This window comes from Macaca nemestrina, chromosome 3, assembly GCF_043159975.1.
Source record: "Macaca nemestrina isolate mMacNem1 chromosome 3, mMacNem.hap1, whole genome shotgun sequence".
NCBI classification, from domain to species: domain Eukaryota; kingdom Metazoa; phylum Chordata; class Mammalia; order Primates; family Cercopithecidae; genus Macaca; species Macaca nemestrina.
Window position 1 is genome coordinate 149,163,097 of NC_092127.1, and position 58,342 is coordinate 149,221,438.

The 58,342-nt window shown below is 39.1% G+C and overlaps 1 protein-coding gene across 2 annotated transcripts; it reads left to right on the forward strand.

The window, feature by feature from the left end:
- The first annotated feature begins 14,243 nt into the window (after nucleotides 1-14,243).
- LOC105487670 (cyclic nucleotide gated channel subunit alpha 1) lies at nucleotides 14,244-50,473 on the forward strand. Of its 2 annotated transcripts, XM_071093624.1 has the most exons (9): nucleotides 14,244-14,261; nucleotides 34,199-34,319; nucleotides 35,423-35,539; nucleotides 37,035-37,097; nucleotides 43,027-43,068; nucleotides 43,151-43,258; nucleotides 44,159-44,266; nucleotides 45,423-45,529; nucleotides 48,621-50,473. In XM_071093624.1, exons 2-9 carry the CDS (start codon nucleotides 34,201-34,203, stop codon nucleotides 50,027-50,029), a joined length of 2,073 nt encoding a protein of 690 aa, XP_070949725.1. In that variant the 5' UTR covers nucleotides 14,244-14,261; nucleotides 34,199-34,200; the 3' UTR covers nucleotides 50,030-50,473. The 2 variants fall into 2 exon arrangements, with proteins under 2 accessions (XP_070949725.1, XP_011749481.1); XM_011751179.2 differs by lacking the exon at nucleotides 14,244-14,261 and having other exon boundaries at nucleotides 33,226-34,319; nucleotides 48,621-50,450.
- The last annotated feature ends 7,869 nt before the right edge of the window (nucleotides 50,474-58,342 follow it).

The following is a 58,342-nucleotide window of genomic DNA, read 5'->3' on the forward strand; positions in this document are numbered from 1 at the left end:
TTTAAGGCCAGCGAGATATCGCAGAAAACTCCCCCAAAGTGGATAACAAAAGTTGGCATTAGAGAGGCTGAAGTAAAGTGAACACTGAATGTAAGAGCAAAAAGGTCTTCCACATTCAACAACAGGCAGTCATTTTCTGAAGACCTTAACTCCCCAAGAAGCAATATCAAGTTGAAAATATGAAGGAGATCCACAGAGGTCTGGTCTGAGTACTTTCATGAATGCTAGATCCAAATTGGGTGATTAAAAAACATTTCTTAGATGTGAGGGACAATTATATATATTTTATATATATATGTGTGTGTGTGTGTGTGTATGTATGTATTTTGTTTGTTTGTTTATTTGAGATGGAGTCTCAATGCCTTGCCCAGGCTGGAGTGCGGCAGTAGCACTATCTTGGCTCACTGCAACCTCTGCCTCCTGGGTTCAAGCTATTCTCCTGCCTCAGCCTCCCGAGTAGCTGGGATTACAGGCATGTGCCACCATGCCTGCCTAGTTTTTGTATTTTTAGTAGAGATGGGGTTTCACCATGTTGGCCAGGCTGGTCTCAAACTCCTGACTTGAGGTGATCCACCCGCCTCCACCTCCCAAAGTGCTGGGATTACAGGCATGAGTCACCACACTGGGCCTCACGGGACAAGAATATTATAAAAAATAATAGTGGGCATTATCAAATTTCTCATTTGTATGCAGGTAAAGTGCTAAGAGTTTACAGGTGCATTAAATGCAAAGATGAGGAAATTGAATAACAGTTGATGAAAAATGTTTTTCTATACAAGAATTATTTGCTATCGCTGTTAGAGGCAATTTGCTGAAATAGGCGACTTGACTAATTTTCCATGTTTTTACCTTCCAGATGCCAAAAGTACTGTGGTGCTCTGAAGTCAGACAGGCCTAGACATAGAGGTATCAGATAAAAAACAGAATACCCACTTAAATTTGAATTTCAGATTTAAAAAAAAATTTTTTTTTAAATGAGTTTGTCTCATGCAATATTTGATATATACTTATACTGTACTTTTAGTTGCCAAATCTAGTAACCCTGTCTGGGTGTGAATCACAGCTAACTCTGATACGGTAGTAGCCGTTGTGACACTGGGTAAATGACCTCATCTCCCAGCCTTCATTTTCTTCTTCAAAAGATGAAGTAGATACCTTTTCTACTTCACAGGATTGTTTTAGGATTTGAAAAAAGTTAAGTTCGTTCTCTTGATAATTTCTTTGTGTGTCTGTTGATTACTTCATGGGTTTCCAAATATTTACCATTAATTTCATAGAGATAGATTTAAGGCACTCCCATGGTATTCAAGGCAAGGGGCTTATTCTTTTTCTTTTTCTTTTTTTTTTTGTTGTTGTTTTTGAGAAAATGTCTCACTCTGTTGCCCAGGCTGGAATGCAGTGGTGTGATCTAGGCTCACTGCAACCTCCGCCTCCTGGGTTCAAGTGATTCTCCTGCCTCAGTCTCCTGAGTAGCTGGGATTACAGGCACCGCACCACCACACCCGGCTAGTTTTTGTATTTTTAGCAGAGACGGGGTTTCATCATGTTAGTCAGGCTGGTCTCAAACTCCTGACCTTGTGATTTGCCCGCCTCAGCCTCCCAAAGTCCTGGGATTACAGGCATGAGCCACCACACCCCGCCAAGGGGCTTATTTTCTTAAGCAGATTATGTAGTTTAGAGAGGAGCATAATATAAAAGGACGGACACAATAAAATTTTAGCATAAAGCTAAATTGTGGCACAAGAGGCCACGTGTGTTAATTTGGGAACTTTTATAACAGAGATGGATTTATCAAAAACATGTATACTAGCTGCCTAAAGGTATGTGTTTAAGTACAAGATTGCAAAAAATTAGATAGAAATGATATATTTGGTAAATTTTGATTTACCAAATTTACAACTAATTTCATAGAGGTAGGTTTAAGATACTGCCATGTGAGTTGAAAGAAAGCAGTAAAATACAAATGCTAGTGATTTATTTAACTTTATAAAGTCAAACAGAGGTAAACATAAATTTTCTGAAAGTTATATTAACAATATGAATTTAGAGTCATAAAAATGTTAATACACTTTAATCCAGTCATCTACTTTCTAAGTAAACACTAATTAGTCACAGAGGTACATAATGAAGAATAAGAATATGCATTTTGAGGCTGGGCTCAGTGGCTCACACCTGTAATCCTAGCACTTTGGGAGGCCCAGGTAGACGGATCACTTGAGGCCAGGAGTTTAAGACCAGTCTGGCCAACCTGGAGAAACCCCATCTCTACTAAAAATACAAAAATTTCTGGGCTTGGTAGCCCACATCTGTAACCTTAGCTACTTGGGAGGCTGAGGCAGGAGAATTGCTTGCACCTGGGAGGTGGAGGCTGCAGAGAGCCGAGATGGCATCACTGTACTCCAGCCTGGGTGAAAGAGTGAGACTCCATCTCAAAAAAAAAAAAAAAAAAGAATATTCATTTTGAAATGTTTTAGACCAGAGGAAAAAATATCCAATAATAGGAAAATGAATCAATAAATTATGGTATAATGAAATACAATAGAAGATTATGTAATCTTAAAAAGAATGCATTAGATACTTAGCAATATAAAAATTATCATAATATAATATTACATAAAATCAGAATAATTTTAATTTTAAAAATTAAAATTGGTAGGTATAAGAAAAATGTTAATATTGGTTATCCCAAAATAGTAAGACTATGTTTCCATTTTCTTTTCTTTCTTTCTTTCTGTAATATCTTTTTATGAAGCATGTTTTATATTAGAAACAAGAATTTATTTTTACAATTCTGGAACTCAGAAGTCAATTTTCCTAAGGTACACAGTACTCCTCTAATTTTCTCTGCTAGGCATCTTGAGGTGCCTCCTCTTTTGAGAGCCTCTTACCCCCACTGGAGCTGAAACCATTCAACTGAGGCAGTAAGTGTTACTCGGTTGTTCATTGTTCAGCAGGAAAACCATTGCAAATACTGGAGAATGCATGATGTATTTTTGGAGCTAATAGATGGAAATAAAGGCAGTTTTGCTAAATGGAGACAGTATTTATTTCATGTCATTCTGATTTTCAGCCATAAGCAAAAGTTTTGTGAGTATGTAGCCTGTCATATATTGCATAAAACAGTTCTTAGGGAAATTTACTTTTAGGTTATTAGCGTAACATTGAGACACCAACTGAAATATTGTGATGATTTTTGTGCATCAAAAGTATGAATTATACTTTCAGGCAAGCTCAGCTTTATCCTATTTTATTTCTTGACCAGATATGTGTCAAATATGCAATTACTCCATAAAATACACAATTAAAAGATCAATGAATAATGAAGCGCATCCTATTAATATTTTAAATAACTTTTAATATCGTGGCACTATATTTGAAAATGTAATTATACTTTATAGAAAACCTAGACACTATTTTCAAGATTATAACCCTGGGTGAAGTTGGAAGTATAATTTTAATAAAATTCATCAGGCAATATTACCTTTGGTTTACTTCCAAAGTTGTTGAGAGGTATAGACTTGAGAACCCCTCTTTTATTCCTAACTCTCATACATATTAATAGGCTCAGACTCAAGCAAAGGATAATGATGTTGCTGTTATTTTCATCCACATGTAAATCCGCAAATCCAATGCTGAGTCATGAAAATCCTACTTTGACAATGCGACAGAACTGTTTATTACCCTGGGAATGATTTTGAAAACTAGCCATTTGTGTATCTTTAAGGAAAGGGAAAAATCAGCATGTTTATTATTTTTTAAAAATTGGGGCCTGGATTTTGACGATGTCAAGATTTACAGTATATCCCTGTTTGTTTTGGATACACCAGTGACTTCCACTTCTAGAAGGCAAAGTTATATTACTTAAACAACCAAAGGTAAGAACCCAGTGATAATGATAGTTATATTTTTCACAAATGCTTATACTTCTGTTTTGACTCATTGAAGTATCAGCTTTTGCTTTGCTTCTCATGTTATGTGTTCTCTAGATACAGATGATGGTTGTATTTTTGTTAACTTCTCTGTCTTTTGAACAGGTAAGTGAATACTCCACCTGGCAATATGATTCTGCTAATCTGAATATCACAACATAGTAAACGCTACCTGCTTTTCACAAATTTTAGTTTAATTTTTAGAAGTCAAAAACAATACCTTTGGCAGGTATGTTTTTCCCCAAAGGAAGTGTCATATACTGATTTTTCTTTCTAAAATATTTGGAGATAGGATATCAAACTCATGTAAATCTTAAAGAATTCACTCCTAAAAAAGAGCTCCCACTCACTGGGAACTTAAGTATCAGATACTTTATCAACATTATTATAACAACCTGCAAATCCCCTTTCAGAGACGAATAAGTGGTCTAAAGAGATGAATAAGTGGTCTGAAAAGATTAAGTGCCTCATCCAAGGACACAGCACTATTCTATGAAGGAGCTGGAATTTAAATCACCTTGCCTTCTTTTAAATAACTCTCTATGATAAGCATGTATGTTTTAATCAGAAAAAAACATTATTGGCTGGGCCTTGTAGCTCACACCTGTAATGCCAGCACTCTGGGAGGCTGGAGTAGGTGGATCCTTGAGCCCGAGAGTTCGAGACCAGCCTGGGCAACATGGCAAAACCCTGTCTCTACAAAAAGTGCAAAAATTAGCCCAGGTGTGATGGCATGTATCTGTAGTCCCAGCTACTCAGGAGGCTGAGGTGGGAGGATCACTTGAGCCCAGGATGTCAAGTTTGCAGTGAGCCGAGATCACACCACTGCACACCAGTCTGGGTGAAAGAGAGAGACGCTATATAAAAAAAAAAAAAAAAAAAGGAAAAGAAAAAGAAAAAACTGTTATCAATTATCAATTACTGTCATGTTTTTCTTTAATTAAAAATGAGTACTGCATTCATCATGTAATAAGATTACATGTTTTAAAATATCAGTGATTTCATTCTATATTGGAAAGTCGAACACTCTTAAACCAAGATTTTAAAATGTTTCTATCAATAAAGATACATCTTATAATGGGCTTTTTACATTTTGACTTATTGTTTATATATAGTTTAATCAATTTGTTCAATTACACTCATTTTTTCACTTGGCTAACACCCATAAACACCAATCACTCATTTCATGGTCATTTTCCTGCTCAGCAAATAAAAGAGGGTGGAGAGTGAAGTATCAGGGTGTCAATGAAATTAAAAGGCCTATTATTTACCTGCTGCACCTTATGTCCCGTAGAGAATACACCCTCTTTTCTCCACTCTGGGAATATTTATAAACATTGTTAACAAAAATAATCTCAGTAAAGCAAAAAACTATACAGGCCACAGTCAAAGTTCGAAATTAATGAGAAAAGTATAAATTACAGAACCTAGGCCTTAGATAAATTTTTTTTTTAAAAAAGGAAAAGAAACCTCTTTAACTGAAGATATCAACAAAACAGCCATTGAAGATCGCTCTCTTTTACATGGAGGTAATTTTTTAAGTTATAAAGTTAATGTGTTGAAAACTAAAAAGTTTGGGTAACATAAATTATTTTCTAGAAAAACAAATGTCAAATTTAAGTTAAGAATCAAGAATTAAGTTGACTAAAAATCATGAGCAAAATTGAAAAAAGTGTCCAAGAACTACCTCCACAAAAGCTACTGCACCCTAAATATTTTTTACTTATTAATTTATTGAACAAATATTTATTTAGTTCCTACTCTAATGCTAGGCATTTTCCTAGGCAGAAACTTTCCTTTGTTTTCCACTATATCCCCATCAATAGATCAAAGGAGTAAATCCATAGGATGCTACAGCCGTTTACCTCAGGTGATAGTATGTGACATTTGGGCTGCCATATTTTATAAATTTTGGGTATAGCATTAAGCAGACTTTCCACAGCTGGTCCTTTCTCACATCTCCTTAAAGTAGAAATATAATGTACTTTCCCATGAGCAGACAACCATTGTGCCAAGGTTTTTTTTGTTTTGTTTTGTTTTGTTTTTTTGAGATGGAGTCTTTCTCTGTTGCCTAGGCTGAAGTGCAGTGGTGAAATCTTGGCTCACTGCAACCCCTGCCTCTTGGGCTCAAGTGATCCTCCTGCCTCAGCTTCCTGAGTATCTGGGATTACAAGCATGAGCCACTGCACTTAACGAATTTTTGTATTTTTTGTGGAGATGCGGTTTTGCCATGTTGCCCAGGCTGGTCTCGAACTCCTGAGCTCAAGCAATCCTCCATGTCTGCCTCCCAAAGTGCTGGGATTACAGGTGTGAGCCACCATGCCAGGCCTGTGCCAAGATTTTGAACAATGCTAATATAGCTACTTAATAGTCTGGGACAAGTGCTTACCGTTACAGGTAATGGTTCTCAAATGTTACCTTTCCAATGTACAAATCAACTTGAGCTTTAACAATTTTTATAGCCTTAGTTGATAAAAAGGTAATTGATTAAATTCAATGAAATATTCTTGATAAAATAGGAAATTTGTTATAAAGAAACTTCCTTGACAAAATAAGAAAAGATTACCTGAAATTAATGGGAAAAATAGGAGAAATTCTAGAGACTGAACCAAGAAGACAAGGAGTGCCTGAGAGAATATCTATTATTTAATATTGTTCTATAAATTCTACCCAACACAATAAAACAAGAAAAAGAAGAAGATATATACTTTGAAGAGAGAAAATTATCATTACCCGTGGATAATATGAGTGCTTATCCAGAAAACCCACATGGATCAATTTAAAAAGTATATTAAAACTGATAAGATAGGAAGATGATAGGCTACAAAATAAATATATAAGTAATTTTCCTCTAGACCAGTAATAATTATTAATAGTTAGACAGTATAATAAAACAGATTTTATTTAGAAATAAAAAATTTAAATACATAGAGTACATTTATTAAGAAATGTACCTAGCTTAATTAATAAAAATTACAAAGACATACAAGGTACATTTTAAGAAGTAAATTAGTAAATGAGAAGACATCCCTTGTCATGTGATAAAAAAAATTTAATACGTTAACAATTGATTCTCCCAAAATTAATCCAAAAATTAACAAAATCTCTTTAAAGTACATTGTGAAAGGTTGTTTTTAGGGGACTTGATAAAATTATTCTAAAGGAAACTGGCAATAATAAATGTATACACTATACTGTCATAGAAATCATTAAATAGGATAAAAATCACTTAGGGCTGGGCGCGGTGGCTCACACCCCTAATCCCAGTGCTTTGGGAGGCCGAGGTGGGTGGATCACCTGAGGTCGGGAGTTTGAGACCAGCCTGACCAACATGGAGAAACCCCATCTCTACTAAAAATACAAAATTAGCCTGGTGTGGTGACGTATGCCTGTAATCCCAGCTACTTGGAAGGCTGAGGCAGGAGAATTGCTTGAACCCAGGAGGCAGAGGTTGCAGTGAGCCAAGATCGTGCCACGGCACTCCAGCCTGGGCAACAAGAGTGAAACTCTGTCTCACGAAAAAAAAAAAAATCACTTAAATGCAGTCATTAAAGTGATAAGTGTAGATGTATACTTTTTTTTATTAGACTTGCAACTAGTGTTTTGTGCAATAACATACAATAATTTCAAAAATTTTGTTGCTTTTTATGAACCTGTATAAGGCACTGTATAATGTTCTGGAGACATTAAATGAACTGTAATAAAAATTAGAGCTCACTGTGACCTTCCTCAAGTCTGGGGGAGAGACACTGACATAAATGGATCATGATAAAATAATGAATCAGTGCACTGATGATAAGCTCTCTGTATTATGTGAGTGTTGAGGAGAAACCATGAGCACTCAGACATCCTAATTCCAGCAGTATTAGTCCGCTAGGGCTGCCATATCAGAATACTGCAGGCTGGTGGTCAACAAAAATTTCTTTCTCACGCTTCTGGAGGCTGAAGTCCAAGATCAAGGTGCCAGCAGTTTTGGTTTCTTCTGAGGCCTCTCTCATTAGCTTGCAGATAGTCATCTTTTCGCTCTGTCCTCCCATAGTCATTCCTTTGTGCATATCATCCCTCCTGTCTCTTTGCATGTCCACATTTCCTCCTCTTATAAGGACACCAATCAGATTGGATCGGGTCCACCCTAATGGTCTCACTTTGACTTAGTCATCTCTTTAAAGGCCCTGTCTCCAAAAACCGTCACGTTCTGGGGTTAGAGCTTCAATATATGGATTCTGGGGGGACACAATTCAGCCTGTAACACCAGCCATTAGAAATATTTACTCTTTTCTTCATTCTTTACCTTTTACACATACTGTTCCCTCTGTCCAGAAAGCTGATTTCCTCTAATGTCTGGCAAACTCCTGTTCATCCTTCAAGATCCAATTACATGTCCCCTACTTTGGGGAGCTCTGTGATTCTCCCACCTCTAACAGAGTTGGCCTATGCACACATGATATTGTCACATCGGATTTTTATCACTTGCAGGTTTCTTTTACTAATTTCTCTAGGGCTGGAAGCCTGTCTTAATCAACATTCTATTCTCTTTCCTTTCTCACTTCCATACCTCAGCAACCTACATGATGCTGCTGTCATAGGGGGCGCTCAACAAATGTTGAGAAGCAAAAATATTAATGAAATACAGATTGGATTACATGTTATCTGTAAATTGTTTGCAAGTGAAAATATCAAAACTTTAAATGTACCCTTTTCAGAGAGAAGGTATAAACTTGGGAGAGAAGTAGAAACAAAAGTTTGTACAAAATGCTGAATGCTCACAGTGACTGACAAAATCTCCGTGGAATTACAGTCAAGGGAACCTCCCTTGCTGGGTTCTAAGTATCTGCCTTTTTATATGATTACTTACCTTTATTGTTATTATTGAGAAATTTGCATTTACCTTCTCTCAGGGGATATAAAGAGAAACAAAGTAAGTTTCTTGACCTTAAGAAGCTTACAGAACACTGGGAAAGTGAGACATTCACCTGTACCCATAATAGATATATGTGTAAGAAAGTAAATTCTTAGGGAGAAAGGAGTGATTTAAGATATAGGAAATGCATGCAATGGATGGTGCCATCACAACTGATTTCACGGACTTTTTTAAAAGACTTTCCAAAACACCTGTCATCAGCATGAATTTCTAGAGAAATTTCATTGTGAAACAGATATTGGGTTGAGGAACCCTAACATAAAAGGCAGGGACTACTTCAGTTCATCAATATTTAATAATTTTTATAATCAAATATTCAGAATTCTGAATACTTTCTGATTAAATGAAGGTAGAGAAGTGGGAAGGATAACACACTAAGGTCTCCAACCATTGTGCAAAGTCTTTGTTCTTACTCTTGATTGTATAACATATCGGTTTTAAAGTAAACTTTCTTTGATAATGAAGGATCTTGTGATGCCCCAGGATCATAATTAATATATATGATTTTATAGTTCTAATAACTTTATTTAACAAATATTTGTTGACAAATATTCCCAGTTCTAGACACTGGGATTATAATAGGGCACAAAAACAGAATTCTCACTCTTATTATGCTTACATGTTCTGGTGTTTAAAACACTCTTACATCACTTTGTGTTCTTATAAAATATTTTGCTTAAAGAAAGGAGTATTGGAAAATTTTTTGGGTTACTTGTTGGTTTTAGTTAATTGACTTTTGATTAATTGAGCTTTTTTTTTTTTTTTTTTTTTTTTGAGACGGAGTCTCGCTCTGTCGCCCGGGCTGGAGTGCAGTGGCCGGATCTCAGCTCACTGCAAGCTCCGCCTCCCGGGTTCAAGCCATTCTCCTGCCTCAGCCTCCCGAGTAGCTGGGACTACAGGCGCCCGCCATCTCGCCCGGCTAGTTTTTTGTATTTTTTAGTAGAGACGGGGTTTCACTGTGTTAGCCAGGATGGTAATTGAGCTTTTTATTGTATAGTAGATACTACTTTAACATTTTCTGTGAATTGTGAAGATGATGATAATGATTATCATGACAATGATCTCTTTGGTAAAATTGTTTCTTCCTGAGCAAGTATTGGATTTTCTTTATACATTGATAACAGTTTGATCTACCAAGTGTGGCAGGTCCCTGTGTTTGCCGGGGAAACATAGCAACAGTGTTTTGTCAGCTCTGTTTTACTTTTTCATGAGAATTACAGCTGGCTTATGAGCCTATAAGGATAATTATTATTTTCTTCGATGGTTGCTTTGACAATATTAAAGTCTCAAAGTGGTATTTCAGGGGAAGAGATTAAAGAAAGATTAATCATTTTAAGTTTCTTTGTCTCTTTAAGCAAGTTGATGGTTCTCTCTTTGTGAACTTAGAGATCACATAAGAATATTATCAACTAGTATTTGTATAACTTTTCACAGCCTTCAATATTGCCTTATACATATTTTTCATTACCTCCTCATCGAGACTTATTACAATAGGCAGGGCAGGTATTATTATCTCCACTTTACAGAAGAGAGGACCCTGCAACTCAGAAAGATTTTTTTGTCAGGGTTTCACAGGTAATTGGCTACAGAGCTAGGGCTAGAAACTAAGTCCTTGTGGAAGAAGTGATTGCTATTTTCAGGCACTGGCTGTTTCTCTTTGGCAGAGCAGGCACAGCCCATTCTAGAAGTTACACAACTTCCTGAGCATTGTTAAATGTTAAAAAAACAAACTTAGCCCTGTCATGAAATACTGAGATGGACAGAGTGAGATGAAAAACATTATTATGGAAAATGTTTATTTTAAATTTATTTGTACCATGCTATATAACAGATCTCTAGACCTTATTCCTCCTAACTGAAACGTTGTATCCTTTGACCAACATGTACCCTGCCCGATAATGGAAAACATTATTTTAAAGCAAAGGTGCTGACACAAATGATTTTTGATATTAAACAGACTCTTATTTTAAAAATATGACTTTTTTCATTTAGAAGTATATTAGGAGGAAATATAGATAAACACAAAGAAGAAAACAAAAATACCAATGATCCCATCACTAAAAACTTGATGTTTAACATTAAAGTGCTTATTATTTCTATGTACATATATATACTTTTAAAATAAAATGGTATGATACTATAAATATTACTTCACAATTTGCTTTTTCTTCTTTAAATTTTATTTTTAAAGTTCTATCTATCTATCTATCTATCTATCTATCTATCTATCTATCTATCTTTCTACCTGTCTAGAGACCAGGTTATGAGACTGGCTAATTTTTGTATTTTTTGTAGAGATGAAGTTTCGCCATGCTGCCCAGGCTGATCTCAAATTCTTGGGCTCAATAGAGCTGCCCGCCTCAACCACCCAAAGTGTTGGGATTACAGGTGTGAGCCACCACGCCCGGCCACAATTTGCTTTTTCTACTTAGCAATATATCATGAACATTTCTTCAAGTTGTTCGGAAGAATATGAGAAAAAATATTGAAATATATAATTTTATTCTAAAATTAATGTGTTCATTCTGTAAAATTGATATAAAACAGAAGTATATAATCCTACTGTCCAGAGGTAGCTATATAGTTTAGTGCCTACTCTTCTGCACTTTTTTTTTTTTAAAAATCCTGAAGTTAACTGGTTGGTGGATTAGAATACCTTCTTTAGAAAAAGTTTGAGCTAATGAAGAAAAGAGCATCATTTATTTTACAAAGGTATATATTTTACTTTAAATTTCAATATAGCAAATAATATGTAAATAACAAATACATCATTTGTAAGAATCTTTAGGGGCATGTACACAGAATACTACTCTGGAAACCACCAGCATACGGGAGCCTTCTGTATGTTGAATAATCTTTGGCCATCTTCAAGTAATACCTCAGTGGTGTGTGAGTGCTCTAAGCTGCATACTATATAACTATCCTTGTTTAAAGACGGTGCTTTAGGCCAGGCGCAGTGGTTCACGCCTGTAATCCCAGCACTTTGGGAGGCTGAGGCGGGTGGATCACCTGAGGTCAAGAGTTCAAACCAGCCTGGCCAACATGGTGAACCACCCCACACCCCATCTCTATAAAAATATAAAAATTAGCCGGCCGTGATGGTAGATGCCTGTAATCTGTAATCCCAGCTACTCGGGAGGCTGAGGCAGGAGAATCACTTGAACCAGGGAGGTGGAGGTTGCAGTGAGCTGAGATCGTGCTACTGCACTCCAGCGTGGGTGACAGACGAAGACTCCCTCTCAAAAAAAAAAAAAGATGGTGCTTTAAAGTCTGTGTACTATATCAGCCTTCCAGACTGGATTTCTCAATTCAGTTTGTAATTTTATCCAGAAGTAGTTTACTGCTTGGGTGATGTAATACAACCTATATGTGAGCCATAAACTGGTAAACAAATATTTGTTGTGAAATGACTTACGGGATTTACAGGTTATTAAAGTACACAAATGACTTTAGTAGATGGCAGGATTTTATGTTTCAGAAAGGTAAAATTAAATTGTAGTTAATAGTCAGAGGACCATAGTCAGAGGTACATAGTTACTTGTGGGACAATAATAATGCTTGACACCTAGTAGGTATTTCTTAAATATGTGTTAAATATTGAATGAATTAAAGAACCCAACTCAAAAAAGCAGACCAAGAATATAAACATGTAATTCACAGAGAATAAATCCAAATGATTAATAAACACATGAGAGTTTGTCTAACTTCACTAGTAAATATGAATCAAAAACCATAGGGTAAAAAATGCTCACCCATCAGACTGAGGAAAACTTTAAAATCTGACAACATTAAATGTTGGTCAGGGTATGGGAAAAAATGATATACTGCCATAGGTCTAGCAGAATTCAAAATGATACAGTAACTTTGGGCAGCAATCTGGCTGGCTCTGGTGAACTGAAACTAGGACTAGCAGCTCCACTTCTGGAAACATACATGAGAACCACTCTTGCACATGTGACTAAGGAGACTTAGTCTCCTAAATCTAGGGATTTTTATTGCAGCATTGTTAGTAAGAGCAAAGAAATGGAAACAACCAATCCTTCATTAGTAGAAAAGAAATAAAAATAGAAAAGGGGAACAAAATATTATGTATTTATACACTAGAATATTAATGAACAATATTGTAAAATGAAATAGCTCTATGTATATTAGCATAGATAATTTCCAAAATGGTTTCAAGTGAAAAAAGCACAAGTTGCAGAATTATGCATAGAGGAAGATATTGCTTTGGAAACTTAAAATACACGTGCAAAACTTTACATTGGTTATGAAAGCTTGTATAGGTGCGTAAAAGGATGAAGAATTACCCTGAAGGATATACACCAAACTCACAGTAGTGACTGCACCTAGGGAAATAGGACAGGGACTGTCAGGTTACGGGGTTTTTTTTGTTGTTGTTTGTTTGTTTGTTTTTTCAGACAAAATATTGCTCTGTTGCCCAGGCTGGAGTGCAATGGCGTGATCTCAGCTCACTGCAACCTCCACCTCCCAGGTTCAAGTGATTCTCCTGCCTCAGCCTCCCCAGTAGCTGGGACTACAGGCGCGTGCCACCATGCCCGGCTAATTTTTGTATTTTTAGTAGAGATGGGGCTTCACCATGTTGGCCAGGCTTGTCTGAAACTCCTGACCTCAAATGATTTGCCCACCTTGTCTTTCCAAAGTTTGCTGGGATTGCAAGCGTGAGCCACTTTGACTGGCCGTGGTTTGTTGAAAGAACTTTAAATATAAAGTTTTATTTTTTTCACATGCCATAAAAGGACTGACAGTCAATTTGACAGAAGTCAACAGTTGTTAATTCCTGGTGGCAGAAATATGAATGATATAATTCATATTTTATAGTTGATATAAAATGAATATATTAATATTTCATAATTCATATATAATGATATGCTGTTTTGCATTTTGAAATGGGGGTCACTATATTTATTCACTAAGTAATTAATTTACATGATACAACATTCAAAATGTATAAAATATATACAGTGAAAGATATTTTCCCTTCCACTCCAATTGCCCAGTCCCATACTTCTCCTTCCTCAGAGGCAGACAATCACTGTTACCACTTTCTGGTTGCATTTTTCCAGAGAGATTCTCCCCACTCCTTTATGCACAGCACACACACACACGCAAATATAGATATTTACATATATATGTATATTTCCTACAAATGGTAGCATACCAATTTTTTTTTTTTCTTTTTTTTGAGACAGAGTCTCGCTCTTCGCCCAGGCTGGAGTGCAGCGGCACAATATCGGCTCACTGCAGCCTTTGCCTCCCGGGTTCAAGCGAGTTTGGGCTAATTTTTGTATTTTTAGTAGAGATGGGATTTCACCATGTTGGCCAAGCAGGACTTGAACTCCTGATCTCAAGTGATCCACCCACCTTGACCTCCCAAAAAGCTGGTATTACAGGCGTGAGTTTAAGGATTTCCAATACCTTTTTTTCCTTCCAAAAAGAGGTCCCATAGATGGAATACAATATAGTATATAAAATATAAAAATAACAAGGTACCAGAGGTAGGAAGACAGGAAAAGGGAGGGAAGAAGGGAGATTCAGACTGTGGCATAAGAAACAGCAATAATTCAGTAGACAATGGAGAAATCTTTTTTTTTTTTTTTTTTTAAATGGAGTTTCGCTCTTGTTGCCCAGGCTGGAATGCAATGGCACAATCTCCACCCACCACAACCTCCACTTCCCGGGTTCAAGCTGTTCTCCTGCCTCAGCCTCCCGAGTAGCTGGGATTACAGGCATGCACCGCCATACCGGACTAATTTTGTATTTTTTTAGTAGAGACGCGTTTTCACCATGTTGGTCAGGCTGGCCTCGAACTCGTGACCTCAGGTGATCCACCTGCCTTGGTCTCCCAAAGTGCTGGGATTACAGGCGTGAGCAGTAATCCTCGCAGGAGATAATTTTGTCAGTTGCGGGGTTGGGGGAGGTGGTGGTGAGATCAGGGTATTGAGTACCCCAGCTATGCTTTTCCTGTGGGCTTGCCTTGTGCTGGCTGTGTTCTTCAATGTTAAGTCACTGTCCTGATAGTTATTCTGCATAACTCCTCCTCCATCCAGGGCCACACCAAATTCCTCTTCTTGTCCTTGGATCCCAGTGGTAGTAACAGTTTGGCTACTTCTAACCCGAGGTTACTGCACCATCCTTTGTGGTTTCCCTATACTAATATCTTTGTAAATAGTCTCTTTGGAAATAACCTCTTCCAAAATTATCTTGAGTGTGCTTTTCTTTTTGGTTGGGACCCTGACTGGGAACCTCCTTCAAAAGTATTACTTATCTATTACATATCCTTTTTGTCTTATTCACTGTAGTATTAATTTCTTGAAGGCATATATCATATATTTTGTTAATATCTGTATTCATAGCATTGAGTACACTTCCTGTGGCTAGCAGGTATTGATACATATTTTTGTCTTGAGAAGCAAGAATGGAAGGAATGATGGAAGATGGTAGGATTATAGTCACCAAGCAGGTTTTTTAAAATCTTAGTTTGGGCAGGGCGTGGTGGCTTACGCCTGTAATCTCAGCACTTTGGGAGGCCGAGGCAGGTGGATCACCTGAGGTCAGGAGTTCAAGACCAGCCTGGCCAACAAGGTGAAACCCCATCCCTACTAAAATACAAAACTTAGCTGAGTCTGGTGGTGCACACCTGTAATCCCAGCTACTAGGGAGGCTGAGTCAGGAGAATTGCTTGAACCCACAAGGTGGAGGTTGCAGTGAGCTGAGATTGTGCCACTGCACTCCAGCCTGGGCAACAGAGCAAGACTCCATCTAAAAAAAAAAAACAACTTAGTTTGGTTTCCTAAAATTTTCTCATTTCTCCCAGTCTCCAAATCAGTTCAGTAACCATTTTCTCTGTGTTTCTGCTCTATGGAAATCACTTCACTAGGAGTGGGGTTCTGGCTAGTGATTCAGGCATGGCTCATGCTTCCAGAAATTTGTCTCAGTGAAGGGACCAGTGTGGCTAAAGTTTCTTAAAGCAGGAGATGTCTCTTGGGGGTGGAAGATGGAAGTGGGATCTGACACTAATGGAGGAGAAGTGGAAAAGCTTCTGTGGCTATAGGAAGAGGATTAATGAGCAGTATTAAGAGCCAAGTTGAGACTCCATAGCAGGAACTTATAGTGCATCTAATCCACTTTACCTTACACAAAACTACTATATTAGCCTTCCTAAAGTAAATCTGGGGTGATGTCATGCTCTTGCCTTAAAATCTTCAATGACTCTTCATTTCATGTAGAAAGAAGAATGAGCCCCTATTTTGATGCAGTGCTCTTACTTTCACAGACCTGTTTCTTACTTTTTCTCTGTGTAGAAATTAAACTAGTTTAATTTCTATTCTCCAGATGGGCTTCCACGGGAATTCCATAGGAATATCTCCTGCCTCTATGTCTGTTGTGGGAAATCAGGGACCCCAAACAGAGGGATGGGCTGAAGTTGCAGCAGAAGAACATAAATTGTGAAGATTTCATGGACATTTATTAGTTCCCCAAATTAATACTTTTATAATTTCTTATGTCTGTCTTTACTGCAGTCTCTGAACATAAATTGTGAAGACTTCATGGACACTTATCACTTCCCCAGTCAATACCCTTGTGATTTCCTATGCCTGTCTTTACTTTAATCTCTTAATCATGTCATCTTCATAAGCTGAGGAGGATGTATGTTGTGTCAGGACCCTGTGATGATTGCGTTAACTGCACAAATTGTTTGTAGAGCATGTGTGTTTGAGCAAGATGAAATCTGGCACCTTGAAAAAACAACAGGATAACAACAATGTTCAGGGAACAAGAGAGATAAGACTTTGGAGTCTGACTGCTGGTGAGCCAGACGGAATAGAGCCATATTTCTCTTGTTTCAAAGGCAAGTAGGAGAACTATCGCTGAATTCTTTTTCTCAGTGAGGAACATCCCAGAGAAAGAGAATGTGCCCTGAGGGTAGGCCTATAAATGGCCCTCAGGGGGCCGCCGCCTTTTACGGTCAAAGTCAAAGGGATGAAATAAGCCCTGGTCTCCTGTAGCGCTCCAAGGCTTAGTAGGACGAGGAAATTCTCACCTAATAAATTTTGGTCAGACAGCTTGTCTGCTCTCAAACCCTGTCTCCTGATAAGATGTTATCAATGACAGTGCAAGCCCGAAACTTCATTAGCAATTTTAATTTTGCCCCATCCTGTGGTCCTGTGATCTCGCCCTGCCTCCATTTGCTTTGTGATATTTTATTACCTTGAGAAGCATGTGATCTCTGTGACCCACACCCTATTGGTACACTCCCTCCCCTTTTGAAGATTGCCAATGAAAACTTGCTGGTTTTATGGCTCAGAGAGCATCACAGAACCTGCTGACATGTGATGTCTCCCCCATCTTTAAAATTTCTCTCTTTTGTACTCTTTCCCTTTATTTCTCAGACCAGCCAAGACACTTAGGGAAATAGAAAAGAACCCATGTTAAATATCAGGGGTGGGGTTTCCCCCAATATATATCTTTACGCATGAATTCCCATTTGCCTGGAATAGGAAGCCTTTCTCCTGCCCCATTTCCACCTGATAAATCCTACTTACCCAGGCCCCTTATTTTCTGTTTGCTCTTGAATTTATTGTTTCAGGAGGTGTCTCCCATGGTGATTTCATCTTCCAACAGAGAGTATCTCCCTTTCTAATCCCAGATCCTGTTGGCCATTCCTGACTTTAAGCAGCCTCTTGCATTTATGCCTCCTGCTCTTGGGGTAGTAGGAGTATCCTATTATTGTTAATCTCACTGTTTCCTCACTGTCCTCTGTTTAACGTTACTAACACTTTTGTAACTAATGCTCTGTATTAAATTCCTTCTATTGAACCTGATGTTAGCCGTTTTTCTGATTGGCTGATTTCTGATTCACTGTGTTAGCACACCTGATTGAAAGACTGTGCTTCGAGATCTAACTCCATCTTCTTCGTGGACCTTTTTTCATTATGTGGCTGAAAAAGATTTAAAAAAACTCCCCTAGAATATTAAAAAATCTGTTATTTCAACAATCATATTTTTCTTATGACATTGTAAAAATATATACTAATTTCTAAACAAAGTATCTCAGAAATTGGGGAAAGGATGATTGACAATTACAAATAATTATCTAAGTTTCCCTTGTAGATGCCAAATACTTGTTCATTTTAGTACTCCTGGCTTGTTCCCCTGTAGTCCTCTGCTACACTACTAGTTGTAAACTCTTTTGGGGGCATACTCATCTTTGGATTTGTTCCTTATCCAACTGGCAGAGAACTCTGTGCATTGTACATGTGTGCTATTTATTGAGTTGGGTACAGACTCGTTGCTTGGCATGTGTATTTTTTCTTTTTTCGAGACAGAGTCTCGCTCCGTCACCCAGGCTGGAGTGCAGTGGTGTCATCTCGGCTCACTGCAACCTCTGCCTCCTAGGTTCGAGTGATTTTCCTGCCTCAGCATCCCAAGTAGCTGAGACCACAGGCACCCACCACCACACCCAGCTAATTTTTTGTATTTTTAGTAGAGACGGGGTTTCACTGTGTTAGCCAGGATGGTCTCAATCTCCTGACCTTGTGATCTGCCTGCCTTGACCTCCCAAAGTGCTGGGATTACAGGTGTGAGCCACCATGCCCAGCCATATTCTTAATTTTCATTTTATATTCCAGTTGTTCTTTGCTATTATATAGAAGTAAAATTCATTTTTACATTGACTTTACAGTCTTGCAACCTTGCTAAATTCACTTATTTGTTCTAATCATTTTTTCTAGATGCCAAAGAATTTATTTTATGGTTGACTACATACACTATTATGTCATCTGCAAGTAACTAGTTTTACTTCTTTTCCAATTCAGATGCTTTGTATTCTTTTTCTTGCCTTATTGCAAGTGTTAGAACCTCCAGTGCAATGTTGACTACTTCTAGAATATCCTTGTCTTATTCTTGACCTTAGGAAGAAAATGTTCAGCCTTTCATCATTAAGTATAATGTTAACTGTAGTTTCTTTTTTCTGTTGTTTTGTTTTGTTTTGTTTTTTGGTTTTTGAGACAGAGTCTGGTTCTGTCGCCCAGGCAGGAGTGCAGTGGCAAGATCTTGGCTCACTGCAAATTCTGCTTCCTAGGTCCAAGCGATTCTCCTGCCTCAGCCTTCCGAGTAGCTGGGATTACAGGTGCTTGCCACTATGCCTGGTTAATTTTTGTATTTTTAGTAGAGACAGGGTTTCACCATGTTGGCCAGGCTGGTCTCCAACTCCTGACCTCAAGTGATCCACCCACCTTGGCCTCCCAAAGTGCTGGGATTACAGGTGTGAGCCACCGCACCTGGCCAATGTTAACCGTAGATTTTATGATACATGCTGTTTATTGGGTTGAGGAAGTTCCCTTCTATTTCTGGTTTGCTAAGAGTTCTAGTTATAAATGGGTGTTGAATTTTGGAAAAACGCATTTTCTACATTTGTTGAAATCAACATTTGGTTTTTCTCCTTACCTTTTGTCATTATTATTGTGAATCTTATTGATTACTTTTCAAATTTATATCTACATTTCTCATTTTAAGTTACAAAAATACTTATAAATTATAATAGTTGTTTGTAAGTTTTGTTTGCAAGAACTGATCCTCAGGTTTCAGATTTGTAGATCTGAAATATCAAACAGTTAACAGCAACCTTGAAGCCTTACCTAACCATTATTTTCTCTCTCCCACTTATGGCATTCAGAAAAGGCCAAAGGCACTAAAGGCAAATAACACAGAGTAATGTTTCACAAGGTGTGATTCAGGAATCCTTTGCAACAGAATTACTTACAGTGCCTGATAAAGCTGTAGATTTGTGTGCCCTACCCATACCTTACTCAGACTCTGCAAATAGGGCCCTGAAATATGCATTTTAAACAAGCTTCACAAGTATATTCATGCTAAATTAAAAGAACCACTAATACATAGTTAATTATGTGTGGGTTTGTGTGTGTATGTGGGTACACAGAGTATCTTCTCTGTCCTTTTATATAAAGAAGGCATTATTATTCTGTTTACAAATGTGTAAACTGAGGTTTCATGAGGTTAAAAAATCTCACTTGAGTTCATTCAGCTAATAAGTGACAAAGCCAGGTTTTGAACCCAAGCTAGAGCATGATTTCAATCAGTAGAATATACTGCTTCCATGTATTCACGGTTCATGTTCCATATTTGTGTTGCCCGAATTACCCGTAAGATTTTCTCAACCATTGCTTTGGTATATTTTTGTGTAGTTTGTTATATCCTCACTTAGGTAAGGAATTTTTGTGATTCAGCTAAATATGAAAGCTGAATCTTGCTTTCCAAAGCAATTGTTTCTCTTCGATTCACAAATTTCAATTCAAAGACTCATGCATAGGAAAATCAGCAAAGCAACAAAGTCCCTAAAAGAATATATTTTTCTGTTCTTTTCAGATGTTTTGCCTATGATCCTATGATACCAGAAGAGTTGAAAATATATGAAAATAATAAACAATTACTATTAATATTTTTTCTCAAACTACAGAGTAATTTTACCTTTAAAAACAGATGGAAAAATTCAAAATAAAATATTAGCAGCTGGGACCCAGTAGTATATAAAAAGAATAACTTACCAGGGCTGGGCACAGTGGCTCACACCTGTAATCCCAGCTACGCGGGAGGCTGAGGCAGGAGAATCCCTTGAACCAAGGAGGCGGAGGTTGCAGTGAGCTCAGATCATACCACTGTGCTCCAGTCTGGGTGACAGAGCGAGACTCTGTCTCAAAACAAACAAACAAACAAAGAATGACTTATCATAACCAAGAAATGTTTATTGTAGAACTGTTAAAAGTTTTAACATAGTTCACCATATTAATATTGACAGGAAAATATGATTATTTCTATGAGAGCAAAGGAGATTCTAATAAGAACCCAACATTAATTCCCATATCTAATATTTTAAAAATAGGAAACTTCCTAACATGAGTAAAACATCTACCTCAAACTAATGGACAACACCATGCTTGAGAATGAAAATCAAGAGGCATTTTCATAAAGACAAGGACCATACTGGATATCTGTTAAGATAGTTATAATAACAGAATATAAACACTATTATATATTATTTTCTGGAAGTTTTTGTCAAGGCAATTAGACATTAAAACTAAATGCTTCTTAAAAAGAGGAAATGAAATAATTTTGTGTAAGTAATATAATTGTATTGCAAAGACAGAAATTAATTAATACAAAACCTATTAGAAAAATATTTTGTAAAGGCCAATAAGGTGGTCAGTTTCAAAATAAAAAAGAATAAATAATTTCCTGACATAGCAAAAGCAAAGAGTTAGTATACATCAAGGGAAAACCAAGTTAATGACAAAAGAAAAACAAATATAAAACATGTAGGAATTAATAAAAATGTAGAATCTATATATTGAAACTTTTTTGAAAGTGTAAAGGAAAATAATTTCTTAATTTATTCTATGATTTTAATGCAACTTCCATCAAAATCTCTATAGTTGGAAAGGCAGTTTTAAAATAACATTTCAGATCAGTAGGGAAAAGATGGTCTATTGATTACTGATTAAATGCTAATTAGAATATCAACTATCCATTTAGAAAATATAAAGCTAAATCTCTGCTGCATACCTTATACCAAAATTAATTTGAGGTAGATTAAAAAGGAAACCATAAAACCAGTGGGAAAAATATCTATTAATAATTATAAATTATAAATGTCTCTATTTTTCTGTTTATAATTTCTATTTTTTAGAGAGGTTATGTATTTTTTAAAGTGATTGATAAAAAAATTTCCAAGTAGAATACTTAGGCCAACAGGAAATTACAGGGCAAGAGAAGTGACTCATTTTTCTTTAGGGTTAAGCAAAGGCCAGGCTTGGTTTGTTCTGACAATAGGAATTATATTTTCTGTTCTCATTTAATCTTTTACTCATATATTTTTTTTCTGTATATTATGATGAATGAAATAGTTACATATTCTCCCTTCCCTAGTCATAAGGTTTGAGATCTCTAAAGAGAGTGTTTATTGATGACAATAGGGAGTTGGCATGTGGGGAAATATACCAGAATAGTCATGTCTTCATTCTGATGCTGAAAAGGAGTCAGTGAAGCATTTCTCTTCTTAGAAAGCAGTTGTTTCTCAGTAAAAATTACTTTAATTATATTTTAAAATATATGTACATGTTCATTAACAAACATAACAAAAATTCTTTATTTCCTATTTATTGACTACTGCCTGCTAGTTATTTTCATTAGTTGTTTGGATACTGGAGTGAGATAGAAAGCATTATTTATTATTGTCTTCACTTGAATATTTAGCATTTTGTAAAATTTAAGTCATTATTGATTTTACTTTCAATAATGAGATATGTTTTATACATTTTTCTATATCAAATGATTTTTCTTTCATTTTAATTTACTTAAGAGTCCTATGAATTGGCAAGAAAAGTTCTGAGAACAGATGGGGACAGTCCTGCCTTGGACTCTCTCAGGGCATAGTATAAATGGGTGGACATGATTGACAGTTCATTGTAACTCAAAAGTATATGCTACCATGAGGATTATGTTTATTAAACTGATAGAAGAAATTGTCATTTACTGGGCTCGTACTATGTGCCAGGCATAATGCTAAGCACTTAACTCATTTAATCTTCACCACAGTTTGTGAAGCAAATGTTATTCAGGAAAACAAGATGAATTTTCTAAAGAACAAAGTTGTCCAATAATGGATCGGGTTACTCACAAGGCAGGACGTTCCCACAACCAGAAGTGTTCCAAAAGAGACCAGGTGATCATTTATCGGGAATATGATAGTGGCATTCCTGTTTGAGTAGAAGGTTGGCTCAAGTGACCCTTGAAATTATAACTACTTCTAGGTTTCTATGATTCTACTTTGCAAATGCCATCACACCTTGTAATATAAACCAAATAACACCAGCAAAATCACTCAATTTAAAATCCAGTTATTGGCTTGGTGTGGTGGCCCACCCCTGTAATCCCAGCACTTTGGGAGGCTGAGGTGGGAGGATCATTTGACGTCTGGAGTTCAAGACCCGCCTGAGCAATATAGTGAGATCCCATTTCTTCAAAAAATTAGTCAAATGTGGTGGCATGTGCCTGTATTCCCAGCCACACAGAAAGCTGAGGCAGGAGGACTGCTTGAGCCCAGGAGTTTGAGGCTGTAGTGAGCCATGATCACACCACCGCATTCCAGCCTGGATGGCAGGGTAAGACCCTGTGTCAAAAAAAATTCGGTTATTATGTTTTAAACATATCAGTTCTTTCTGTCAGTTGAGACACTAGTGTTGTTTGCTTAAACTTGTAATACATGTAGTTTTTGGTTTATTTTTTCCTGTTGAGGTTCAGTGGCCCTCAAGTTTAAAAGTGGATTATTGAAATGGTATACTAGAATTATGACGACTTTAATATTAAAATTTAAGTATGTTTTTGATTTCTCATCTGTAGTGCCAAAAATTTGGGGGAAATTAGGAATCAGTGTAACGAGAAGTTGAAAGCATAAATTTTTGGCATCATATGTGCTTTGGTTCATATAGCTACTATATTGAGTATATATTCTGGCTATATGTTTTTGGCAAATTAAGTATCTTTGCTGAGTTCCAGATTCCTTATCTGTAAGAACCTGAGGAAATACTTACTTCATAGTTTGTAGTGAGAATTACCTGAATAGAGTGCTTTGTGTCTGGCATAGAGTAAGAACCCAGTAAATTGTCAAGTAAATTATTACATTAAAGAATGGCATCAGTAAAAACATATACTTTTTTTTCATTTTCAACAATGTATTTATTCAACCTGGCACATCCAAAATATTATTCCAACATGTAATCAATTTTTTTTTGTTGTTTGTTTTGAGATGGAGTCTCACCCTGTCACCAGGCTGGAGTGCAAGTGGCACGATCTCAGCTCACTGCAATCTCCGATTCCCTGGTTCAAGCGATTCTCCTGCCTCAGCCTCCCGAGTAACTGGGATTACAGACACACGCCACCACACCCAGCTAATTTTTGTATTTTTAGTAGAGATGGGGTTTCACCATGTTAGCCAGGATGGTCTCAATCTCCTGACCTCATGATCCACCCACCTCGGCCTCCCAAAGTGCTGGGATTACAGGCGTAAGCCACCGTGCCCGGCCGTAATCAATATTTTAAAAATCGGTAATGAGATATCTTGCATTCTTTTTTTATGCAGACGCTTCCAGCACATATCAATTCACATGTTAAATTTCCAAGTAAATGCTCGATCTATATTTAGATTTATAAAATTCACAATTGAAATTGAAGGTTCACATATAAGGTTTTTCCAAACACACTTAAAAGTCTCCTAATAACTTTATTATCACTTCAAATAGTTAAAATTAAATAAAGTTTAAATCCAGTCCTCAGTCCCACCAGCCACATTTCCAGCGCTCAGTAGCCACAAGAGCTGGTGCCCACCACATTGGACAGCACTTTTTTTTTTGAAACAGAATCTTGCTCTGTCACCCAGATTGGAGTGCACTGCAAGCTTCACGCCCCCCTGCCCCCCGTCTCAAGCGATCCTCTCACCTCAGCCTTCTGAATAGCTTGGACCACAGGCATGCACTACCACGCCTGACTAATTTCTGTATTTTTAGTAGAGATGGGGGTCTCACCATGTTGCCCAGGCTGATCTGGAACTCCTGACCTCAAGTGATCTGCCTTCCTTGGCCTCCCAAAGTGCTGAGATTATAGGCATGAACCACAGCACTCGGCCTGGGCAGCTTATTTATAATTGGTTCTCAGCTCTGGCTACTCGGCAGAATCCAGAATCCATAGAAAAGGCTTTTAAGAGCACAGTTCCACAGCCCCCATCCCCAACCTTACTCAATGGGAGGCTGGGAAGGACTCTGGTTCCAAGAGGCAGCCTGTGTTTCCTGATGGAAGGATGTGACAGGGCTGTATCTTTAATGTTTCACCTTGAACGTTGGAGACAGCTTCAAGGAGGAGGTAACTAGATATGTCTTAGTCCATTTTCTGTTGCTTATAAGAAATATCTGAAATGCAAATCAAAACCACAGTGAGATACCATCTCACACCAGTTAGAATGGCGATCATTAAAAAGTCAGGAAACAACAGGGGCTGGAGAGAATGTGGAGAAATAGGAACACTTTTACCCTGTTGGTGGGACTGTAAACTAGTTCAACCATTGTGGAAGACAGTGTGGCAATTCCTCAAGGATCTAGAACTACAAATACCATTTGACCCAGCCATCCCATTACTGGGTGTATACTGAAAGGATTATAAATCATGCTGCTATAAAGAAATATGCACACATATGTTCACTGTGGCACTATTTACAATAGCAAAGACTTGGAACCAACCCAAATGTCCATCAATGATAGACTGGATTAAGAAAATGTGGCACATATACACCATGGAATACTATGCAGCCATAAAAACAGATGAGAACATGTCCTTTGCATCATTCTTAGCAAACTGTTGCAAGGACAGAAAATCAAACACTGCATGTTCTCACTCATAGGTGAGAATTGAATAATGAGAACACTTGGACACAGGGTGGGGAACATCACACACCAGGGCCTGTCGTGGGGTGGGGGGAGGGAGGAGAGATAGCATTAGGAGATATACCTAATGTAAATGACGAGTTACTGGGTGCAGCACACCAACATGGCACATGTATGCATATGTAACAAACCTGCACGTTGTGCACATGTGCCCTAGAACTTAAAGTATTAAAAAAAAAAAAAGAAAAGAAACATCTGAAACTGGACAATTTACAAAGAAAAGGTGTTTATTTGTTTTTGTTTTTGTTTTTTTTTTTTCTATTCTGGAGTCTGAGAAGTCCAAGATCAAGGCCCTTCTTCTTAATGTTTTTGATGCAAATATTTTTGTATTTAAGAATTGAGGTAAAATTTGCATACTGTGAGTAAAATGCACATATATTAAGGGTACAATTTGATGACTTTTGATCATTGTATACACTCATATAACCACCTTCCCCAATTTTCATTCCAGAAAGTTCCCTGGTGCCCTTTTCAGTAAATTTCACCCCCCTTAGACAACTACTATTTTTATTTCTATCACCAATGTTTTGCCTGTCCTTGAATTTTATATAAATGTAATCGTGCAGCATATACTCTTATATCTGGCTTCTTTCATGTTTTTGAGCTTCATCCACGTTGTTGCAAGTATCAAGAGTTCATTTCTACTTATTGCTGAAAAGTATTTCATTGTTCTTTTAAACCAGATTGTTTATCCATTCCTCTTGATGAAAATATGGGTTGCTTCCAGTTTGGGACTTCTATAAATATAGCTGATGAAAACATTCTTGTACAAGTGTTTTTATATACATATGATTTCATTTCATTATATGTGTTTTGATAAGCAAAAGTTTGGAATTCTAATGATATCCAATGCATCAAAAATGTCTTTTAGATTTAGTGTCTTTTTTGTGCACTCTCTAAGAAGTCTTGCCTATCCCAAGTCATGAGGATATTTTCCTATGTTTTCATCTAGAAGCTTTATAATTGTAGCTTCTATGTTTAGGTCAGTGATCCATCTTAAATTGAATAAATACATATAGTGGAATTGCTGAGAAACAGAGTAGTTGTGTGTTTGTAGGTAACTGCCAAACAGTTTGCCAAAGAGGTTGTACCGTCCTTCGTCCCACCAGTGATGTGCGTGACATTTGGGGTCTTGGTCTTTTAAATTTTAGCCATTGTACTAGGTGTGAAAATGTATCTTGTTGTGGTTTTAATTTGTATTTATTTATAGACTAATATTTTTATATCTTCTTTTGCGAAGAATTTGTTGAAGATTTTTGTTTATATTTTTATTGGGTTGTTTTTATTGTTGATTTGCATAAAATTTCATAAATATTATGTATATAAGTCTTGTCAGATAAATGTACTATAAATATGATTATCTGTGGCTTGCCTTTACATCTTCTTATATGTCTTTTGATAAGCAAAAGTTTATAATTTTGATGCTATCCAATGCATTAAAAATTTATTTTAGGGCCGGGCACGGTGGCTCACACCTGTAATCCCAGCACTTTGGGAGGCCAAGGCGGGCAGATCACTTGAGGTCAGGAGTTTGAGACCAACCTGGCCAACGTAGTGAAACCCCGACTCTACTAAAAATACAAAAAAATTAGCCAGGTGTGGCGACAGGTGCCTGTAATCCCAGCTACTCATGTGGCTGAGGCAGGAGTATTGCTTGAACCAAGGAAGTGGAGGTTGCAGTTAGCCAAGATGGCGCCACTGCACTCCAGCCTGAGTGACACAGTGAGATTGTCTCAAAAGATTTTTTTCCTTTTAGATTGAGTATCTTTTTTGTGCCCTTTCTAAGAAATCTTTCCTACCCCAAAGTTATAAGAATATTTTCCTATGTTTTCTTCTAGAAGCTTTGTAATTTTAGCTTTTATGTTTCGGTCTGTGATCCATATTGAATTAATTTTTGTGGTGGTGTGAGGTAGGGATGAGTTTTCTTTTTTTCTTCATGTACTTTTAAAATGATAATTTACTTTATTTGCACACTCAGGCCACAAGGTTTTCAAGTTTCCAAAGTGAACATGGATGAGTGGAACTAATTAAACCTGACTTATTTTTGATTGTCCAAAGGCTTTTAGATGAATGTGTACCATTGGTTGTTGCTATTGATTTCTCATTTCTTTTGAGTTTCTATTTTATTCCCTTTGCCTCTGATTAAGCACTGTAGTTTTTGTGAAGCTGTCGGGCACCAGCACTCACATTTGCCATCAACTCTCTCCCTGGTGACTTGTACCTGTCTTTCTCTATGGTTTCCTAACCTTTCTCAAAATCTTCATGCTTCATGTCTTTGTTGATTGATCATATAAAATCTTCTTCACAAGCATTTTCTTCTTTATGTTGTTAATTTCTCTATAAACAAAGTAATTCTGTTATGGCAAGTGATTTTATTTTTGTAATAAAAATACATTTATTTGTAGCTTTAACTTTATTTCTTATGTTTCTGTATTACTTAAATGAAAAATGAAATAATTATAATGAATTATGTTTAAGGTACTCAATTAAAACTTGGTGCAGAATTGATTCCACTTTAAGGCTAAAAAGCTTTAGTAAATGTCAGGTATTATGTTCAAGAGCTCCTGCATGAACTTTTCCGAAGAGCTCACAATCTATCAGGGGAGGAGGACGTATCAGTACCCATGTAGTAGCCAGCGTGTATAGAAGAAGATGCACAGAACTATGGGAACAAAAAGGAGGGTGTGCTGGATTCTGTGCCCAAGTAATCATCTACGGTTTTTTTTTTTTTTTTTTTTGAGATGGATTCTTGCTCCGTTGTCCAGGATGGTGTGCAATGGTACAATCTCAGCTCACTGCAACCTCCACCTGCTGGGTTCAAACGATTCTCCTGCCTCAGTCTCCCAAGTAGTTGGGATTACAAGCACCTGCCATCATGCCCTGCTAATTTTTGTATTTTTGTAGAGATGGAATTTCACCATGTTGGCCAGGCTGCTCTTGAACTCTTGACCTCAGGTGATCAGGCTGCCTCGGCCTCCCAAAGTGCTGGGATTGTCGGCATGAGCCACCGTGCCTGGCCTCATTGATGTCTTTTCACAGGGCATATATGAACTGATTTTTGAAGGGCAAATAGGATTTTTCCTGGGAGAACAAAAGGGGTCAAGAATTCCATGCAAAATGAACAGCATGAGCAAAGTTATTGTTAAATAGAGGTGTATGTAAAAATTACAAACATGGCTAGGTGCAGTGGCTCACATCCCTACACTTTGGGAGGCTGAGGTGGGCAGATCACGAGGTCAGGAGATCTAGACTCTTCTGGCTAACATGGTGAAATCTCGTCTCTACTAAAAATACAAAAAATTAGCCGGGCATGGTGGTACATGCCTGTAGTCCCAGCTACTTGGGAGGCTGAGGCAGGAGAATCACTTGAACTTGGGAGGTGGAGGTTGCAGTGAGCTGAGATCCCGCCACTGTACTCCAGCCTGGGCAACAGAGTGAGATTCCGTCTGAAAAAAACAAAATTATAAACACATCTATCTGATACATTATCAAATGCTTACAACATAGGAGAATGGCCAAAGCTGATCAAGATTTCTGAATTTTTGAAACCTTAATACTGTTTGATCGGTTCAGTTCTATGTCTGGTGGGAGATCTTTTAAACAGCATAAATATATTTCTCATTATTGCTAAACTCACCTTTCTTCAAACTGCCGCTAGTGTTTGTGAACTACAGGCACAAATATCAGTGATTTTCTTATTTCCATTTTTAATTTTAATTTTATTTTTAGAGATAAGGTCACTCTCTGTCACCCAGGCTAGAGTGCAGTGGCACAATCACAGCTCACTAAAGCCTCGACCTCCAAGGCTCAAGTGATCCACCTGCCTCAGCCTGCCAAGTAGCTGGGACTATGGGTGCAGTGCACATCACCACTCTGGGCTAATATTTTATTCTTATTTTTATTTTGTAGAAATGGAGATCTTGCTATGTTGCCCAGTCTTGAACTCCTGGCCTTAAGCAATCCTCCCACCTCAGTCTCCCAAAGTGCTTGGATTACAGGTGTGAGCCATCATGCCCAGCCTGTGATTTTTGCTCACTTCAATAAAAGATCCATGAATATATTTAAGAAGACAACATTCTCATCGTCTCGAAAGGTTAGACTAGTGTAAAAATTTGCAGGCTGGTGGTGGTGGCTCATGCCTGTAATCCTAGCACTTTGAGAGGCCAAGGTGGGTGGATCACCTGAGGTCAGGAGTTTGAGACCAGCCTGGCCAACATGGTGAAACCCTGTCTCTACTAAAAATACAAAAAAATTAGCCAGGCATGGTGGCACGCACCTGTAATCCCAGCTACTTGGGAGGCCAAGGCAGGAGAATCACTTGAAGCCGGGAGGCAGAGGTTGCAGTGAGCCAAGATTGTGCTACTGCACTCCAGCATGGGTGACAGAGCGAGACTCTGTCTTAAAATAAATAAAAAAATTTAAAAAATTAAAATTTGCAGTAAATTCTGGAATTTCTCATAATGTAGATATTTAAATGACAGCAGAAAAGGCAGTTTGACCATTAATGTTTCTCCTAAAATTTCTTCAAACAACAATAGTAACAAAAAGTCTAGGAATGTGCTCTGCTTTTCTCTTCTCTACCACCTCTCCCACATTCCCTTCTTCCCTTTTCCTTTCTCTTCTTTCACATTTCCCGTTCTGTCTTTTCCTCCCCCTTCCTTTCCCTCATTTTGACAACCTTTTCCAATGTTCTACAACACTTCATGTATCGAAAATCAGGAAAGTAATTTGTTCATTTGCAGAAACCGAATTGTACACTGGTCTTTTTCAATAGAAAGAGCTTTAATTCTTGGAAATAGATGCTAACAGTCATTAGAAGGGCTGGAGCTCTAGGCTGAACCATAGGCATGACCCCAGAACAGCATCCCAGAATTCCTATGAGCCACTTCCACTGCAACCTGGCACAACAGTCGCCCTACTCCTGCTAGGTGCATTCCGGCATCACCTGGATGCCCTTTCTTTGGCACCAGGAAAGCTAGTAACCAGACGGGGATAGCTGCCTCAGAATACACAATGTGTCCCTGCCCATTTTTGCTGGCAGCCATAGCAGAAATGGAAGATCCATTGTCTTCACCTCACTTCTACCTTCCAAATTTCATACAAATACATTTAATTGACTAAACCTAAATGCCATAAGTTCTGTCCAGAATCTGAGCTGCAAAGCAGACTGAGTAATACAGATTTTTAGTTCTTCCAGTTTTTGCAGATCATGAAAGAACACTAGAAGGAGAGAAGAATGGATGATGTGGGCCAATTCACCATATCTGTCACCCTAGGAACCATTTCAAAGTCATTGTAAATTCAGTGAGTTTTCATAACTGCTAATGAAATGTCTTGTGAGTATAGTTTTTAAAACACAAAACAGGATTTGTTCATGCTGTGAGCATTTCTTGAGTACCTATTATGCGCAAGCACTCTGCTGGGGTTTCAAAAGTCTCCCTCCTAGAGGAGGTTGTAGCCTTGTGAAGACAGTGTGTGTAACAATTTAGCAAGTAGAAAATAATTGAAATATGTACAAAATGCAGTGGCAGAGAAGAGAAGGAAGTAATCATCTAGATCAAGGGCGAGGAGTCAGTGGCTTGGACTTGACCAATGGATAACACCTATTTGGACTCAAGAGAAGTGAACTTTTGAAGTCCAAGGAGAGCACATGCAAAGGCACAGAGGTGTGAAACAGCATGGCTCACGCAGGGTACTGCAGCCAGAACACCACTTTGTACCTTAGTAATAATCTGTTTTCATAGCATAGCCCAAGCATTAAAAAAATTGTTATATGGGCCAGGTGCGGTGGCTCACGCCTGTAATCCCAGCACTTTGAGAGGCTGACGGGGGAGGATCACCTGAGGTCAGGAGTTCAAGACCAGCCTGACCAACATGGCGAAGCCCTATCTCTAGTAAAAATACAAAAATTAGCAGGCGTGGTGGTGGGCACCTGTAATCCCAGCTACTTGGGAGGCTGAGACAGGAGAATAGCTTAAACCCAGGAGGCAGAGGTTGCAGTGAGCTGAGTGAGCCTAGGTGATAGAGTGAGACTGTGTCTCAAAAAAAAAAAAAAAAAAAAAAGAAAAGGAAGAAAAGAAAAAAAATTTTATTGGATTCCAAGAATTCTTTTCCTAATCGAGTCACTGAGGCATGTACACAAAACTGTTAAGTAATAAAACTAGGAAAAAGTGATACTAAACTATTTAACATCTATTATAGTCATTGAGCACTTACCTATCAGAAAAGGATAGTTATAAAGCATGGTTATAAGCAACTGGTCTAGCTGTATCTCTGGGTACCTTTACACAGCAGCCCTGTTTAAATATAGTTTAAAGGTCTCTGGGACCATGGAATCTTTGGATCCAAACAAACTTACATAGTCATCAATGGCACAGAATTTCAGCTCTACCTACACCCAGAGGGCCTTCAGGCTTATCCCTCTCAAAAAGGCTGGCAAGGTTTTCCAGGGAATCCCTGAAGGGGTGCCTCACATGTGCTCGTTTTGAACAGAACTATGTTCTTTAAGTGGTTGACTCTTTTAAGGGCAAGTATCAAACTCAAAGCCTAGGTGATCAAGGCCAGTAAGGAATTAAGGGGAGGAACATTCTCCACTCTGCAGTCAGAGCCATTCTGGCACCGAGTATTGGAAGCCAATGAAGAAGCAGGCGATGTCATCTTTCATGTGGTCATAAAATGGGAAGGTTTCCTGATTCCCCTTGCGGGACGTGCTGCAGGGGTGTGGCTCATCTGTTTAGTCTCCTCCCTCGCTGCTGCTCAAACCCCTGAGGGAAGGGGGAGCACGCAGACTGACAGGTCCCAGAGTCCAAGTGGGCATGTGTTATAATGAGCTCCTTTAGCCTTGCTGTCCGGGGACAGCTGAGTGTTAACCTCCCCACCTCCATTCTTTTCCGGAGTCCCGGACAAATCAGGTCATATGAACTGTTTGAAAGGTGATGGATGCAGAGACTTTGTTGAACAGTAGAGGTGACTTTCAGAGGGATGGGGAGTTGGAGTTCCGGGAAGGTGGAGGGGTGAGGGGATAATCTACCACTGGAGTTCTGCCGTTCTGGACACAACTCCTCTTGATGTTCAGACTCCTCTTCCCTCCTTCTCCGCCGTGCCGCCCTGCTGCTCTCCACCACTCTCCGTCGCTCTCTGCCATTCTCTGCCATTCTGTTCCTCTGCTCCTCTCGACATTCAGCCGCTTGTGTGTGTGCCCGCTGAGGTTTCAGGTGTATATGGGCACAGGATGCGGGGGACGTGGCAGCCAGAGTGGTCCCGGAAAATGCATCGTTGGGGCAAAAACAGGAGTGCCTGTTTTCACTTAGGTCCGAGGGCATAGGCCCGACTGTGGAGCTCTCGCCAGGGATCCCGGCCTTCTCTACCCAGCACTTCTCTGTCCCCTTCCCCGCATCAGTTACCGACATTCTCAAGGTGAGTACCCTCAAACTAGAGAGAGGATCCTTCCTGAGGACCATGAACAGAAATCATAGGCGGATGGAAGCTGAAGCCAGTGAAGAAGGCAATGTCTCAGACAGCAGCCAAAGGGGCATGGCCTGTGCTGAGAGCAGCTGGAAAGTGAATTGAGATTCCACCCTGCCTCCTCTACCTGCGCTGAGGAAATTATATGCCCTGACTAGAGTTTAGGCCAGTGTTTTCTTTTTCTTTTTTTTTTTTTTTTTTGAGATGGAGTCTTGCTGTGTCGCCCAGGCTGGAGTGCAGTGGCCGGATCTCAGCTCACTGCAAGCTCCGCCTCCTGGGTTTATGCCATTCTCCTGCCTCAGCCTCCCGAGTAGCTGGGACTTCAGGCGCCCGCCACCTCGCCCGGCTAGTTTTTTGTATTTTTAGTAGAGACGGGGTTTCACCGTGTTAGCCAGGATGGTCTCGATCTCCTGACCTCGTGATCCGCCCGTCTCGGCCTCCCAAAGTGCTGGGATTACAGGCTTGAGCCATCGCGCCCGGTCCTAGGCCAGTGTTTTCAAAATATGCTGCTCGGGTATATATGCATCTGAATAATTTAGGGGACTTGCTAAAAATGTGATCAATTTTATTTTTATTTCCTCTAAAGTTTGAACACCACTTAGGACTCTTTTTGTCTAAATGCCAATAGAAATTCACAGCTGATTACCTCCATTACATCTACTGCTTTTTACTGTTATTTAATTGCTTGATGGGTATGTGAGGTCCCTATGGTTTTGTTCTACATTATATTGCTTGAGTATTTCAAAACTGGGATAAATCCAAATTTGTAAATGTTTTATACCTCTAGTACATTCTTAAATTTAAAAAATTTTACAAAAAACTAGTCAATGGAAATTAGGGGAATAAGCCATGCCTGCATTCTATTAAAGAATAATTCCTATGTAAAACTGCAAATAGACAGTATTATAGTCTTAGAAAAATGGTAGGGTTGATACGGTTTGGGACACCCAAACTTCATCTTGAACTGCGGCTCCCATAATCCCTGTGTCATGGGAGGAACTCAGTGGGAGGTGGTTGAATCATGGGAGTGGATTTTTCCCATGCTAGTCTCATGATAGTGAATAAGTCTCATGAGATCTGATGGTTTTGTAATGGGGAGTTCCCCTGCACAAGTCCTCTTCCCTGCTGCCATGTAAGATGTGCCTTTGCTTCTCCTTTGCCTTCTGCCATGATTGTGAGGCCTCCCCAGCCACATGGAAGAGTCCATTAAACCTCTTTCCTTTATAAATTACCCAGTCTCAGGTACATCTTTATTAGCAGCACGAGAACAGACTAATACATAGGGTGAAACTTTTAATTATATATGTAAATATATAAAAATATCCTTCCCACTAATAAGACTTCTTTCTCCTCAGATATGAAACTAACCATGAAGAAAAATATTGTCAATACACAACAGTCCTTTGTAAACATGCCCAATGTGATTGTACCAGATATTGAAAAGGAAATAAGAAAGATGGAAAATGGAGCATGCAGGTAAATCCAAACATTTTCCCATGCATTTTTAATATTAGCCATGGTTCTTTAATTTAACTAGGTTTAATTTCAATTTAGCTTTATAATTTGTAACCTTGAACTTTGTAATGTATTTAATTTAGCAAATTTATTCATACTTTGGAACAGCATAACTTGTCTAACAAATAACACAGACTTATTTATTTATTTATTTATTATTTATTTTGAGACGGAGTCTCACTCTGTTTCCCAGGCTGGAGTGCGGTGGCACAATCTCAGCTCACTGCAACCTCTGCCTTCTGGTTTCAAGCGATTCTCCTGCCTCAGCCTCCTGGGTAGCTGGGACTACAGGTGCGCACCACCATGCCTGGCTAATTTTTTTTTTTGTATTTTTAGTAGAGACAGGGTTTTGCCATATTGGTCAGGCTGGTCTCGAACTCCTGACCTCAAGTGATCCACCGCCTCAGCCTCCCAAAGTGCTGGGATTACAGGCGTGAACCACCATGCCCAGCCTGAACATAGATATTATTGTGGTCACTTTTTTGGAAGCACCTATTAAACACCTATGCCAAACATTTCTTTAGTCACTGGCAGGGCTTTTCCTCATGGGACATTTTGAATCTAAAGAGATGACATTGCCATAAATATATGTGAAAGGTACTCAGAGTATGAAATGCTAGCAATGTGATTTAAAAGTATAATTTAAAGTGCTTACCCTATAAATGAATATAATATATATGAATGTGGTTGAATTTACTTTTAGTGGGAAGAAACATTAGTTAGAAAACTAGTTCACTCAAATTTTTAATATGATCTAAGTCCCGGATATCACACTTGCTATTTGATAAATATTAACATCAATCAATGCATCAAACAATAGAAATGTGGAAAACCTAGAAAGTAATTCCTTAGTTAAATGCATTTTACTGAATTATGCATACATTTTATATAATTCTATGTATTCTGTATAGTTCTAACTTCATGCTCACTAAAAATTGTTATGTGTGTTAGTTTAGGAGAGAAGGAAAAGAGGTGAGGCAATTGTCCCCCTAGTGAGGAATGTTGTTCCTCCACAGTGGTTGAAAACATTAACACATCTCTCTCTGCCTCCTATTGGACTGTAGCTCCTTTTCTGAGGATGATGACAGTGCCTCTGTATCTGAAGAATCAGAGAATGAAAACCATCATGCAAGGGGTTCCTTTAGTTATAAGTCACACAGAAAGGGAGGACCATCACAGAGGTGAGCAGTATGATCCATCCTTGGTGCCTGTTTTTAACCATTTATGCCTAAGGTTGCAGTGTTTTGAATTTTTGCAATCAGACCATGGCGATGACCTTGAGCAGTAGAATAGAAATAACTCCCACATGCTTAGCATTCCAATAATCAAACACTAGACATAAATGGGTTTGTAAACTGTTGTTTAGATAAAAGGTCTTTTACTTCTTAGGAGTAAGCTTGTCAAATGCCTCTGCTATCTAGACAAGATGTGGGATCTCAGGAGGAGTTATTTTTGTTCCTACCCATGCCATCTCTTGGGAAATACTGCCACTGCCCAGTGATTATTTATCGCCATGGGGTTCCAAGTTGTAAACACTCTTGCTTCATTTTCCCTGAGACCCATTGGGGTCTGTCCCTTAAGAAACCCAGTCCCCTCTGATTTCTTGTTTCTCTCTGATCCTTCTTTCAGGGTCCCGAAGCAAGTACATGTGAGAGGGTTAGCTGTTATTTTCTAAAATGCTCCATCCCATTTGGTCCTACTTTTAGAAAATAGAGCACTGGAGAGAGGTGCTAGAAGAGAAAAGCAAAAAATCCTTAGTAGGAAATAAAGAAGTTGTGAAAACTTCAGATACCGGAATTGAGATTGCAAAAGGGGTGTGGTGTGGTGTTGGTGTGGAGCTGGGGTTTCCACCTGTTTTACATAATTAGTTTTTCTTTGCTTTTTTCCTCCCCTGTTTTCTCCTCTTTCCTATTTTTCTTCCCACTGACTACCTCCAGCCTTCCCATTGTTTTTATTTATCTTTTCTCCTCATCTTATTTTCCCTGACCATCTTAGGTCTCTTGTTGGGAGTTACTGGCATTGAGGTTGGTTCACTTAAGCTAATTCTTGGTATGAACTTTGACCGATATGCATTTACTAACCATGTGTATTATAGTCCATTTTCATACTGTTATGAAGAAATACCTGAGACTGGGTAATTTATAAAGAAAAAGAGGCTTAATGGACTCACAGTTTCACATGGCTGGGGAGGCCTCACAATCATGGCATAAGGTAAAGGAGGAGCAAAGTCATGTCTTACACGGTGGCAGGCAAGAGAGCATGTACAGGGGGACTGCCCTTTATAAAACCATCAGATCTTGTGAGACTTACTTACTAGCGTGAGAATGTCATAGGCAACACCCACTCCTATGATTGAATTATTTCCCACCGGGTCCCTTTCATGGCATGTGGGGATTATGGGAACTATAATTCAAGATGAGATTTGGGTGGGGACACAGGCAAACCATATCACCATGTTTGTTCAAGACACTGGCATTTGGCAAGTCATGCTTCATGGAGGCTCAGGATACACTTTTATGCCTTATGCTTCATAATATGTTTTTGAAATATCATCTAGACCATCTTTAGTAATGAGTAGAAACAAGAAAGAATTTGTTTTTTCCGACCATTTGCTTACCATGGACATTATACAGATGGTGACTATTGTGATTTCACTACATGTTTTTCATTTCCCAGAGAGCAGTACCTGCCTGGTGCCATTGCACTTTTTAATGTGAACAACAGCAGCAATAAGGACCAGTAAGTATATTTACAATAGAAAACCAAAGCTATGGTTTTAAAGAAAACCAGTAAAAAAGATAGGAATATATCTGAATCTGTTATAGAGGAAATATTTATTAAGCAAATGACCTAATACAATGGCAATGATAGTCTACCATTTTGTTGAAAAGTAGTATTTATTCATTCATTTATTTGAATACATGTAGAAAAAATCATGTCTATAGTGTTCATGCAGTTGACTTTCTTTGTGAATAGAGTGACTGAGAAAAATAAGTGAAACACATTACTCCTGGAAACTTTCCAGTTTGAGCCAATGTGTCTTAGGTGACGTTCCTCAGGAAACAGTTTCTGAGATGGAGGCTTGTATGCAGAGGTTTGTTGGGAATGGTCTTGGGAACAATATCTGGAAGGGAGTTGGGGGTCAGTATTGGGGAGAGGGAGAAGTCGAACTTCAGAGAATAGAGCTGATGTACAATGTGATTCAATGGGGATCCCTGGAGCAGGGATGACCTTTTAGAGTTGTCCCTATTTAGGTAATAGACTTGGGCCTTTGTACCCATGAACAGTTACTGGAAAAAGGTTGGCCCTAGAAGATGGAGCATAACCTTGAACATGGTGGTTTCCTTCAGCCAAGGCCAACCAAGTGAGAGGAAAAACTGAGCTGACAGCAACCAACACTCTTGGCAAGTGGAGAATGAGTGCCTGAATTTTGTGCACCACCTGCATAACCACTGTACAGCCCACCTGTGTGCTGCTCAGATCTATTTTGTTTATATAGAAAATTCACCCCATGTGGGAATACCTACTCCAGAATCCTGGTTATTCTTTTTTCTTGAGAAAGCTTGTAAGAGGAAAGTTAATGGGATTAAACTAAGGCCTCTGGCAGCTGCAGGTGGTTTTGAGGCCTCAAATGAAATTCTTCACCCTCTCCGCTTCTACTCATTCTAGGGTCTGCTGGTCTAGATGACTTAGCTGGTGTGAACAATATAGACACTCATCCCTGAAGGACTTGAGCCCTGGGTCACCATGCCCTTCTTGAGTCATGGCTACAGTACTTGCCCATTTACCACCAAAACTGGGCTGGAAAATAACAAAAGACCACCTAGGTGCAAATACATCTCCCCTCCCTGCATTGTATAACAGCAGCACTGCCTACTTCTGATGATCAAGGTCAATAACTTTTGCCAGTGTGGTGACTCTCTTCCTTGCCTGTTGGTTTCTTGGCATGAGGGGCCCAAAGTGGCTGGGGAGTAGCCATAGCTTAATGTTTAATGGAGCTCTGGCATTCCCTGGCAGATGCATCACCCCTTTGGAAGCCAGGGCCTCTAGACCCACAGATCCTTAAGTTGCAAGAATGGGAAACACACCTTTCCTACATTTGTCACCCCTACTTAGACCCCTTAGTTCCCAGACCAATTCATTCTATACAGGAACCATACAATGATCATTGTTTTAGCATATATACAGTATCCTAGAGGATGGCACCTTATCTTCCTAGAGTATAAACTCTATGATAACACCTCAGCTGTGGTTTCAAAAGGTCACTCCTTAACTATCCTGTCAGTAGCTGACAAAAGGTGTGCAGCATATGATAGGACCATGGGATCTCATACTCAGGGTCCAATGCCACATTTTTTTTTTTTTGCCTTAAAGCAAGTCCTTGGTCCAAAGTGATGTTAAGCAATATTTCATATTAGTAATCATGCTTCATATGCCCCTAAGTAATGGCACTGGTCAAAGCCCTGTGGCAAAAAAGCAAATGAATAGCCATAATATATGTCAGTTCTTATCAATATATTTGATGCCCCTTCCATGGTGTCAGGAGTCCAATTTAGTTAACTTGCCATCAAGTGACTGATTACTTTCCTCAAGAGAAAGCACTGTTTTGGAGTCATAGCATTGGTCTCTGTAACAGATAGGTTCACTAAGAGCAAAAAACAAACAAACAAACAAAAACGAAGATTTTTCAAACTTTGTGCTCACACTCATAATATGTCCATTCAGTCTGCCTCTTCTCCCGAAATATTTTCCCTGATCTTTCCATCCAGGTCCCTGACCAACCAGTCAAGGCATTTGTGACTGCCCATGAGTTCTTTTGTACTTGTATATTCTTAATTTGGGCTATTTCTTTTTCCTTTATTTATTTATTTTTTTGAGACAAGATCTCACTCAGTTCCCCATGCTGGAGTGCAGTGGTGCAATCTCGACTCACTGCAACCTCCATCTCCTGGAGTTAAGTGATCCTCCTGCCTCAGCCTCCCGATAGCTGGGATTATAGGTGTGCGCCACCCCGCCTGGCTAATTTTTGTATTTTTAGTGGGGTTTTGCCATGTTGGCCAGGCTGGTCTCCAACTCGTTGGCCTCAAGTGATCCTCCCACCTCAGCATCCTAAAGAGCTGGGATTACAGGCATGAGCCACCACACCCAGCTTGGACTATTTCTTTTTCCATACAAACTAGATGACTGTATACTGCTTGAAGCTGTGCCATTGGGGAAATTAACCTCACACTGTCTTTCAAGACCATCTCTAAGTGAGGCTGTGGTGCAGACACAGCCCATTTGGGCTTGCATCCACATTCTAAACTGACCCATCTATGCAACACGCTGTATCAGCTCCTTCTAAAGAACCCCACATATGGCCACAGGTGGGGGCTGATAAATAGGTGCTGAGTGGAAAATGACATAGTGGAAAAGGAATGGAAATTTCCAGCCATGGAAAATGACATAAAGAAAGGTACTGAAGGCCAGGCATGGTGGCTCAGACCTGTAATCCCAGCACTTTGGGAAGGTAATCCTATTTCAGGGTCTGATTAACAGAATGCCATTGATACAGACATAGTGGACTAATGTGGTGCTTTGAGAAATGTCCACATGATCCAGGTCCCTCAAGACTGTCATGACAGTAGGAAAGAGAGTTAATATAGCCTTGGAAGAGTGTAGATGTGTACAGTTTGTCATCGCATGTGAGTAGGAACTATGTCTGATCGTCTTTCCTGATAGTAGTGAAAAATGACATTCACATGACTGACCCAGAACCTTAGGTATGCAGTGTATATCAAGTGAATGCATGGTTTTCCACATATGACACAGCAGCTGCAATTGGGGCTACCACTTGGTTGATTTTGCAGTCATCTACTGCTGTCCATTAGGATCCATTTGGTTTTTGCAGTGGTCAGATGATGAATTATGTGGGGAAATGAAGAGGGATCACTTCCCCTGCATCCTTTAGGTCTTTAAGGATGGAATTTCTTTTTCTCCCCAGGATACAATGTTGCTTTTGGCCAGAAGGTGGGAAGCAGCTTAAGGGCTTCTCCTTGATCTTACCCTTCTTTCCTCACAAGCCAAGGAACTAGTGGGGTAAGGGTGTGAGTTCTGCCAATGACCATTAATCTACATTTCGCTTTTGTATTCAGGAATTATGTAAATTTCACTTTACATTTAGGAACTGGAGAAATGATCACAGAGTGGGTTTCTGTAATTTTCCACATAGGACACGGCAGCTGCAATTGGGGCTACTACTTGGTCGATTTTGCAATAGTCTATCTGCCATCCACTAGGATCTATTTAGTTTTTATGGGAGTCAGATGATAAATTACATGAGGAAATTAAGAGAGACCACCACTCCTCCATGCATGATTTTATACAATTATATACATTTCTCTTTTATATTCAGGAACTTGTATACATTCTACTTTTATATTCAAGAATTACATACATTTCACTTTTACATTTAGGAACTGGAGAAATGATCACATAGTAGTGGGTCTGTGGACTCAGTGGAAACACCATAAGTCATATCTCATCCAGAAATCTATTATTACCAGTCCATCATATGCTCTTCAAGTTTAACAGGGGGCCACAATGATGCTTCAATCCCTAGGTGTCAACATCAACTTGGATCCTGTGCCAGTCTTCGATGTATCTAGGAATTCTTTTTTTTCCCCCAGAGTACAGTGATCTAAGTAATGGCCATAGGTTCTTTAGGACAAAGACTGAGGAAATCATTACTGGAATATATTTGTCATAGTGTTGCAGAGTTTTTCTTCATGGGTCATGGCATCTCCTCTAGTCAGTGGTTTTAGGTCTAAGTATTGGCTTAGATCTGGAACTTTTCTAAGGATTCTGATTTTTTTTTAAATTTAAATTGTAATGAATCAATTCATTTTTTGAGATAGGGTCTCGCTATGTTGCCCAGGCTGGTCTTGAACTCCTGGGCTTGAGTGATCCTCCCACTTCGACCTCCCAGAGTGCTGGGATTATAGCCATGGGCCACCGTGCCCTTACAAGGATTCTGATTTTTTTGATGGAATGAGTTGACCTCAACCTCCTAATTATTCATTCCTGGTTTGTTTTGGTTGTATATATTAAATAATACCCTAACTAGCTAATAGTCTTCCCATCTGTCTAGGAATACTGTGTTCTATTAACCTCCTCCATAGCTGTCTATAGGTTAAGCCCCTTTGTTACCATACCCACCTTAATGCTCATTATAATTACTGAAGAAACCTTACTTCTGATGGGTAAGCACTGCCATTAGTCTCAGTTATTTCTGGATCTTATTAACCCTGTTGCTCTCAGAGAACCCAGTTCTGTAACGGCATTTCCCGTCATCAGCCCTGGCCTACAGAGGATAGCACCACTGAACTTCTCAAAGCTACTAATGCCCCTCTCACCAGCCTATTCCACATCACTTTTGCATCCTTCGAGCTCTCTTTGGGAACATAATTAGCTGGTAGGCTATCTTCCAAACAGTGTATCCACTTCAAGATGCCACTTTTCTGAGTCTTTTGATACCTTCCTCCACCATCTGCCATGGTGTTAATGTTTATTTCATTTTGTATAGGCCATTACCTTTTCCAGGTTTCCAAGAGCCGTTTGAGTAGTGTGTCGACATCATCCTTCAGGATCCATGGTAGGCTGTCAAATCTTGACTCATAGAAGTGTACTCCCATAGCAGTAAATTCTTCCTTATCCAACTTTATGGTTCTGTCCCTGTTTGTACGTGACCATCTTGGATGTTAAGCCTCACCTCACTTGTCAATCTTATCTTCCATTTCTTCTCAACAGAGGCTTTCCACTTCTGCTGGGTCATTCTTAGCCAGATTAAGTCCATTGCACTTAGAAATTTTTCTGCTCTAATATCCTCTCTCTTCTCAACTTCTCCAACTCTTAGTCATACTTTGAGGCCTAGCTTTAGACCTACCTCCTTTTAAAAGCCTTCTCTGACTATCCTAGTGGTAATGAGATGCCTTTCCATTCATGTCTGGATAATGAAATTTCCTAAGACATCTGAGCTGACAACGGCAGCCTGCTATAACCCTAGGTCTGTCTGACTTCAGAATCTATTCCCCTGCTGATAGAGAAAGTTAATTATAGAAAGAGGCACTAGTTACACAATCTCCACTCAAGAAGAAATTGTATGTAGAAAAAGGTGGCCTTAAATCTGATAAATTATTCTAATAATTGAGATTCCACCATATTACCAGACAGCTTGTTGATTACTCATGAAAAATGACTTCAGTCAGAGTTATTCCCTCTAAAGAAAATTGATGACATTTTCTTAAAATTCTCAATGATTTTATTCAAGGATAAATATAAATGATGTCAAGAAGCTTAAATTTTAAAAATTATTTTTAATACATTAACACTTTGGAAGAACACTCTTGGGGGGCTGTTGTTTCTTAAATTTTTCTCCTTGGTTTTATGCCTTTATTCATCTCCATTCGTTTCTACTTCCCACATCTATTAGCTTAGAAGTTTTTGTTTATTATCTGGATAATTATCCCTCCCCTTTTTTTGGTAGAAATCTCCAGCAAGAGACCAGATGGGTTTTGAGCACGGAAGCAGGTCTTTGAATGCAAGGCTGAGATATTTGCTTGATGAAAAAGAAAGTAAATCAGAGTGGAAGACTGTGATTATGTGACAGATATATTATTTTTCTCTTTAGAGAACCAGAAGAAAAAAAGAAAAAGAAAAAAGCAAAGAAGAGGTAAGACTTTGGCAAGAATTACCCCACATTTTTCTGCCCATAACATTTCTGTATTTTAATACTACTTGCTTAACTTTTTCAGCAAGTCAGATGATAAAAACGAAAATAAAAAGGACCTAGAGAAGAAAAAGAAGAAAAAGGACAAAGAGAAGAAAAAAAAAGAGGAGAAAAGCAAAGATAAGAAAGAAGAGTAAGCACTTTTACTGGCATTGAAATAGAATGAAATTGTGATGGGTTTTAGATGCAGGGACGGTTTTCCATAATACAAAGTAGAAAGAAACTTTACAGTAAAGAGCCCTGTGTAAAGACTAAATGTCTTTAAATATTGAAAAATAAACATTTAACATAAATTATCGGAAGCGAATTAAAACTTTTTCTAATTTCCCTCAAATTAGCAACGGTAGCATTATTCTTAATTCTCCATGGTTAATTCGCTTCCCTAAGCATTAGTGAAGATAACTTATCGCTGAGAAATATTTAGGTTCCAAGGAGGATTAGGTTTCTAGGATCCTACCATCATTTTAAAAGCCGAAATAAAAATTTAATTTTTATTTTGATTACATTCTTATAAGGAGTGTGCAACCTAGATTCCTTGCACGTGCAGATCACAATAAGGTTTGTGCTCCTATGAGAACCTAATGCCGCTGCTGATCTGACAGGAGACGGAGCTCAGGCGGTAATGCTCCCTTGCCCCGCAGCTCACCTCCTGCTGTGTGGCCCACCGGCTTCCTAACAGACCACAGACCAGTACTGGCCCACAGCCTGGGTGTTGGGGGCCTTGGATCTATTCCCTCTCAGTGGCTGAAGTATACAACTGACTGCAGTATCTCAGTGAAACCAGGGCTTTAGTAAAAACCTAATGTATGCTTTAATATAAGACTGGTCATTTCGTTATTTATCCACCCCTCACTAACCACTTTCTTATGACTAATGCTCTTATTCCATGCTAATCTTCCCACTGCAGAGTGAGCTTCTCCAGCTTACTTCCATTTCATTAATTGTGGTTGATGGGCATAATGATGTTTACTATGGTAAATAAAAATGTTCTTGTATCTTGGTAACTATCCCCTTTATTTCTAATTGCTGCTAGGGAGAAGAAAGAAGTTGTGGTTATTGATCCTTCGGGAAACACGTATTACAACTGGCTGTTTTGCATCACCTTACCTGTTATGTACAACTGGACAATGGTTATTGCCAGGTGTCTATAATTTTTTTTTGTTAGTTTTTGTGGATCTCACCCCATTTCTAATTTCCAAGTTCACTGACTAAACAATTTGACTTAGAGCCTTTTAGGACACACCCCCTTTCTCTACTGCAGGTGGTAAAGAGAGGCTAGATTATACTCAGTGTGTTTTCCTGGAATCAGGAGGAGGTGCTTCAGTTCTCAGTATAACTGGGTCTCCAGTACTGGGATGCATGGAGGGGTCAGGGGAAGACTTTTCTTTTTTAATTTTGTTACCTTTCATTTTAGGTTCGGGGGTATATGTGCAGGCTTGTTATATAGGTAAACTCATGTCACAGGGGTTTGGTGCACAGATTATTTTCTCACCCAGGTATTAAGCCTAGTACCAAATAGTTATTTTTTCTGCTTCTCTCCCTTCTCCCACCTGTCACTCTCAAATAGACCCCAGTGTCTGTTGTTGGAGGGGAAGACTTGTAAACTTTTGGTTGTATGATGACTTAATTAGAACATCGGGAGAAACTATTTTCTTTGGCCTATGAGAAAAAAATGTTGCCAATAGTGGATAAAGGTCAAGGATTTAGTGTCTTTTACATGGTAAACATCTCCCTCATCCAAGGCCAAGCACAATTTCCTAAAGCATTTTGGGTACAGATAGTCAATATGAACCAGGTGATCAATGTGTTTCACCCAACATATTTTGATTTTAGTTTTAGGCCATTTATTTTTTAAATTTATTTAAAGATTTTTTTGTACAAATTTTTGGGGTATGTGTGAAATTTTGTTACTTGTATATAACAAAGGGTATTTAGGGTGTCCATCACCCAAGTTCAATACGTTTTTGTTAAGTACAGTCTGTTAATCAAACATTGAATTTATTCTTTCTGTCTTGCTGTATACTTGTACCCTTCAACCCACTTATTCTTATTGGGTGATTTTACAAAGCTGACTAGCATCATGGAAAGGATGTTAGAATTCAGAAGTGTGAGGATCAAAATCCAACCACTCAGGGAGAGTTTCGGGAAAGCCATGGTTGATTAAAGGACTCTAAGGACCTCTCCTAGCCTGAGTGTGCTGTGCTTCTCACCATGATAAAGAAAATATACAAAGAGAACTTTTACTTAAATTGGCCCACATTTCTTTTTTATTTATACAGGTGTTTCTTTTTTTACAGAGCATGTTTTGATGAACTTCAATCTGATTACCTAGAATATTGGCTCATTTTAGATTACGTATCAGACATAGTCTATTTAATTGATATGTTTGTACGAACAAGGACAGGTAAATATGTTCAGTTTTGAATATTTTAAAATTTCATGCTTTTATCTCTAGCATTGTAATTTGACATTTCCTAATCCAAGTATTCTTCAAAGTAAACCCACAAAAATCTGTTCTAGAGAAAAAGGCACAGGTGAAAGCAAGAGTCACGATGTATAAACTCACAGGCTTAGATGACTCCAGCTGATTCAGAGGAAGTTACCAGGCAACCTTTTGACAAGTAGATGCGGCTTTCCTCCATTATCTTGTTCATTGGTTTTGTGCCAGGCGAGAGGAATAGAGAGAGCAGAAATATTCTGCCAGTTACAGGGGGAAGAGTAATTGCTACCTAACAGGGAGATAATTTAAAGAGTCATGGGGAAAAATGTCGTTGTCCTCAGCAGAGCCATATTCAAAATTTTATAAGAAGGAGGAAAAATGCATTTAGCTCAGCTTTGTGGTTTATGATGAGATATTATTGACTGGAGGGGATAGCTTCGGAAGTATTTCTGTTAAGTAGGTAGAAGCTGATTGTTTCTACACCACTCTTCACTCGCAAATGTAACCAGTATACACAGACTATAACCTTTAAAGAATCATTATGTAAAATAGAACATTCTCTAAATACTAGTATCCTGGAACAATGCTCCACTCGCTCTGTCATATTTGTAACTTTGGTAGTCAGTTTAGGAGAAGGAGCAAATCCCTTTCCTAGTGTAATGTATCAGATGGCTGAAATGCTGGGTTTAAAACACACAAGCCCCATGGTAACAGCATAGGAGGGAAGATCCCAAGTGTCTAAGGGAGCAAGAATGACTGATGAAAATGCAGCCTCAAGGGACACTTATGCTTCACATTGAAGGGGTAAGGCAAGAATATGCAAAATAGACAGCACAGGGCAAGTACCCAAGCATCCAGGGTAGAGCTGGGATTCTGACAAGGCAGTGGCATGGGCTATTAGGTACATCACTAGCGTGTTCAGGAAACCTTCCACGAACTGTGTATGGTGGGGAAAAAAACAACAACGCATTGTATATTACTACACTCTCAATACAATACAATTCTGGTCTCCAATATGTATGTGGTGTTTCCTCTACACACCAAGCAATTCTGTAACACCAGCTGGGTTAAAATTTAACTGAATTCGCACACTCACGGGAGTTAGAACAGGCCTCACACGTTAAGGGCTCAGTCTCCCAAGATGATCCCCCGCTTCAGATGCCAATCGTAAGTCTCAGGTTGTGGCTTGTGCTTCTGACTGACCAACTATATATTGGGGTTCCCATAGCTCCCTCGTGGGTCCAGTAATTTGCTAGCACAACTTACAGACCTTAGGAAAACACTTACGTTTACTGCTTTATTTTATTAATAAAGGATATGATACTGGATACCGAGGAAGAGCCAGATGAAGAGATACATAGGGCAAAGTTGGGAAGAGTCATGAGAACAGGGGCTTTTGTCCCCATGGAACTGGGGTGTGGCACCCTCCTAGTTCGTAGATGTGTTCACCAACCTGATAATGCTCCAAACCCCATAGTTCAGGGATTTTTATAGAGGCTTCACCATGGAGGCATGACGGACTATTAACTCAGTCTCCAGTGCTTCTCCCTTTCCTGGATGAAGGAGGTTGGGGTAAAAGTTCCAAGCTTCTAAACATAACTTAGTCTTTCTGGTGACCAGCCCCATCTTGGACCTCACCTTTTCCTTCCTTCCCTCCTTCCTCCTTTCTTTCTTTCTCTCTTTCTTTCTTTCTTTCTTTCTTTCTTTCTTTCTTTCTTTCTTTCTTTCTTTCTTTCTTTCTTTCTTTCTTCCTTCCTTCCTTCCTTCCTTCCTTCCTTCCTTCCTTCCTCCCTTCCTTCCTTCCTCCCTTCCTTTCCTTTCCTTCCTTCCTTCCTTCCTTTCCTTCCTTCCTTCCTCCCCTCCCTTCTCCCCTCTTTTCTTCTTTCTTTCTTTCTCTTTCTTTCTTTCTTTCTTTCTTTCTTTCTTTCTTTCTTTCTTTCTTTCTTTCTTTCTTTCTCTCTCTCTCTTTCTCTCTCTCTCTCTTTCTTTCTTATAATATCATAGAGACTTAGGCTGGTCTCGAACTCCTGTACTCAAGGGATCCTCCTGCCTCAGCCTTCCAAAGCACTGGGATTATAGGTGTGAGCCACTGCACCTGGCCAGAACAAAAGACATTTCTATCACCCAGGAAACATCAAGGGACAAATAACTCTGTTTCAGGAACTGGGGTCAAGAACCAAATACCATAACAAAAGATGGACTTAGGGCCGGGCTCAGTGGCTCACGCCTGTAATCCCAGCACTTTGGGAGTCCAAGGCCGGTGGATCATGAGGTCAGGAGATCGAGACCAGCCTGGCCAATATGGTGAAACCCTGTCTCTACTAAAGTACAAAAATTAGCTGGGTGTGGTGGCACGTGCCTGTAGTCCTAGTTACTCAGGAGGCTGAGGCAGAAGAATTGCTTGAATCCGGGAGGCAGAGGTTGCAGCAAGACGAGATTGCGCCACTGCACTCCAGCCTGGGTGACTCTGACTAAAAAAAAAAAAAATCACTTAGTAACCATATTGCTTAGGAAATTACAAGAGTTTTAAGAGTCCTGTGCCAGGGACCATATATATATATGTATGTATGTATTTATCTCACAATATCACAAGAACACTACTCATGAAAGGAATGGCTTTACCTGGATGGAGATGATAGACCTTGAGAGATTCGTACACTTTCACTTTTGCACTTACAAAATTTTACTTTTTTTTTTTTTTTTTTTTTGTGAGACAGGGTCTCACTGTTGCCCAGGCTGGAATGCAGTAGTGCTATCATGGGTCACTGCAGCCTCGAACTCCCAGGCTCAAGTGATATTGAGTCTCAGCCTCCTAAAGTACTGGGATTACAGATGTGAGCTGTCTGGCCAAAATTTTACCTTTTATTTCTGCAGCAGAATATTTTCTACAGCCATAGGTTGATTGATATTTGTATTTTATTACATTGTTAAAGTCATATTTATTGAAAATGAATTTTTCTTTTGACCTCAACAAAGTTAATTGACAGTTACTTCACAAAAATTCACAATTACATAAAAAGGAGAAACATTGAATTTATTTTATTTTTTATTTTAGGTTACCTAGAACAAGGACTGCTGGTAAAGGAAGAACTTAAACTCATAAATAAATATAAATCCAACTTACAATTTAAACTTGATGTTCTGTCACTGATACCAACTGATTTGCTGTATTTTAAGTTAGGGTGGAACTATCCAGAAATTAGATTAAACAGGTTATTACGAATCTCTCGTATGTTTGAGTTCTTCCAGAGAACAGAAACAAGGACAAACTATCCAAACATCTTCAGGATTTCCAACCTTGTTATGTACATCGTCATCATTATCCACTGGAATGCATGTGTGTACTACTCTATTTCTAAAGCTATTGGATTTGGAAATGATACATGGGTCTACCCTGATACTAATGATCCTGAATTTGGCCGTTTGGCTAGAAAATACGTATACAGCCTTTACTGGTCTACACTGACTTTGACTACCATTGGTGAAACACCCCCTCCTGTGAGGGATTCTGAGTATGTCTTTGTGGTGGTTGATTTCCTAATTGGAGTGCTAATTTTTGCTACCATCGTTGGTAACATAGGTTCTATGATTTCCAACATGAATGCGGCCAGAGCAGAATTTCAAGCAAGAATTGATGCTATCAAGCAATATATGCATTTTCGAAATGTAAGCAAAGATATGGAAAAGAGGGTTATTAAATGGTTTGACTACCTGTGGACCAACAAAAAAACAGTTGATGAGAAAGAAGTCTTAAAGTATCTACCTGATAAACTAAGAGCAGAAATTGCCATCAATGTTCACTTAGACACATTAAAAAAGGTACGCATTTTTGCTGATTGTGAAGCTGGTCTGTTGGTGGAGTTGGTCTTGAAATTGCAACCCCAAGTCTACAGTCCTGGAGATTATATTTGCAAGAAAGGGGATATTGGACGAGAGATGTACATTATCAAGGAAGGCAAACTCGCTGTGGTGGCAGATGATGGAGTCACTCAGTTTGTGGTATTGAGCGACGGCAGCTACTTTGGTGAGATCAGCATTCTTAATATTAAAGGGAGCAAAGCCGGCAATCGACGAACTGCCAATATTAAAAGTATTGGCTACTCAGACCTGTTCTGTCTCTCAAAAGATGACCTCATGGAAGCTCTAACTGAGTATCCAGATGCCAAAACTATGCTGGAAGAGAAAGGGAAGCAGATTTTAATGAAAGATGGTCTACTGGATCTAAACATTGCAAATGCTGGCAGTGATCCTAAAGATCTTGAAGAGAAAGTTACTCGAATGGAGGGGTCAGTAGACCTCCTGCAAACAAGGTTTGCCCGAATCTTGGCTGAGTATGAGTCCATGCAGCAGAAACTGAAACAAAGATTAACCAAGGTTGAGAAATTTCTGAAACCGCTTATTGACACAGAATTTTCAAGTATTGAGGGACCTGGAGTAGAAAGTGGGCCCATTGACTCTACATAGAACTGAAAAGCTGGTCATTGACAGGGACACGCCTCATGATCCTTCTGATCTTGTGACTGACATCAAATAAAACTTTAAAGAAGAGGAAGACTCAGTTCGGAAATTTTTCCATGAGGAAAATGTGCTTTGGTGCAAGGTACAAGTCCCACACCCTCTCTGAGAGATACTATGATTAAAAAAGCTTTATATCTTGGGATTTTTCACAACTGATAATGTGCAAAGATATAAACTGATTAACTTGTCAATGGCTGTATCTTCTGATTTTTTTCACATATGCTCGTTTTACGTAATAATCTTCATAAAAATGAATAAGTATCCCTCACTTTCATGCCATTTCCATGTTGAGTGAAGTGTATTTGAAGTAACTGAGAATTACCATGTACATCATGTTTGGGATAACATTTTAAAAAATTAGACTGCAATAAAGTAAAATTAATTATGCAACTGTAGTGAAAATGAGTTATTTGATAATTTAGCAGGGAGTTTAGGATCTTGCAGAACTTCAGGGTCATTTTAAGGAAAAATCAATCATTTTTGTAGTCTAGGACTGAGAAAGAGTGGTTGAGAGAAACTTTTTACCAATAAAAGCATGATAAATCAGACTTTATGAATATATATATGTATACACACACATATAAATATAGAGATATATCACACTGAAGAGCATAGAATGTTTTAGGAATCTTTTATATTAAATTTTAATTTTTTTCTGATTATTAAGACCTGACAGCAGTGGCTATTTTCTTACTTCTCTGCCTGGCCAGCAGTAAGAAAAAAGGATAAAGTAATAATATTTCTGGGTAATTAACAAGGGAAATTGTCATAATGTTAAAAAAGGCGACTTGAAAGTTCTGGGGACCAGCATGAGCATCACCTGGGAGCTTCTCAGAAATGCAGAATCATGGGCTCTACCCCTACCTACTGCATCAGAATCTGCATCTTAGCAAGTGTTTCATATCCATGTTAAAGCTTGAGAAGCATGCATGTAGAGAACCAGGAAGGAGTTAATGAGAGGATGTTCTAGAAAAGAAAAGGAAACTATCCGGCAAGCATGTGGATGTGGAAAACATTGCTAATCGATCAGCCAGCTTCTGCTGAACCCAGATGTGGCTCAAAAAATCTTTCTTAACACAGATCACTAGAAGATTTCTATCCCTATCTATAATGACATGACTAAAAACAGCTTCTTGATAATTTGACATTTCAGATACTTAAACAGACCTTGATCAGGGTATGCCGATGGTATATATTTATTATTATTATTATTATTTTATACTTTAAGTTCTAGGGTACATGTGCACAACATGCAGGTTTGTTACATATGTATACATGTGCCATGTTGGTGTGCTTCACCCACTAACTCGTCATTTACATTAGGTATATCTCCTAATGCTATCCCTCCCTCCCCCCTCCCCCCACCCCACAACAGGCCCTGGTGTGTCATGTTCCCCTTCCTGTGTCCAGGTGTTCTCATTGTTCAATTCCCATCTATGAGTGAGAGCATGCAGTCTTTGGTTTTCTGTCCTTGCGATAGTTTGCTGAGAATGATGGTTTCCAGCTTCATCCATGTCCCTACAAAGGACATGAACTCATCCTTTTTTATGGCTGCATAGTATTCCATGGTATATATGTGCCACATTTTCTTAATCCAGTCTATCATTGATGGACATTTGGGTTGGTTCAAAGTCTTTGCTATTGTGAATAGTGCTACAAGAAACATATGTGTGCATGTGTCTTTATAGCAGCATAATTTATAATCCTTTGGGTATATACCCAGTAACGGGATGGCTGGGTCAAATGATATTTCTAATTCTAGATCCTTGAGGAATCACCACACTGTCTTCCACAATGGTTGAACTAGTTTACAATCCCACCAACAGTGTAGAAGTGTTTCTATTTCTCCACATCCTCTCTAGCACCTGTTTTTTCCTGACTTTTTAATGATCACCATTATAACTGGTGTGAGACGGTATCTCATTGTGGTTTTGATTTGCATTTCTCTGATGGGCAGTGATGATGAGCATTTTTTCATGTGTCTGTTGGCTGCATAAATGTCTTCTTTTGAGAAGTGTCTGATCATATCCTTCGCCCACTTTTTGATGGGGTTGTTTGATTTTTTTCCTTGTAAATTTGTTTAAGTTCTTTGTGTATTCTGGATATTAGCCCTTTGTCAGATGAGTAGATTGCAAAAATTTTCTCCCATTCTGTAGGTTGCTTGTTCAACCTGATGGTAGTTTATTTTGCTGTGCAGAAACTCTTTAGTTTAATGAGATCCCATTTGTCAATTTTGGCTTTTGTTGCCATTACTTTTGGTGTTTTAGACATGAAGTCCTTGCCCATGCCTATGTCATGAATAGTACTGCCTAGGTTCTCTTCTAGGGTTTTTATGGTTTTAGGTCTAACATTTAAGTCTTTAATCCATCTTGAATTAATTTTTGTATAAAGTATAAGGCAGGGATCCAGTTTCAGCCTTCTACATATGGCTAGCCAATTTTCCCAGCACCATTTATTAAATAGGGAATCCTTTCCCCATTTCTTGTTGTTGTCAGGTTTGTCAAAGATGGTTGTAGATTTGTGGTATTATTTCTGAGGGCTCTGTTCTGTTCCATTGGTCTATATCTCTGTTTTGGTACCAGTACCATGCTGTTCTGGTTACTGTAGCCTTGTAGTATAGTTTGAAGTCAGGTAGCATGATGCCTCCAGCTTTGTTCTTTTGACTTAGGATTGTCTTGGAGATGCGGGCTCTTTTTTGGTTCCATACGAACTTTAAAGTAGTTTTTTCCAATTCTGTGAAGAAAGTCATTGGTAGCTTGATGGGGGTGGCATTGAATCTATAAATTACCTTGGGCAGTATGGCCATTTTCACAATATTGATTCTTCCTGTCTGTGAGCATGGAATGTTCTTCCATTTGTTTGTGTTCTCTTGTATTTCGTTGAGCAGTGGTTTGCAGTTCTCCTTGAAGAGGTCCTTCACATCCCTTGTAAGTTGGATTCCTAGGTATTTTATTCTCTTTGAAGCAATTGTGAATGGGAGTCATGATTTGGCTCTCTGTTTGTCTTTTATGCATGTATAAGAATGCTTGTGATTTTTGCACCTTGATTTTGTATCCTGAGACTTTGCTGAAGTTGCTTATCAGCTTAAGGAGATTATGGGCTGAGACGACGTGGTTTTCTAAATATGCAATCATGTCATCTGCAAACAGAGACAATTTGACTTCCTCTTTTCCTAATTGAATACCCTTTATTTCTTTCTCCTGCCTGATTGCCCCGGCCAGAACTTCCAACACTATGTTGAATAGGAGTGGTGAGAGAGGGCATCCCTGGCTTGTGCCAGTTTTCAAAGGGAATGCTTGCAGTTTTTGCCCATTCAGTATGATATTGGCTGTGGGTTTGTTATAAATAGCTCTTATTATTTTGAGATATGTCCCATCAACACCGAATTTATTGAGAGTTTTTAGCATGAAGCGTTGTTGAATTTTGTCAAAGGCCTTTTCTGCATCTATTGAGATAATCATGTGGTTTTTGTCTTTGGTTCAGTTTATATGCTGGATTATGTTTATTGATTTGTGTATGTTGAACCAGCCTTGCATCCCAGGGATGAAGCCCACTTAGTCATGGTGGATTAGCTTTTTGATGTGCTGCTGGATTTGGTTTGCCAGTATTTTATTGAGGATTTTCACATGGATGTTCATCAGGGATATTGGTCTAAAATTCTCTTTTTTTGTAGTGTCTCTGCCAGGCTTTGGTTTCAGGATGATGCTGGCCTGATAAAATAAGTTAGGGAGGATTCCCTCTTTTTCTGTTGATTGGAATAGTTTCAGAAGGAATGGTACCAGCTCCTCCCTGTAACTCTGGTAGAATTTGGCTGTGAATCCATCTGGTCCTGGACTTTTTTTGGTTGGTAGGCTATTTATTATTGCCTCAATTTCAGAGCCTGTTATTGGTCTATACAGGGATTCAGCTTCTTCCTGGTTTAGTCTTGGGAGGGTGTATGTGTCCAGAAATTTGTCCATTTCTTCCAGATTTTCTAGTTTATTTGGGTAGAGGTGTTTATAGTGTTCTCTGATGGTAGTTTGTATTTCTGTGGGATTCATGGTGATATCTCCTTTATCATTTTTTTATTGCGTCTACTGATTCTTCTCTTTTTCTTCTTTATTAGTCTTGCTAGCAGTCTATATATTTTGTTGATCTTTTCAAAAAACCAGCTCCTGGATTCATTGATTTTTTGAAGGTTTTTTTGTGTCTCTATCTCCTTCAGTTCTGCTCTCATCTTAGTTATTTCTTGCCTTCTGCTAGCTTTTGAATGTGCTTGCTCTTGCTTCTCTAGTTCTTTTAATTGTTCTGTTAGGGTGTTGATTTTAGATCTTTCCTGCTTTCTCTTGTGGGCATTTAGTGCTATAAATTTCCCTCTACACACTGCTTTAAATGTGTCCCAGAGATTCTGGTACGTTGTGTCTTTGTTCTCATTGGTTTCGAGGAACATCTTTATTTCTGCCTTCATTTCGTTTTGTAACCAGTATTCATTCAGGAGCAGGTTGTTCAGTTTCCATGTAGTTGAGTGGTTTTGAGTGAGTTTCTTAATCCTGAGTTCTAGTTCGATTGCACTGTGGTCTGATCAACAGTTTGTTATAATTTCTGTTGTTTTACATTTGCTGAGGAGTGTTTTACTTCCAACTATGTGGTCAATTTTGGAATAAGTGCGATGTGGTGCTGAGAAGAATGTATATTCTGTTGATTTGGGGTGGAGAGTTCTGTAGATGTCTATTAGGTGCACTTGGTCCAGAGTTTAGTTCAATTCCTGGATATCCTTGTTAACTTTCTGTCTCATCGATCTAATGTTGACAGTGGGGTGTTAAACTCTCCCATTATTATTGTGTAGGAGTCTAAGTCTCTTTGTAAATCTCTAAGGACTTGCTTTATGAATCTGGGTGCTCCTGTATTGGGTGCTTATATATTTACAATAGTTAGCTCTTCTTGTTGAACTGATCCCTTTACTGTTATGGAATGGCCTTCTTTGTCTCTTTTGATCTTTGATGGTTTCAAGTGTGTTTTATCAGAGACTAGGATTGCAACCCCTGCTTTTTTTTGTTTTCCATTTGCTTGGGAGATCTTCCTCCATCTCTTGATTTTGAGCCTATGTGTGTCTCTGCATGTGAGATGGGTCTCCTGAATACAGCATACTGATGGGTCTTGATTCTTTATTCAATTTGCCAGTCTGTGTCTTTTAATTGGGGCATTTAGCCCATTTACATTTAAGGTTAATATTGTTATGTGTGAATTTGATGGCGTCATTATGATGTTAGCTGGTTATTTTGCTCATTAGTTGATGCAGTTTCTTCCTAGCATCTCTGGTCTTTACATTTTGGTGTGTTTTTGCAGTGGCTGGTCTGGTTGTTCCTTCCCATGTTTAATGCTTCCTTCAGGATCTCTTGTAGGGCAGGCCTGGTAGTGACAAAATCTCTCAGCATTTGCTTGTCTGTAAAGGATTTTATTTCTCCTTCACTTATGAAGTTTAGTTTGGCTGGATATGAAATTCTGGGTTGAAAATTCTTTTCTTTAAGAATGTTGAATATTGGCCCCCACTCTCTTCTGGCTTGTAGAGTTTCTGCCAAGATATCCACTGTTAGTCTGATGGGCTTCCCTTTGTGGGTAACCCGATCTTTCTCTCTGGCTGTCCTTAACATTTTTCCTTCATTTCAACTTTGGTGAATCTGACAATTATGTGTCTTGGAGTTGCTCTTCTCGAGCAGTTTCTTTGTGGCGTTCTCTGTATTTCCTGAATTTGAATGTTGGCCTGCCTTGCTAGGTTGGGGAAGTTCTCCTGGATAATATCCTGCAGAGTAATTTCCAACTTGGTTCCATTCTCCCCGTCACTTTCAGGTACACCAATCAGATGTAGATTTGGTCTTTTCACATAGTCCCATATTTCTTGAAGGCTTTGTTTGTTTCTTTTTACTCTTTTTTCTCTAATCTTGTCTTCTCGCTTCATTTCATTCATGTGTTCTTCAATCACTGATACCCTTTCTTCCAGTTGATCGAATTTGTTACTGAAGCTTATGCATTCGTCACGTAGTTCTTGTATCATGGTTTTCAGCTCCATCAGGTCATTTAAGGACTTCTCTACACTGGTTATTCTAGTTAGCCATTCATCTAATCTTTTTTCAAGGTTTTTAGCACTTTGCGATGGGTTTGAAATTCCTCCTTTAGCTCAGAGAAGTTTGATCATCTGAAGCCTTCTTCGCTCAACTAGTCAAAGTCATTCTCCATCCAGCTTTGTTCCATTGCTGGCGAGGAGCTGCATTCCTTTGGAGGGGGAGAGGCGCTCTGGTTTTTAGAATTTTCAGCTTCTCTGCTCTGTTTTTTCCCCATCTTTGTGGTTTTATCTACCTTTGGTCTTTGATGATGGTACAGATGGGGTTTTGGGGTGGATGTCCTTTCTGTTTGTTAGTTTTCCTTCTAACAATCAGGACCCTCAGCTGCAGGTCTGTTGGAGTTTGCTGGAGGTTCACTCCAGACCCTGTTTGCCTGGGTATCAGCAGGGGAGGCTGCAGAACAGCGAATATTCCTGAACAGCAAATGTTGCTGCCTGATCACTTCTCTGGAAGCTTCGTCTCAGAGGGGTACCCGGCCGTGTAAGGTGTCAGTCTGCCCCTACTGGGGGGGTGCCTCCTGGTTAGGCTACTCGGGGGTCAGGGACCCACTTGAGGAGGCAGTCTGTCCATTCTCAGATCTCAAACTCCATGCTGGGAGAACCACTACTCTCTTCAAAGCTGTCAGACAGGGACATTTAAATCTGCAGAGGTTTCTGTTGCCTTTTGTTTGGGTATGCCCTGTCCGCAGAAGTGGAGGCTACAGAGGCAGGCAGGCCTCTCTGAGCTGTGGTGGGCTCCACCCAGTTGAGCTTCCAGGCCGCTTTGTTTACTTACTCAAGCCTCAGCAATGGCGGGCACCCCTCCCCCAGCCTTGCAGCTGCCTTGCAGTTTGATCTCAGACTGCTGTGCTAGCAATGAGTGAGGCTTCGTGGGAGTGGGACCCCCTGAACCAGGCGCGGGATATAATCTCTTGGTGTGCCATTTGCTAATACCCTTTGAAAAGCATAGTATTTGGGTGGGAGTGACCCAATTTTCCATGTGCCCTGTGTCACGGTTAGAAAAGGGAATTCCCTGACTCCTTTCGCTTCCTGGGTGAGGCAATGCCTCACCCTGCTTCGGCTCTCACTCGGTGGGCTGCACCCACTGTCCGACACACCCCAGTGAGATGAACCCGATACCTAAGTTGGAAATGCAGAAATCACCCGTCTTCTGCATTGCTCTGGCTGGGAGCTATAGACTGGAGCTGTTCCTATTCAGCCATTTTGGAAGCGCCCCACCAGATGGAATATTTTATTCTGTTATACCAGTAGAATATCCACTGAACTATACATTATGTCTTTGAAGTCCTGTGTTTCCATTCATCTTGGCTGTTCCTTCAATATCAGTTGGCAAGTATTTCTCCACTGCAAGCTTGGCCTTCCAGGTTCACGTTCCCACCCTTTGCTTACTTTACATATACCTACCCTTTTCTATTGGTTTTCTACACTGTTGTGCCCACCTTTGAGTGGTGTCTTCACTTTAATCTTTTTTGTGTACTCACAAACCAATCAGCATGCACTCCCTATTCTGAGCCCATAAAAGGCCCCAAACTCAGCCATGCTGAGGGACTTTTTCCTGCCTTTGGGTAGGGGAACCACCCCCACGACCCCACTGGAGTGGGTGCGTTGTATATAATACCATAATGTATTTCTGCCTGACACAAGTTCTCCTTTTCCTCTTTTTCTTCTTGTTCTTGTTATTACTTCTCCTGCATCTGCATTTTGTTCTTTTTCTTTGTGCCATGTCTTGCCTGTTATAAAAACCTCTAAGACAGTATAAGAGGCTTGCTGGCTACTCATACCAGGCAGATATGGTAATATCGGGAGAATAAGAGTTACATACCTGGCTCAGAGCTGGCTCCCAAGAAGAAGCATCCCTAATTACAGCGTCCAGGACTAGGGTGAATACTTTGAGTCTCATCTGGGCTAGAGATACAGCCAAGGATTCTGATTTGGTGACCCCGACCCAAGCTCCATAGTCTTGCTGATGCTTACAATGTACAGGTGGCTGATTCTTGGCTCAAAGTCTTGGGGTAAGGAGAATTTAGCCAACTATTCTTTTTTTCATGACTCCTCCATGTAGAGAGGAATCTGATGTGCTTAACCTGCACTGTGGGCTTTAGTTTACAGACACCTGGGGTGCAATGCAGAGGTTCATAATTGGATTCCAGCTTCATCAGGGA

Bases quoted from the DNA above. Each gene is read 5' to 3' on its own strand.
- LOC105487670 (XM_071093624.1), top strand. From the start codon at position 34,201: ATGAAACTAACCATGAAGAAAAATATTGTCAATACACAACAGTCCTTT. The intron at 34,320-35,422 runs GTAAATCCAAAC...ATTGGACTGTAG, and splicing joins ATGGAAAATGGAGCATGCAG to CTCCTTTTCTGAGGATGATG. The intron at 35,540-37,034 runs GTGAGCAGTATG...TTCATTTCCCAG, and splicing joins AAGGGAGGACCATCACAGAG to AGAGCAGTACCTGCCTGGTG.